Source organism: Rhinolophus ferrumequinum, chromosome 6, assembly GCF_004115265.2.
Source record: "Rhinolophus ferrumequinum isolate MPI-CBG mRhiFer1 chromosome 6, mRhiFer1_v1.p, whole genome shotgun sequence".
Lineage (NCBI taxonomy): Eukaryota > Metazoa > Chordata > Mammalia > Chiroptera > Rhinolophidae > Rhinolophus > Rhinolophus ferrumequinum.
Window position 1 is genome coordinate 42605369 of NC_046289.1, and position 60948 is coordinate 42666316.

At 44.9% G+C, this 60948-nt stretch overlaps 1 protein-coding gene, 1 long non-coding RNA gene and 1 pseudogene across 3 annotated transcripts; 1 reads left to right on the forward strand and 2 right to left on the reverse strand.

Annotated features, from left to right (window-relative positions):
- Positions 1 to 7979: 7979 nt before the first annotated feature.
- On the reverse strand, positions 7980 to 9051 carry LOC117024136 (replication factor C subunit 3-like; annotated as a pseudogene).
- Positions 9052 to 20762: 11711 nt separating this feature from the next.
- Positions 20763 to 21571, reverse strand: LOC117023559 (uncharacterized). Its single transcript, XR_004423230.1, has 2 exons — positions 21373 to 21571; positions 20763 to 21066 (listed from the first exon to the last, which is right to left on the reverse strand). It is a non-coding gene; the product is annotated as an uncharacterized LOC117023559 (long non-coding RNA).
- Positions 21572 to 21657: 86 nt separating this feature from the next.
- On the forward strand, positions 21658 to 59970 carry ANP32A (acidic nuclear phosphoprotein 32 family member A). Of its 2 annotated transcripts, none has more exons than XM_033108498.1 (7): positions 21658 to 21925; positions 51613 to 51762; positions 51994 to 52116; positions 54475 to 54673; positions 56114 to 56211; positions 58417 to 58480; positions 58743 to 59970. In XM_033108498.1, the coding sequence occupies exons 1-7, from the start codon at positions 21872 to 21874 to the stop codon at positions 58802 to 58804; spliced, it is 750 nt and encodes a 249-aa protein (XP_032964389.1). In that variant the 5' UTR covers positions 21658 to 21871; the 3' UTR covers positions 58805 to 59970. The 2 variants fall into 2 exon arrangements, with proteins under 2 accessions (XP_032964389.1, XP_032964388.1); XM_033108497.1 differs by lacking the exon at positions 21658 to 21925 and adding an exon at positions 24354 to 24494.
- The last annotated feature ends 978 nt before the right edge of the window (positions 59971 to 60948 follow it).

Genomic DNA, 60948 nt, shown 5'->3' on the forward strand with positions numbered 1-60948 from the left:
TTTAGAACAGTTTTATCATCCCCAAAAGAAACAGGCTAGAAGAACTGCCAGACTGTTTCCTACAGCAGCGCACAGTTTTACATTCCTACCCGTGTATGAGGGTTTCAAGTGAATAGGTTTTAAATGTTGCCATTTTCTAAACTTTCTAAAAAAGGTTCTGTAACTTAGTTTAGCGCATATAGCTTTCTCTTTTGTTTTGCTTTGCTAATTTGTAATAAAATAAGCTGGGAATGTCACACAAGTGAAAAATGGATTATTTTTTAAAAATCTATAATACAACCTCTGTTATCTGTAATCCAAATTATTTTTATATTCACCCCTTAATATCTGTGACCTCCTGCCTACTTGCCTGACTCTGACAAGTAAGTACCGTATGGGGTTAATTCTCAGTTCGGACACGTGGAGAAACTGTTTTAGCGCTCAGCATCACTCCCACCCCTCCTCCGCAATGCAGAGCAGCGGAGAACTACATTTCCCAGAATTCCCCCCATTCCAGGTTGGAGTTTGCTTGAAAGGAATTTGGGGGAAATTTGGGAGGCAGAAGGAAAAGGGACCCTATTATTCTCCAGAGGTGGTGACAGCCAGATGCTTCACAGATGTGAGAGTCACCGAGGCTTCCCAGCAAGCCCTCGGGAACACCCCGCTTCAGGTTGAGACCTCCAGCGTCCACTTCTACCTTCGCAGCAGCTGCTCTGAGCTCCGCTCCCTCCGCTCTTCCAACAATCATGTAAGCCCCTAATGCTGTGTTGAAACCTTTGTACCCACAAGACGCAGAGTGGCTTGAGTTTTCCTGAGCAAAGCCTGAATAATACACATGTGTATGGGGCAGAGGTACCATTTAACGTTTAATATGTTTGAAATACAATGAGGGAGGGTGGAAATGTAGTGTGTCTAGAGACAGTTTTTTCATCAATGGGGGAATTTGTTTCAGAGCCAAACTGGAATCCAGCCTTACTATCCTTAATTTATAGTGAACATTTTAAAAAACATTTTTTAAAAAGACGTGTCGTTAAAAACTCATTGTAAACACCTTTTAATGGTAGAATAATCAAACAGCTATCCCAATGATTTAACAGATTAGTCCCATCCTCTTGGCATTTAGGTTATTTTTATTATTTTGTCTATTATGAATAATCCTGAAAAGAGAGACTTTTCAAATTTCCTTTAGACAGATTCCAGAAAGTGATATTTCTGGTTCAAAGATTGTAGACATATTAAAGAGTATTGATACACATTGCTAGATTAGTTTTCAGAAATGTAGCAAATTTTGCACTCCTACACGTAGTAGTGGCCAAGAATTCGTCTTGCCACCCTATGACTGCCATTAAGTACTTGAACAAAGTTTGCTAATTTGATAGGTAAAATTTCAGGTTTACTTTTTATTCACTTGTTGATTAGCCATTTTTGTCCCCTCCCTCCCTTCCTTTCATCCTTTCTAACTTTCCTCCATTCCCTTCCCTTTCTTTTCCCTCCTTCCTTCCCTCTGCTTTCCCTCCTTTTTCCTCCCTTCTTTTTTTTCCTCTCTCTCTCCCTTCTTCCTTCTCTCCATTCCTCCTTTCTTTCTAGAATTCACATACTTAGCCTATACCTCTGTCAATATTATGTTTTTGTAAATTCCAACTTCCTGTTGCATTTAATTTTTATATTGTATTATGTATCTTAATATTTTTATACAACAAAAATCTGTTCTTTTAGAGTCCTAACATTGTTTTTAGAATTAAAAAGTTTATTTGCTGTTCAGAAATCAAATAAATATTAACTTACATTTTCTATTAGGTTGGTGCAAAAGTAATTGCGGTTTTTGCAATTATTTTTAACCTTTTAAACTGCAATCACTTTTGCACCAACCTATTATTATTTATGGCTTGATTCAAAATTATGACTTGATTTTATATTTTATATGTTAATACCTGAAATATATATATATATATATATATATATATATATATATATATATATATATATATATATATATATATATATAATGCATGTTAAAAGGAGGAGACCTAACTTAATTTTCCCCCGAAATAACTAGCTGCTTGAGCACCCTTTGGAAAAATCCTATTTTTATATAATTATATTTTTAGATCTTAAATGTGGCTCTTTTTAATAATTAAGACATGCTTGTTGCAAAAAGTTCAAACACCTCAGAAATACATTCATAATGTACAAAATTAAAGAATCTACCTCCTAGAGAGAACCACTGCTGATGATTTAGTGAACTTTAAACATTTTAAGGTTTTTTAAATTGAGGTATAGTTTACAAGATAATATGCATAGATTTTAAGTGTATAGTTTGATGAGTTTTAACAAATATACTCACTCGTATAACCATCACCTAATCAAGATATAAAATATTTCTGCACCCAGAAAGTTCCCTCTGGCCTCTTTCAAATCTCCATCCCCCCAAAGCAACAACTATTCTAATTTCTATAGTGTAGTTTTGATTGTCGTTGAACTTCGTATAAATGGAATCATGAGCATAAACATATCTGTGTCTGGCTTCTTTCACTCAACATATTTCTTTTGAGATGCATCCATGTTGTTCTGTGTCTTAGCAGTTTATTCCTGTTTATTGCTAAATAGTATTCTATTGTATGGATAAACCGTAATTTATTTATCCATTCACTTATTGATGGACATTTGGGTTCTTTCTAGTTTTGGGGCTATGTCAAATGTATATGCTAAGAACATTCCGCTAATAGCCCTTTTGTGAACATTTCTAGGAGTAGAATTACTGAGTCGTAGGGTAGGTGTAACTAATTCTAGAAGAAACAGGACACACATTTTTCCAAAGCAGTTTGTCATTTAACCCCCACCAACAGTGTGGAACAGCTGCTCCAAAGCCTCAAAAACACTTGGAATTATCTTTTGTGTGTGTTTGTGTGATTATAATTTAATAGTTTTTTTTTTTTAAATTTTTTTGACAGAATCACAAAGTTGCAAGTACATTTTTTTCTGTCACCATTTTAGACTAAGTTGCCAACCTGATGTCCCATAATTCTTTAGTGTGAATTTCATACAAACAAGAACATTCTCCTACATAACCATCAAAAATTAGGAAGTTAATATTGGTGCATTAAATCATTTTTAACCTTCAGACACTATTCAAGCTTTAACAGTTGTCCCAATAATGTTCTTTCTAGTAAAAGAATCCAGTTCAAACAGTATGTTACAGTTAGTTGTTAAATTTCTTTAGTTTCCATCAAACTGGAACTGCTCGCAAGTTTCCTTTTTTTTTTTTAAGTTTTGAAGTTTCTAAGCCAATTATATTGTAAAATGGCTCCAAGTTGGGGTTTGTCTAATATTTTTTCATAATTACATTCAGGTTATACATCTTTGGCAAGATTATCATAAACACATGAATTTAATTTGTCCCCTTACTACTGATATTCACTTTGATCATTTGAATAAGATGGTGTCTGCAAGCCTTCTCCACTGTAAAGTTAATCTTTTCCTTTTGTAATTAATACTTTTGTGGGGAGGTATTCTGAGATTAGGTAACCACTCCATTGCTTCCCAAACTTTTAATTTGTTTATATATTAATTGCTATCTGTGTGACCTCATGATTTCCCATGGCCTTCAGTGGGCAATGATCTACAAGCTAGCTTTTGGGTCCTTTTAACATGTCCCTAACATTCTTGGAACAATTATTTGCTTTCTGGCACCAAGATACCCAGGATCACCTTGTACTCTTCCTGCCCAGCCCAGGCAGGAATCAGCCATTTCTCCAAGGAGGCTGAGTTTCTTTTAATGAAGAATGGTGTTTAGAAACCCAGATGCAGGCATGTGGTGTGCACAGTTTTGTGAGCATATCACTGCTCCCAGTGCCTCTCTCAGGAGAGAACTAGAGAATGTATGGATGGATACACACACACACACCAAACACATACATTTACATCTATGTTTATTCTATACCTCTCTCCATGAATTTACACCAATACTTCCGATTCGAATCCAACTCAGTGTTCACTTTAGTTTTTCCCCTTTCCAAATTTGTAGCTCCTTTCTCTGACATGTGTTATCCTTATTATATTTACTTAGTTGATCAACTGCTGAATGTATTCAAGCTCCTGTGTCCACTGCCACCCCCTGCCCGATGTGCTCACCCTCTCGCTGTGCTTACTCTCACTTGAGATCACTCACCTACCAACCAGGACACCCTCCTTTCCATGCTCACGTTCTGAAATCCTGTTTACGCCTCCCGTCCAAGTGGAAGCCCTCCTCAGTGCACTGAGGCTCTCTTTGCTGGGACACCCTCACAGGGACACCCTTCTCACTCAGCTCAGGCCCTAACTCCCCGTGGTGGGCTCTCTCCCACATGGACTCTGTGCTCTTCCTGTCCAGGCTCACACATATAACACTGGGCTCTCCTCACCCTGCACGTGCTTAATATGCCTGGACTTATGTTGGACTGTCCCTAAACGTGGCTGCCCCCGTAACCCTGCTAGAGCTCTGATAAACTGTTCTAACCCAAATCTGCATCATGTGGAACCTACCTTGCTCTGCTCTACATAATGACTCTAGGACTGAATCATTTGGGAAAGGAATAGAAGGGAAAAAGAAAGGAATGAGGAAAGAGTGTCAAACTATGGTCGTTCCTTTAAATTTTAGTTATTCTAAAGGGTATGACATGATATCTCATTATATTTTTCATTTAGCTATCTCTGATGACTAATGGTATAGAGCTTCTTTTATGTGCTTATTGGCCATTTGTACATCTTGTCAAGTGTCTGTTTGAGGTTTTTGCCTATTTATAAAGTTGTTTTTCTTTCCCTTATTGATTTGTATTCTTTATATATTCGGGGCCCAAGTCCTTTATAAATGTATGCATTGAGAAATATATTCAACCCCTCTGTGGCTTGCCTTTTTATTTTCTTAGTGGTGTTGATAGTCAGAAATTTTTACTTTTTATGAAGTTCAAATTATGAGTTTTTAATTTTATGGCTAGTGTTTTTCATGTTCCACCTGAAATATTTGCCTACCCCAAATTCATGAAGATATTCTCCTGTGTTTTCTTTTAAAAGCTTTAAAGGTTTAGATTTTGTGTTTAGGTGCCTGATCCATTTCAAATTAATTTTTGTGTATGCTGTGCGACAAAGACCAAAGTTATTTTTTCCATACCAGATATCCAGTTGTGCTAATACTTTTTGTTGAAAAAAGATCTTCATTCCTGATGACCTTGGATTTTTTTTTTTGGTCAAAAAGCAATTGCTGTATATTTGTGCATTTATTTCTGTACTTTCTGTACTGTTCCATTGATCTGTAGTCTACCAATACAGTCTACCCTACTGTACTTGATTACTGTAGCATTATCATCAGATGGTGTAAATCCTCCACTTTTGTTCTTTTTCAAGATTGTTTTGCTAGATATTTTGGATTTCTATATAAATTTTAAAATCAGCTTGTTGATTAGCTACAGAAATTGCTGCTTGGGATTTTGATTAGGATTGTGTTGAATCTGTAGGTCAAATTGGAGAAAAAGCCACCTTAATAATATCAAGTTTTCTATTTCATGAACATTATGTATATCCATTCATTTGCTAAATTTTCTCATGATTTATAGTTGGCAGTATAAATGTCTAACAGATATTTATCAAATTTATTCCCAAATATTTTGCTTTTGAATACCATTGTGAGTGTATTTTTTAAATTTCATTTTTTTCAATTGTTTGTTGGCAACATATACAAATACAGTTGATTTTTGTATATTGAACTTGTATCATGCAATGTTCTTAAATTCACTTTTTAGTCTTAGTATTTTTTTCATAGATTTAAAAATGTTTTTCAATATAAACAATCATGTTTTCTGCAGTAAAGACAGTTTTACTTCAATCTTTTTCAATCAGTATACTTATTTCTTTCTCTTGTCTTATCACACTGGCTACAACTTCTAATACAATGTCAGATAGAAGTGGTGATAGTGAAGATTTTTGCCTTTTCCTGATTTTATGGCAATATTTTTCTTTATTTCACTGTAATCATGTAATGTTAGCTGTGGGATGTTCTTAGATGCCCTTTATCAGTTTGAGGAAGTTCCCTGCCATCCCAGCTTGAGATGTTTTAATTTTGATGTTCACTTTTATCAAATGCTTTTTCTGAATCTATTGAGAGGATGATATGGGCTTTCACCTTTACTTCATTATTGTAGCAAATTTCATCAACTGATTTTCTAAAGTTAAGTTACCCTTGCTACCCTGGAATATATCTCATTTACTAAATTTTGTTTAGGATTACGTATGTTTATGAAAGATATTGGTCTGTAATATCCTTGTCAAGTTTTATATCCAGGGTATGCTGACATCAAAATGTATTAGGATATATTCTCTTATTTTCCATTTACAGAAATAATTTGTGTAAAATTAGTATCTTTTCTTTATTAAATATGCGATAGAATTCACCAGTGAAGCCATCTGTGCTTGGAGTTTACTTTGTGGAAAGGTTTGTTATAAGGGTTTCACTTTCTTTTATAGATATATGACTATTCAGATTTTCTATTTCTTCTTTATTTTGGCAAATTGTGTTTTTCAAGGAATTGGTCCATTCATCTAAATATTCATATTTGTTGGCATAAAGTTATTCATAATATCTCATTATTGATATTGGTGTTTTCTGTTTTCTTATTCAGTTTTGCTAGTTTTTTTTTCAATTTTATTAATTTCAAAAAATTTTTGGCTATTTGGATATACTCCATTATATGTGTGTATTCTATTTTATTGATTTCAACTCTTATTATTATTTCCTTCCTTCTACTCCCTTTGGATTTTCTTTGAGGTTCTTTTGTTAATTTCTTGCTTTGGAAGCTTAGATCATTGATTTACAACCATTCTTCTGTTTTAATGTATACATTTAGGTCTATAAATTTCTTTCCAAATACTGCTTTAGCTGCATCTCACAAATTTTAGGCTGCATGTTCATTAGACTCAGCTCAGAATATTTTATAATCTCCATTGTAATTCCTTCTTTGACCAATGGATTATTTTTGAAGTTTGTTCCTTCATTTCTAAATACTTTAAGCTTTTTAAGTTATAGTTCTGGTAGTGAGTGCTAATTTAATTCCATGGTAGTCAGAAAGAATACATTGTGTGATTTTTGACTTTTAAAATATGTTGAAACTTGCTTTATGGACTGAAGCATGTTTTATTTGATAAGTGTTACTTGTATACTTGAAAAGAATGTGTATTCTATACTCTTTAGCTGTAGTAATCCATAAATACTAATTAGATAAAATTGGCTGATAGTGTTGTTTAGATATTTTATATTTTAATTTTCTGATTGTGGTATAAGTTACTGGGAATGCTCCAAACATGATTGTAGATTTGTCTATTCTTTTATTCTGTCAATAGCTGCTTTATGCATTTTAGAGCTATGTTCCTAGGTGCATACTAATTTAGCATTGTTGTTGCTTTCTGTTGAATTAATTCTTTCATGAACATGGAATTTCCCTCTTTACTTCAAGTAGTACCTTCTTCCCTTAAAGTTTACTTTCTCTGATATTAATATAATAATATTTGCTTTCTTTGGTTAGCTGTTTAAACGACATATTTGACCCATCATTTCACACGAAACTTACTTGTATTTTCATGTTTTGGTGTATCTCTTGTAAGCAGCATATAATTGGGTCTTTTTAAAAAGCTTCTAACAATCTATGTTTTTTAATTGGGAGTTTTGTTCCTTTATGTTCACTCAAATTATGAAATAAATAAGTTGCAGTTAAGTCTACTATCTTGCTAATTGTTTTCTATTTTTTTCTATCTGTTGTTTTCTTCCTTCATGCCATGTTTTTATTAATCAAATATTTTAATATTCCATTTTATCTTTTTGTTTTCCATTTACTATCAGTGTTTTAGCAATTAGTCTGAGAATTTACAAAATGTATTTTTTATTAAGTAAAATTAGTTTATTTTACCTGCAGCTCTTCCAGTATAAACTAAATATAAATGCTGATACTGAGAAATATTAGGAAGAATTACTGATATCAAAACATTATGCCTTCCAATCTATCCTCCATGAACTTCTTATAAAGTGCCATAAATTTGGCCAGAAATGCTTCCAAATAATAAATCACTTTGCTACCCAGCTGTAGATGGTGTTTATAGTAACCTGCCATCTGGGCCACTTCTCCCTGTGGTTGTCCATCACAATTATGTAAAAGTTCTGAGAGAACTTTTGATTATTATTATTTCAGGAGAAATATAATGAGTTAAAATTTCATAGAGTCTTCCATGAACTTCAAGGAGCCTTTGTGGAGTCTGCTGACTGACAATAGTATTTGCAGTCTCCCTAAGATACACCTCCCAATCTATTCAGAGACTTCTTGATCTGCAGTAAAAGGATATTGTTGCACTCTGCAGGCTTCACACATAAGAAGGGCTTTTCTGAGATTTCTGCAGGGCTTCTCTGCATGTCTATGAGCCAGTTGTGAAGGAAGATTCAGACCTTCCTTCTTGCACACAGCAGATAACACATGGCAAATATCTTCAATGCTGGGAGAAGGCACATGAACTGCCAGGCACCTACTACAAATAGGTGATGTCACTTTAGATGTATGTAGAATTGCAACACAAAATCAATCTGCAGGTGGACACATACTTTCCCATGTTCTGCGCAAGGCATGTTGAGCATCTTTAGTGAGTCTGCCAACTTCTGTCAATAAAACCCCTTTAAAATCTCTTTGAGTGTTTGTTTCAAGTTGCTGTGATTGTGTCACTGTTTTCAACATCTCTTAAATTACTACCCAGTCACTATTTCTAGCATCACTGAGATTAACTTTAAGGTGGTAATTGCTTGCAGTAGTGCTAACTTCAATTTTATTTTTAGATGGAGTTGATAGTCTGATGTTCAATTCTCAATTTTCCCACTCCAACACCATAAAGTTCATGTAGAATACACATAATTCTTGTCTTTTTAGCAGCACCTGATGGTCCATACACTAACAGATGAGTAAAGTTACCACATTGCACCAGGTTGCACAGCTGGGCCACTTGATCCTTGTAATAATCCAGCTGTCCCAAGGAGCAGGGCTGGCATTTGTCCACCCACAGGCTCATGTCAGTCGAGTTCCTAGGGTTTGATGCTTGAAAGTCCTGCACATGCTCACACATGTCCCAAAATGTATTCTTAATTTAATTACAGTGTACCTGTCATTGTCAAAAATAATGCAAACATCTTACAACAGTTTACCTCCATTTACCCCCGCACACATATTTTTATTGATTTTATATATTTTATTCCTGATGTTATAAACCTTACACATATTTGTTATGATTGTTGTTTTAATATTAATAGCCAAGAGTGTCTCATTTATTCAGTGTGATAATGTGGGATCATTTATCTTCAACCTGAATAAATTCCTTTAGGATTTATTAACATGTTAGCCTGTTAGAGATGCAATTTTACAGCTCTTATTTGACTGAGAACTTTTTTCTTTTCTTTTTCTTTTTTGTACGGAAATCTAGGCTGGCAAGTTTTTTATTTTTTTCTTTCAGTTATTTGAAGGTGTTATCCCATTGCCTTCCAGCTTCCATTAATTTTTGTTAAGATATCAACTATTATCTTTATTGTCATTTTCCCAGGAGATATTGTATCTTTTTCTTTTTTTTCTGGCTGCTTTAAATATTTTCTTTTTATCTTAAGTTTTCAGAAGTTTGACTATGGTGTCCTTAGTCACCACTTTTATTATCCTGCTTGGTGTTTGTGAAGATTTTTGAATCTATGAACTTTATCATTCATTAGAGTAGGAAAATTCTCAGCCATCATTCTTTAAATATTGCTGATGCCTGTCTATTTTTCCTCTCCTTCTGGGACTCAAATTAATTGTACATTAGACCTTTTGCCTATGCCCCACAAATCTCTCATACTTTGTTCTTTTTCATTAAGGGTCTTGTTTTCTTATCCATTTAGCCACCATATCTTTTGATTGGAGCACTGAATCCATTTACATTTAAAGTAATTGTTCATAAATATGTAGTTGCCATTTTTTTATTCATATTTTTATCTTTTTTCCCTTCTTCTTCTTAAAGAAGTCTCTTTAATATTTCTTGCAATACTGGTTTGGTGGTGATGAATTCCTTTAGCTTTTTCTTGTCTAGGAAGCTCTTTATCTCTCCTTAGATTCTAAATGATAGCCTTGCTAGGTAAAGTAATCATGGCTGTAGGTCCTTGCTTTTCATCACTTTGAATATTTCATGCCAGTCCCTTCTGGTCTGCAAAGTTTTGGTTGATAAATCAGTTGACAGTCTTATGGGAGCTCCCTTGTAAATAACTAACTGCTTTTCTCTTGCTGCTTTTAGGATTCTCTCTTTTTCTTTAACCTTTGCCATTTTAATTATGATGGTCTTGGTGTGGGCCTCTTTGGGTTCATCTTGTTTGTTACTGTCTGTGCTTCTTGGGCTTGTATATCTATTTCCTTCACCAGGTTAAGGAAGTTTTGTGTCATTATTTCTTCAAGTATGTTTTCAATTCTGTGTTCTCTCTCTTCTCCTTCTGGTACCCCTATGATACGAATGTTGGTACACTTGATGTTGTCCCAGAGGTCCCTTAAACTATCTTCATTTTTTCTTTTTGCTCTTCTGATAGAGTGTTTTCTGCTACTTTATATCTTCCAAATCGCTGATTTGATCCTCTGCTTCATCTAATCTAGTGTGTTTTTTAATCTAATCTGTTGATTCCCTGTAATATATTCTTCATTTCTGTTATTGCATTCTTCATTTATGACTGGTTCTTTTTCATGTTTCCTATCTCCATTTTTGTTTCCTGTTTCTTTGTTGAAGTTCTCATTGAGATCATTGAGCATCCCTATAACCAGTATTTTGAACTCTGCATCTGGTAGATTTCATGTCTTGATTTTGTTTAGTTATTTTTCTGGAGCTTTATTCTGTTCTTTCATTTGGGACACATTTCTTTGTCTCCCCATTTTTGCTACCTCCCTGTGTTTGTTTTTATGTATTAGGTAGGGCTGCAATGTCTCCTAGTCTTAGTAGAGTGGTCTTATGTAGTAGGTGTCCTGTGGGACCAAGTGGTGCATTCTCCCTGGTCACCAGAGTCAGGTGCTTCAGGTGTGTCCCTTGTGTGGGTTGTGTGTGCCCTTCTGTTGGAGTTGAGCCTTGGTTACTGTTTGCACATCAATGGGAGGGATTGACTCTCAGGTTGATTGGTTGTGAGGACTGGCCATGAATACAGTGGAGGAGCTGTTGTGCAGGAGCTGACCTTACAGAGCAGGATTTGCTTTAGCAGGGCTCTGGTGCCTGCCCAGTCTGCCCTTCGGGTGTGTCTTTGTAGAGATGGTTAGGTGGTGCTCTGGTGGGGTCTGAAGCTAGCCACCAGGTATATTAATTCTGCAGTTTCTTGGGAAGAACTCTGTTGCAGGCCAAGGTCAGCCACTGCCTGTGCCTTGCCCAGGGCCACTTGGTATGAGGTACAAAGTGATCCTCAGATGGTTACCACTTGCGCTGGGTTTGCAAGTGCCTGGGAGAGGCTAAGCTGTGAACTGAGGCCAGCTACCACTAGTACCAATTTTGGGGCTTTATGCAAGATGTATGGGGTATGCCAAGGCCAGATGCTGCTTGTTTGGGATTTGCAAACCTTTGAGAGATTTTAGGAAAGTCTGCAGCATGATCCAAGAGAGCCCATTTGTATGGAAAAACCACTAGAAGTGGCTTTGGTGTGTCTACAAGTTGGATGGGGCAGTACCTTAGAGAATCACCAAGGTGGGGCCAAAGATGTTAGCCAAGTTGATGGAGACTCAGATATGGCAGCTGCCTGCATCTGCCTGTTGGGTGAGGGGAGAGTTAGACAAAGGAACAATGGCTTGTGCCAACACTTCTGTCTGGAGAAAGCTTCCCCTACAGCCCTCGTCCTGAAGCCAGACAATTCAGTTCCTCTCCATATGTCCCTGGCACCTTTCGCGCTGTTTCCCCAGCACTGGTGATCAGACTAAGTGAGTCTATAAGCAAATAAGTCTATGTGCATGGGCCCTTTAAGAGGAGTGCCTGGGACTCCAGCCACCTCTGTCTCACTCAGCCACAATCTCCTCTGGTTTTCACAACCAGAAATTGTGGGGACTTCTCTTCTCAGCACTGGATTCCTGGGCTGAGGAGCCTTGTTCAGGGCCAGCACCACTCATTCTTCAAGAGTACCTCTGCAGCCAAGATACCCCTCCTGATTTTTACTTGCCACATGTGAGTATGGTGCCACATCTCTGCCCCCGCTACCAGTCTTGATGTGGTTTCTTCTGTATATCCTTATAGGATTTTGTTCAGCTAGATTTCAGGCAATTCTCAATGATGGTTGTTTTGTAGTTTCATTGTAATTTTGATGTGGTCATGAAAGGGAGGTGAGCACAGTGTTTACCTACTCCACCATCTTGACCAGAACCCCAAATAGTTCTTAGATATTTCAATTTGCATTTCTAGAATGTCCATTTGATTCCTATTCACAGACTCAGATTCTCTGCTGAAGTACTGTCTTTTCATCCATTTTGTCCACATTTCTTCCAATTTCTTTAACACACTATAGTTATTTTGACATTTAAAAATAAATAAATTTCATTGGGGAATATTGGAGGACAGTGTGTTTCTTCAGGGTCCATCAGCTCCAAGTCATTGTCCTTCAATCTAGTGGTGGAGGGCGAAGCTCAGCTCCAAGTCCAGTCACTGTTTTCAATCTTTAGTTGCAGGGGGCGCAGTCCACCATCCCATGCGGGAATTGAACCAGCAACCTTGTTGTTGAGAGCTTGCGCTCTAACCAACTGAGTCATCTGGCTGCCCCTCCAGAAGCCCAGTGGCAGCTCGTTGTCTTCAATCTAGTTGTGGAGGGCGCAGCTCACTGGCCCATGTGGGAATTGAATCAGCAACCCTGTTGTTCAGAGCTCACGCTCTAACCAACTGAGCCATCCAGCCGCCCCGATTTTGACATTTTTATCAGTTAATTCTAATATCTGAATCATCTCTGGGTCTTCTTTTACTATTTTATCTCATGGCGATTTGGTTTTTTTCTTTCCCATGTCAAGTGGAGTTTTTTTTCTTTTTGTTTGTCTGCTAGTTATTATAGCGGTTAACACAGCGAAGAGACTCTAGATTATATTGCCTTCCTCTGAGTATTGAATCTAGTTCGGGCAGCAAGTGTCTAAGTGTAGCCCTTACTCCTATTGCATAACACTGCTGGTTCATAGACCTTAATCCTAGGTTGTGGCCTTTCTGGAGTCTCCACTAAGTGCCTAGGTATTCATGAAAGTTTATACATTCTACATTAGGCTAGGCCTAACCTCTCATGTCTTACCATTAATGGACAACCTCTGAAATCTCTGTTCAGCTCTCAGCCTCCCAGACACTATTCTCTGCTAGGTCTCCTGGAGTCTTGTCCTGCTCATACATTTCTTAACAGTGGGCCAAGTATCTGAGGAAAATTTTTATGCAATTTTGGAGGGCTCCTTCTCTGTAGCTTCCTCCTCTAAGGGGCCTGCCCTCCAAACCCAGCTGTGTTAGTAGGCCTGAACTCTGATCTCCATTTCCTCTGCCCACAGACACTGTTGTTCTCTGCTTGGGCTCTATATCCCTTTGCTGGGACGAATGTAAGGCTGACCTCATGTACTTCCCTTTTCTGAAGGGTAATAATCCTGTCTTGGTTGCTGTCCCATGCCTGCAATTGTTGTTTTACACAGTTGTCTAGATTTTATTGTTGTTTACCACAGGAAGGTGAATCCAATGTCAGGTTTCAATCACAAATATAGATGAAAGTCAAGAGATTCATATTTTAAAAGGGATGAATTTAAGGAACTATTATGTTTTTCTCATTTCAAGCTGTCATGCCAGGCTAAACATAAAAAGCCTCTTACCACATGCACCCATTCAAATTCAAATTCCAAATCTAAAGTCCAATATTTTTATAGGGTTCTGTCTTTTATTTTCATGCCTTTGTAAAAGTTAATAGCTTAATAAAATATATTCATCCTAATCTTTGCTAAATTTTCTATTCATACAGTTGGAGTAAAACTAAAACATTTACCTATTGATTTTCATATTTCATAGACCTTTCAGAAAAAAATATTAGCTTTCTTTGGTCAGAGATAGAAAATGGAAGTACTAGTGTTCAGATTTCCTTCAATTGTTAAATAAGAGTAAAATAGATGAGCTTTGTCATCTCATTCCTTCAAATTAAAAAAAAAAAACTTTACAGCTTTCTTGAGATATAATTTATATATAACATTGTATTAGTTTTAGGTGCACAACATGATTTTGTATATGTATACATTGTAAAAGGATTATGATAACTTTAGTTAATCTCCATTACCTCACATTGTTACAAATTCTTTATTCTTGTGATGAGAAATTATTTGGCCACCTTCACCCATTTCACCCACCCCCTGCCTCTGGCAACCACCAATCTGTTCTCTATGAGTTTGGTTTTTCTTAGATTTCACATATAAGAGGGTTTATACAATATTTTTATTTCTCTGTCTGACTTATTTCACTTACATTATGCCATCAATGTCCATCCATGCTGTCACATAGGGCAGGATTTCCTCCTTTTTTTATGGCTGAGATAAAGATATAGATATCTTATCCATTCACCCATCAGTGAACATTTAGGTTATTTTCATCTCTTGGCTACTGTAAATAAGGCTGCAGTGAAAATGGGGGTGCATGTATATTTTCAAGATAGTGATTTCATTTCCTTCAGATATATGCCCAAAAGTGGAATTGCTGTATTATATGGTAGTTCTATTTTTAATTTTTTGAGGAACAACCATACTGTTTTCCACAGTGGCTGTACCAATTTATATTCCAATCAACAGTGCACAAGGTTCCCTTTTCTTCACATCTTTGCCAGCACTTATTATTTCTTATCTTTTTGATAATAACCATTCTAACATGTATGCGGTGATATATCATTGTGGTTTTGATTTGCATTTCCCTGATGATTACTGATGTTGAGCCCCTTTTCATGTATATGTTGGCCGTTTGTATATCTTCTTTGAAAAAAAATGTCTATCCAGTTTCTCTCCTCGTGTTTAAATTGGATTTTTTTTTTTGCTATTGAATTGTATGAGTTCTTTATATATACTGGATATTAACCCCTCATCGGATTTGCCAATACATAATTTGCAAATATTTTCTCCCATACGTTGCCTTTTCATTTTGTTGATGGTTTCTTTTGCTGTACAACAGCTTTTTAGTTTGATTTGATCCCACTGATTTATTTTTGCTTTTGTTACCCTTGTTTTTGGTGTCAAATCCAAAAAAATATCATCATTAAGACCAGTGTCAAGGAGTTTACCCCCTGTGTTTTCTTCTAGAAGTTTTATGGTTTTGGGTCTTTGAGTTTTGTCATCTCATTCCTTCCTGCTTTTTGATGAATGTAAAACCCAAAGGAATAACTATTGTGTACCTTCACTAAAATTGGAGTAGACACAAAATTAGAGTTAGGAAGCTCTATACTTCTCATCTCTCCCACAAATTGCCTTTTAAGACAATTCAATCTCTGGGTCGGAGCCTAAACTAAAAATTTTGTAGTAGGAAAGCTTCTGTGTTGTGATCACAGAATTTATTTTGTATCCCTCATGTTGGAAAGAATAAAGAAGTTACTTAGCAATACGTTTCCCCAATATCCTATTGCTATTTACTTGACATTAAAGATTAAAGTTATTAAATACTTCAAGGGACTTTTTAAAATAGGGTGCCCATTAGGTTCAAAGCATTTATTTAATCATTAAATATATATTGAATATTTAATGCAGGGGTGGGTAACAAAAATATGTCAGACATTATTCTTATCTTCAAGGATTTATTGTGGGAAGGGTAAATAAACAGTACATGGAAGTAAGTGGCCCTATTCCTACCCTTTATAGTGTTATGAAAATTTAAGGATAGGAAAGATCTTTGGGTGGATGAAAAAAGGTTTCATGAAGGCAGTGGTATCAAATTTAGTCTTAAATTTTGTAGGATTTTGACTGGTGGGGGAAAGGGTGTATAAGCTGGGAGAATCACATAGTCAAAGCTAGAATAGCAGAAGGTCCAATTTGTCTGGAAATTAGTAGTTAACAGTGGGAAGGTAGTGTGGGGTCTCCTTGTTAGGAGTGTAAACACCAGGTTGGGGGAGGGTGGGTAGGCCACTGGGAACCAGAGAAACTGTTGTTGATGGAAGGAGCACTGTGACTGGAGAATTCATTTGGCCCCGGAGGATATCAGGCCCTCAGGGCCAGTGCTGGTCCACAGAAGTTTCTAACTACCTGAGTAGAAAATCTTGGATAATATAGTGAGTTTGTATAAAATTAATTTAATGTAAAGGACTCTCCTATATTCTGACGTTGAGTCCTCCCTACATTACTTTTAAAAATAGTCTATAGAAAAATAAATGATAAATGCCCATGTTCATTGCAGCATTATTCACAATAGCCAAGACATGGAAAGAATCTAAGTGTCCATTGATGGATGGATAGATGGATAAAGAAAATGTATACACACACACACACACACACACACACACTGGAATATTACCCAGCCATAAAGAATAAGTTTTTTAAAGAACAATTTTTTATCTTGCAAAATTAAAAGTTGGCAATCCTATGTTAGTCCTTGCAACTTTTTTTTTTTTTTTTTTTTTTGAAATGTTATTGGTGAGAAAACCAGAAGCCTGGAAACTACTGGCATGTGGGGTCAATATAGACATGAGGGAAACTGGAGCTGGTTTGAGCACTCTTGGATATAGTGGAGAAAGTGGACTTAAAAGCAGAAAGATATTTGGGAAATAAAACTTAAAAGATGAGGCAACCATTTGGCAATGTGAGTCAACAGAGGAAAATTCCAAGGGTACCCCCCAAATCGGCTATGCCTATATTTTCCACTAAATATAACTTATTGCAAAAAGTATTTATCAACTGAAAAACTTAAAAAATACAGACAAAACAAAAAACACTGTTAACCCCATCACCCATAGAGACCCTTCATAAAAACAAACAAACAACAACAAAAACTTAAAACGTTTAGTGGTGCATACTCTCCCAGACTTTTTTCCTGGGCGTGTGAATATATTCTCTCACTTTTCTAAAAAGTGCTACCACATTGTGATCAACATGCTTGTTATTTGTCTGCTATTCTGCCTCATCATATAGCATCGCTTCTCCACATGAACTTGAACACAGACATAAGGAGTTGGTCCAGCCTAGTGAAAAGTATTTGTCACACTTATTTGAGTTGCGTTTCAGTAAGTGTATGAGTACACAGAAGTGATAAAATTCTCATACACAGAAGGCATATCAAATGATTTCAGGCAAATTCTGGGGACAAAAAAACCAATCCAGCAGAGTCAAGCAAGTGTTCCTCTGCTGGATAACTCTCCAAACACCTCATGTGACTATCTTATTTGGTCGGTCAAGTGCAAATTAATGAGTAATTTTTATATTCAAGTTGCTAGGATTTAGAATTTCCAGAGAAAGTTTAGGGTATACGTATACTATCCTGAGGACCTACTATTTCAACTAGAAATACATTTTAAATTTTCTAATTTCTCAGAATGCATTAAATTGATCAAGAAGAGTTGTAGAATATATATTTGAAAATACACAATTACTTCTAGGTACAAATAAGGACTATTTCAAAGTAGATAATGTGAGAGAATAATTTTACCACGTTTAAAATTACAATACTATTTGCAAATGATAAATATATTAGAAGTTCTTAGAAAGTCTGTTCTCTCATTTCTTAATAAACTTTAGTATACTCTTTTCCTCATAGAGATAAATCTCAACCCCAGGTGGATTACAACAAATTAGTGGATTCTAAATTAATTGCATTTCTATTTTTTCAACCTAGATTGCCTTTAGCAAGTCTTGTTACAGGGCTCCTCATTCCATTATTTGCCTTTAAGTCATCTATTTTTTTCTTTTATAGCCATATTTTAATACTAAAAGTAAGAGCTTATGGGTGTGGTTTTCTTCCTGGTGAATGGTAAACCTCGAAATTTTCTTTAGTAAATATATTTAAGAAATGGATTCACAGAATTTCCAGTGATTTCCAAACAACTATGCAGGTGATAGCTATTTTTTTTTTCAAAATACTTTTCTTTTTTTACTTTTCAAAGTAAACCATCTTTAAGCTACTTTTGAGATTTTTACTATTAATTTTTAAATCACATATTATTTTCACCTAACAATGCTTTTTCTCTATGTCCAGCCCATTGATAAGGTATTTTCAATAATTTAAAATAAAACCATCGAATGCCTTATTAAGCAAATGACAAGATAGTTAACTTTTTAGATCCTGGGCCTCAACATTCCTTTGCTATTCAAATCAAAATGCTGCAGTAGTCTCACATTTGTTACCATGGATCTCAAAAGAATAATCTACATTTCTAAAACCGATTTATATAGGACAAAAGGAACATAATTAAGCTGAGTCTTTCCATATCATTGTCTTCAGGATCCAGGCAGCAGAACCATGATGTAGGTGAGAAAGTATTATATCCAGGTTCCAGGGTATGTGATTCAAGCTGAAGAAGGAAAAGTTGAACTGTGAATACATTAGCTCGACTCAGGAAAAGGATGCTAACCAGAGTGTCTCCATCTTTAGAGACCAAACAAGGGCAAATGAGCTAAAATGGCAGTTTATGAAACAGTAGCTTCCAATGCGTATCCAGAGGCTAAGGATATGGCCTGCTCATACCTTCTAGAGAACTAGATGTGCTGCTCATCGCTTCGAATGGTTCTTAATGGAAAATAATTCTGGAAAGCAGGAAGATATCTTTCCATACTTGAAGTCCATCTTTCTCCCTCAGGGCTCAAACCTTTGAATTATGTCTCATTTATTCTTCTCAGTGTGAATCAAATCCAGTTCCAGAGGTTACAGTCTCTTCCCATCTTTCATAACCTGACTCCCATTGCAGAATCACGCAACAGTTAGACACTCATCCTGTTCCCACTCCATATCAAAAGTCAGCCAAGATTCCTAGTTCCTTGATAGGGAGCTTCTTTTCTTACTTTATCTTCTGATATACAGAGCCATCAGAGCATTGATTTACTATTACATGCATGGAAATGTAATTTAAGAAACAACTCTGTAAAATAAGGAATATGAGGGGTTTTATAGTTTGTTTGTTTGGTCAAGTAGTGTGGAGTACATGGCTGAGCTTTAGCCGAGCTATGTTCCTATTTCCTTTTTATAATTAAAAAAAAAAACATAATTAAAATTTTCTTAAAAGTAAACTACAAATAATCTCTGTAAAAATGAGAGGAAATCTCCTCTTTCAAAGTATGTTGCAAAGATGGGACATTAAGTATTCAATTGGTTATATCCAGTTTTTGGATATTTCAATGTTTGTAATGATTGACATCTGGCAAAGATTTCTTTCAATTTTCTAACACCAATACAAAAGCTGTTAGAAAAATGAATAAAGGTGCTTCTAAAACAACTGTTAAATATTTTGATTTAGTGATCAAGCCATAATTTTTTCAATCCTAATTTTATCTGTCCACTCTCTAATGGGAGTTTGGGCTTCCAAGTGATCCTCTTCAGTTTTGTACAATAAAGTGAGCTATTTGCTTCTGTTTAGCAGAAGGGGATGAGGAACATCCCTGCATATGATTGATTGGTTTTTAAGGGATTACTCCTCTGGAAAGGCATTGTCCCCTATTACATTGCTAGGGATGTGGACTTAATTGATGCTAAATATTTAAATTGAAAATGAGCATTTACCACCAGAGATCACAAACTTCAGAGCTCCTATGTTACACAGATTCTACACATCATATTGACTTAATGTGCTCACGATGTGCTGTTTTGAAACAACCTTCAATATCATTCCCAGAAATAACAATTGACTGTGGCAGAGAGATAATTTGGGGTCCTTGTGTGTTTACAACGAAGCCAATACAATTTTAAAAAGAATAAATTCCCCAATTACACAAATTGACTTCAATAAGATTAACAAAACTGAGGAAGACAAATATGTCAGCTAAGTCAACAAGTCAAATAAACTATACTATTTATACCCATATGAAATAAAACAATGACTTCCCATTTTTATTATCCATTTCCCAGCTACTCAAAGAACATTATCACTTCCCAAATTCCACTTATTTTATCTGAATTTACTGAATAAAATGATTAGTTGCAGGATTTTACGTTTGCAATTCATCAGGTTACAATTTTTAAATTCCTAGTTTCTTCCTCAGTGTAAGCATTCTGTATGTGCATTTTATTTACATTCTGTCACTTTTTATTTTCTAAACTTTATATGCTCAAAAACTGTATTGATGTTATGTAACATTTCAAATTTGCAACATACATATTGGTTTCTCTCTCTCTTGAACCCACTTCCCTGAAAAATAAATACATGTATCCAAAAGTAAAAACCACCTTAGAGTGTATGTAGAAGAGTGCAGACGTGTAGAAGTAATATCACTAAAAAACAATTGTATGGAAGGGTAAAGATGTATCTATCCTTAACAACAATTCCCATGATTTATTAACAGCCACAGGCAGCCAACTTAGTACCCGACAAAGTCCTAGGCCTGCCCATAGAAGTTGGTAACCCAGTGGGAATTAAGGCTTTAAGGTCTCTTTACAACTAATGTGATTCGAAAAACCCAAAGTAAGCAAACCGAAAAACCTGGAAAAAGTACTGAAAAATAGTCTCTTTGGCAATCCAAATCGAAACATATGACTCAGAAGGACGATTAGAATAAACTGTGCGCCGTTTTCTTTTCACTAGGTCTATGAAGCCCATAAATTACGTTTGGTCCAGAAAACCAGGAGATATTAGCACCTTCCTTTTTACACTTTTTAATTAATATTCAATACATTTAGCAACAATTCTTAATTCATGGTCTTCATTCATTTATTGACTAAACAAGATCCCGGGTGCCTCTTGGTGATCTCTCCTTCCAAGCTGACCTCATGTGACAGCAAATTGAAATGCCTCTCCGTGGAGAGGGTAGAGCCCGCGAGGTAAGTCATCCAAAGGTGGACGCATCTTGCTTTTATTTACTTATTTATTAGAGGGGCGGCGATGGTCGCGGCTGGACTAGGACGAGGCGGGAGGCGAAGGGGCGCGCGGGTTGTGAGCCGCAGCTGGGGGTGGGAGCAAAACGAAGAGGTGGGGGGCATCAGCCACAAACCACCAGCTCTACCCGCCGGACCCAGAAAAATGACCCTCCCCTCCCCCCACTGCACCCGTGACCCCTCCCCCTCTTCCCAGGCCTTTCATCCGCCTGCCGCCGGGCAGCCCGCGGTCCCCCAGACCTCGCGTCGCCCGCCTCCTTCCGCAACCCTGTTGGGCAGTGCACACAGGCCTAGGGCGGCCCAACACAACCCTCTGACCCGCCAGGACCCCGACCCGACCCCTCCGGCCGCACCCCTCCCCCATGTATAACGCACCTGCGGCCCCGCCCCCGGCCAAACGCTGAGGCCGCGGCGGGCTGGCAAGGCCGGGCGGCTCGGCCCTCGAGGCACAGTCACCTTCCCTTCCCCCGCCATTCCTCCCACCCCCCTCGCTCAGCCAAGGAGCAGCCGCCGCGCTCCTCAGCCGCCCCGAAATCTAAAGGGGTCCGTCTCCGGCACCACAACCAAATGGCTGAGCCTCCCTGACCGGCTGCGCAGCCCGCCCATTGGTCCCTTCCCCCCCCGCCGCCGCCGCCACTGGCTGTTGCCCGGAGACCCTCTGTGGTGATTGGCTTAAGCTGCTGCCACTCATCTGCGGGGCCGCAGATCCCGCCTCCAGGGCGATCAGGTTTGTGTGCGCCGCGGGTGCTGGGGGCTCGAGAACCGAGCGGAGCTGGTTGAGCCTTCAAAGTCCTAAAACGCGCGGCCGTGGGTTCGGGGTTTATTGATTGAATTCCGCCGGCGCGGGAGCCTCTGCAGAGAGAGAGCGCGAGAGATGGACATGGACAAACGGATTCATTTAGAGCTGCGGAACAGGACGCCCTCTGATGTGAGCATTTGCCAAAAATATCTCTGTCGGTCCATTCTCCTACTTTGTGTGTGTGTGTGCGTTGGGGGGAGGCACTTTTTTTTGAGGGGGGAGCCCGGGAGGTGTGGGTTTGGGGGTCGGACTGCAATTGAATTGCAAGGTTGGGGGGTTGCAATGCCATCCGAGCATGTTCCGGCTGCTGCTGCCGCCGCTGCCCTTGGTGTGTGACTACCTGTGCGTGTGCTCCCGCGTGTGCGATTGTGGGTGCGAGAGTGTGCGTGCGAGTGTGCACCCATCGGAGGCCAGCGGGCGCACGCGTTTGGGTCGGAGAGAATGAGGCAAAAATCACCATCTGAGCTCGCAGCTCCCATGACTCCGACTGGGGGAAAGATTAACGAGGGAGGAGGAGGAGGAGAGGGGCTGCCTCCCGGATTTAACAACAACAAAAAAAAAGGGGTTTATATTTTATAAATGAATCCCCCCTTCCGCCCCCCTCCCGCGCCTTCCCCCTCCCGTTCTCTCTCGCTCGCGCACACACAATAAGTTTTGGGCTTCGCGAGTCCGGTTTAGTTTCTGATAAATGTGGGCCGAGGCCCCCGGGGAGAGCGCGTGAGGAGGGGGCTGCAGTGGAGTTGGGAATGGCTCGAGTTTAAAGTGCGTCTTCATTTCTTTGCAGTGATGAGGCGAGAGACGGGGGAGCCATATTTGTAACTTTGTAGTGTTCGTGAACGCGCCCTTTCTCTCCCTCCCTCCCTTTCTCTGCCTCCCTTCCTCTCCTCTTTCTCCCTCACTCTTTCCACCCCACCTTCGGGCCAGATGCTGATGTTTCTTCCTTTCCTTCCGAAGGGAGGATAAATTGGAAGGAGGGGGGAGGGATTTTCGAACGTGCAAAGGCTCAGATAATCCCCGCGCCTCCCCACCTCGAGCGATCGCTATTGCAAGTTACCCAAAGGCAACGTCCCGGTCCCCCCTCGCCCCTGTTCCTTCCGGCCTCCCCAAGATGCCATCCTTCGAGCTCTGGAGCCGCCCCCGGCCGGTCTTTCTCTAGGGTGGGCTCCTCGGTAGCCATTCGGCGCCTGGCTAATAAATGGGCACGGGAAACTTTGTCAGGACGCGAGATGCCCGGAGCTGGTGCCCGTGGTGGGTATTGGCTGGGTCCAGATTGATGCGGGCATAGCGAACACGCAGCTCCGGGATGGGAGTTTGCCTTCCTGTCGCCGTTATTGATTGGGCAGCGGCGGGAGTAGGGCCGGAGGAAACTTACACGGCTGGGAACTGGGAGGCTGGGCGAAAGCCCACCCCCGAGGAGAGGGTTAGGCCAGGGTGGGTTACTCGAACGCTCGTTTTTATTTCTGGCACCCTCTCGCTTTCAAACTGTTTTATGCGAGTTGGCGGCTCAGCGGAGGAGACCCCGGGTCTGGGGCGGAGACGCTGGCCGACTCCCCTAGTGGCCCCTTGGAGGACCAGGAGAGCGCGGGCGCGAGGGCCGCCGCTCCAGCCTCTGTGGCCAGGGTTCCCGAGTTGGGAGTTGGGGGAGCACTGTGCGCTGACCTGTCGCCCCTCCAGCGGGTTAAAACCTGAATCCTTGGCGAAGACAGGCCTTGCTTCCTCTTTTCTCTAGTTCCTCCCCCAAACCTGAGTGATACTTTTGAAAACAAGATCCTTTTTGTGTCTCCCCTCATCATAACGCAGCTGTGGACTGTAGACGTGCAGTGCCTGATGGCGCGCAGGGCGGGGAGGGGGTGGTGGAGGGCGGGGAGGGGTGCCCGACGCGGAGCAGGCAGGAGTTGCCGCGAACAATTTGCCGGCGGCTTGCTTTTCTCTGGTCGGTTTCATCCCGGCTCCGACGCGGAGCGGGAGGATTTGGGGGCTGGGTGTGGTGATGGGGGAGGGGGCCCGATCCGCGGTCTTCCCGCGTACTTTCCGGAAGCCCCCTGTGCGGAGGGGGAAGGGCGCCAAGCTGGGGGCCGGGGTCGCGATGGGTGGGTGGGTGGGTGTGGAGACGAAGATCGCGGGACCAACCCTATCCACACTGCTGGCCAACTGGGAGCGAGCTCAAAAGCGGGTCGAACCGGCTCTTTAAACTTCCCCGAGTGTGTGCTGGGGGAGGGGAGCGCGCCGCGCCGTGCTGGGAGCGATTTCTCACGCTTCGCCCCCTCGCCGCCCAGGCTCCCTGCCCACACGCCTGCCCCCGGCCTCGAGGCGGGGTGCGGCGCAGGGAGTGGAGGGGGCACTTTCTGCACGTTTGGGGAGAAAGCTAGCTAATGAGGGACAAAAGGGGTGGGGGAGGAGGAACTATTTTTTTTTAACGTTTTTAAGACAAATAGCTCTCGGAGAGTGTCCCTTACGACCCTGCCCGCCGCGCTGGACCCCTGGGTCCCCACACACCCACCTTCCAAGCCTCTCCCAACTCAGATCCCAGGGCTGGTGGCCACAGCGCGACGCCGAAACAGGACGAGCAGCCATGTTTCTCGGGTCTCGCGCGGCCCGCCCCGCCCCTCCCCCATGGCGCGACCGGCGCCGGGCGCGGGTCCCCGAATGCGGGCGCAGGGCTTCATGCGGGGAGCCGGTGCCGGGGAGGCCAAGCCTGGTGCGTGCGGGCCGGGGTGCGGGCGCGCTAGGATGGCCCCGGGGCGGGCATTTGGGCGTCTCGAGCTGGTTTAGAGCTGAAGGTGTTTTATTTATTATTTTTTTAACGGTCGGGCCCTCCTGAGGCCGAGCCCGAGAGGTGCCGAGGCATTATTGGCCGAGCCCGAAGGGGCGGCCGCCGGGCCCTGCTCGCCTGTGGCACGACTGCCTGCCGGGTGCCGGGCTGCCATTTTGTCACCGCGGCTGTTGTCGCTGTGGGGGGTGGGGGGAGCAGAGTCTTGCGCCATCACCCAGACGGCCCCGGACGTGGAGGCAGCAGGGAGAGCCGGCTCCGGGGACCTGCAGTCGTGCTCTGGGCCCCGATGGGGGTTCCCTCCCGGTGCCAGCGGCCTGAGGCTTTGCTGGAGCGTACAGGCAGCCGTTGCACTGGGAGGCCGATGATCCTCTGTGCGAGTGCTCCCCCCAACCCCCATCGCGCTCCCTCCCTCCCCCGCCCCTCTTCTCTCCAGTATTTTGCCCTTCCTCCTGCAGGCATTTTAGTTAAATGTGGCCCTGAGGACGAACCGATCGCCCCGTTGTTTATTCTTTTGGCAGAACTGATAGGACGGTGGGGGGAGAAATTGAACGGAAGGTTTCTTTTTTGGGAGGGGGCGAGCACGCGACTCTAGCGGCCCTGACTGAAACCAAGGACAGCAGCAGCTTCCCCGGGAGGGACGAGTTGTCGAGGTGTTGGGGAAACGCCCTCGGGGCTGGGCTCTCCGGGCAGGTAGGTTTGGCTCCGTGTTTCAGGTGGGTGTTGCAGTGCCCTGCAGGCTGCTCGGGGAGCCCCACCTCGCGCTTCTAGACCCCTTTTCTTTTTTAATTTTTTTTACTAAGGGAAGGTAGCTACAGCAGTAAATGTAACCCTAAACCGAAAAGAGAAGGAATAAGGTTTGCTTTTTAAAAAGTAAGTGATGCCTTTCCCTGGCTATTGACTGCAGATCCAGGCAAGGCGTCACCTCGCTGCCATCTCTGGGACTTTTTGAAGCGCTACGGTGCTGGTTGGGCACCTCCTCACGGTTAAACTGATGTCTCCTTGGAGACTAGCTTTCATGGCAGTGCCCGGCAAGGGCTGCCCAGGAAGCCAGGTTTAACTTTGACCTTTGGAATACATCGCATGATGTTTTCCAGTCTGACTTACTGCCTAATTGGGTTCAAGTAGCCTGATATTAACTCCGGTTTATGCAAGCCAACCAGGAATCCACAGGCAGAAAATTGAGCGTGAGCTCTGGATAGTCACGGTCAGTTATGTGTTGTTGCTGGATTGCTGCTGCTGGTGGTAGTTTTGAGTTTGGGGGTTGGGTCCACAGTGAATCTGGGTTCTGGAACCACATAGATCTGAGTTTGAATCCCCCCTGCCACAAAGAAGTAAGGTAAGTTAATCTGCCCCTGTGATTTTAGGCAGATTAACCTAACCTACCTTTTTGATCGTTGGTTTCTTTACCTGGAAAACCGGAATAATTATCCCATTGAATAAGTAAGTGACAACTGGCTTGGTCTGACCCTCAGGATCTCAGTCTACAATAGTGGTGTTCTCTGAGACAGACACACAATTTTGAGCCTCTCTTCGTTTTAAAATAATAACGATAACTAATGCTTACATCGCACTCATGCTGTGCCTAACACAGTTAGTTCTAAGTGGAATATGCGTATCAATTAATTTAGTCCCCACAACAGCACTGTGAGGTAGGTACTGTTATTATCCTGTGCTCCACATAAATTGAAGACAGGTTATTATGGCGAGTCTATACTCAACCTCTAGTCTCTACTCCTCCCCTGAAGTACCCTTTTTTGTAAGATAACCTTGGGGAAGAGCTTTTTATTTCTCTGGCTTTGAAATGGTACCACCTTATGAGAGTTTCCTCGGGGTGCTCAGGACCAGAAGCTGTGGATTGTTATTTTAAGGGGGAAGACAAATACTTTCTGAGTTTGGTTTAGCCTGTCACCTCTGGTTAGGCTGAAACAACTCTGGCCTTTTAGGTTTTGGGAGATGTGTTTTGGGTAATGAGAAGACAAACAAGAGCCACTGTCAGACAGTGATTTGTATGGGATCTTGCATGTAATGCATTTTCCAATTTTATTAGTCTCCATCTGTAGCCAAAAATACTGAACAGAATTGGCATGTGATTGGTATCTAGGGGTTCAAGTAGCCTGTTAGTACACCAGTGTATACGAATAACATCTCATGTGTTGTCTCACTTAATCCTCCCAACAACTCCTTCAGGGTAGGCCAAGCAATGGGACATCCTTCCTGTTGTGAGAGTGAATCATTGAGGCTGGGAGAAGGCTGAGCAGCTGAACAGCCAACATACAGCAGACTTGGGTTCTCTTCCAACTGTAAAACCAGAAGTCCTTTAGTTGGACTGTAAGGACTTTGAAAATTGCATAATCCATTGGGTCCCATATGCAGCCCATCGCCAGAATAACTTGGGGAGCCTCTTTTTGTACAGCCCATGAGCTAAGAATAATTTGTACATACAAACATTGCAATCAATTTGATGATATGGAAGACAACTTTGAATTGCAATTAAGTGAAATGTTACTCCTCCAAAAAAAAATAATTCCACTTGTCTTGTTAGACCTGTGTAACCTCCCCAAAATTATTGTATATTTTTATCAATAAAAGAATCATGGAAATTTGTTTTCTCTCATTATAAAAGTTCCTGTGTAAGTACTGTCAATTTACTATCTGGCGTTTTACAGAAAAAGTTTGGTAATCCCTGGTTTAATAGATTAGGGGGAGGGACCCTGGGACCTGGGTTTTTTAATTTTTCAAAAATTTTTATTAAGCATGTGGCAAGCCATTCATTTGGGTGGTGCTTTAGGGGTATTTCTAAGACCCTCTGTGTGTGCCCTTTAATTAGCTGATACCTAGTACAAATTGGCCTTAATCCAAGAACCTGTATCAGAAGAGAAATTGTCTTTATTTCTGGTTTAAAGTTGAACATCCTTTCCAGCCAGAGGCTCTTTGTAACCAACTGAAATTCTTTATCTTGCGTACTCATAATGTACTCATATTTCCGAAGGTTTTTGCATATCTTGCAGTTAAATAGTTATTCTTAAATTTTAGACGTCTTCTCAGAGCTAGAGGGAAGAAGGTTTGAACTACAACAGTTTGAGCTTTGAGGTCTGTGGAAGGTGCAGCAGCTGTGCCCAGTGGCTGACAGCAGAGCCTCAGAGCTCAGATCATTGAAAACCACAGATAATCCTGGAATCGCACTCGGGCCTGCTGCTCTTCCACCATGCATGTTTCTTGGGGAACAAACAAGCAGCAGAGTGGCTTTAAGTTTCAGAGCCCTTCTTTCTACCTCTAGCCCCTTGTTCCTAAGCTAATGAGTGTAAGGAATGGATATAAAGTTGGCCAGGCAGCGGGGAGGAGATAAATCAAAGGGGACGAATCCCAGTCCGAATAACTGTAGTCTGCTTTAAGGACAGCAAACCACAGTTCCCAGTTCCCTGTCTTGGCCACTGCTACACCACCAGTGTTTCAAGGTGACTTACTTCAGACTTTACACAATCCTTATTTGTAACACAGGCACCTAATTGAGCTTTGAGGGCTAGTCATCCCAGAGCTTCAGTCCAAATGAATCAGACCACGTTGAAATAGAAAACTTGGGTCTATTGGTTTTGGTCCTTTTTGGAGAGTGTATGGGCTTCTCATCAGATGTCTTCTTACGGCTGTTCCTGCCCTCTCTGCCTTGGTGTAGTCACTTAGGAAAGGAACAGAAGGCTTGATGCTGAGTGGTGATGAGCCCTTGTTGAATGAACTTATTATTAGCCCAGTTGTTTGGCCTGAATTCTGACTTGGTCAAGAGGAGGAGGCTCATTACTCTGGTGTCTGAGAGGGCACTCCCTTACAGATGTTTGCTGCCATGCCTGACCACACACACACCATTTTGACCTGTCCACCTCCTGCTCTAGTTAATTCTGTGGTCGAGAAAGTACTCTCCACTAGTCCCCCATCACCACTGCCTTCCTCCCACAAATAGAGAAACATGGACCTGACTGGATCTTATTATACAACAAATGATAAATACCCAACAATGATGTTTTCATTAAAGAAATGGAGTCTGGCTGGGATGGAGAATTGTGAAGGCATCTGTTGTTCAGAACTTCTCATTTAATAAAATTTGTTGAAATGAGATGAGCAAAGCATCCATGGCCCTGGGCCACCTGCCCAGACATGGAGGCAAGCTCCTTGTATAGAACCAGTTGTCCTGATGATATTAATACAAAGTCTGTATACAAGATAAAATGTCTTTGTTCTACCACACCAGGCCCTGTCCTGTGCCTACTGGGCCACACCCTGTAACCCCCATGTTATTTTGTTTTAGCCCCACAGCCAACCTGGTATACTCACCTGTTGTCTCCTTTACCCAGACTTGCTCCAGGCAGCAGATCTAAAAGATCAGCTTACTCCACTATCACTAATGTAGATTCACGTCAGGACTGTCTTTCCCAGAGGTATTTGCATTTGGAGATTCCGGTTTGGTGAGGAAATTACCAGAGAACTATTAGAGACTTGAGTGCTGTTCTCAGCTTTGCTATTAACTAACTTGGGCATGTTCAGCTGCTTTGAGCCTCCGCTCTAAAAAGGGGGTGTTGAATTAGATCAGTGGCTTTCAAACTTTTTGATCCTAACAGTAAGAACTATCTTTTGCACTATTACCCAATATGTGTGTGTGTGTGTGTGTGTGTGTGTACATATACATATACATGTGTTGCATGAAAAACTGACAGTGAGCTCCCTTACTACATGTAAAACACTTTTCATTAAAAAGGTGCTGGCCTTGACCCATACATTGATTTCATTACTTGTTAGTGTTTGAAAGACATTTAAAACATGAATATTAAGATTCCTTCACACACAAATATTTTGTGGTTTGACTTGGGGGAATGAGGGGGAATGCCTTTTGTAGCTTTGTGAAATCTGTCCCCTAGGGGTCAATAGTGATTTCTCCTGCTTTTTAAGTCAGCTTATCTCTGGGTCCCATGTTCTCAAGCTCCTAGCTCTTTCCCAACCCAAACTTCCTCATGGCATTAGGGAATCATGCTAAATTCCTGCCCGCTATGGATGCCTTCCAGGGTTCCTAGTTGTGCCAGTGGCCCTCAGCCAAGCATATTCTCCCCCCACCCCCCACCCCCCCCACTCCCCGCCTTCTCTGTGCCCTCAACAGCCATTGCCCTCCATCCTTCAGTGTGCTGCGTGCTATGCAGGTTCCCTGGGGGCTCCCACATTTACCAGCGTGGAGGAGAGACGGTTGCAGAGACAGGCGTGTGCAGTGTACCTGGCTGCTGCTCCCACCCCGACTGCCTGGGTTTTCATCCCGTTGTCATCACCCATCCCCCGCCCCCAGCTGTGGCACTTGGGGGCAGGCCCTTTCACCTCACCACTGCCCTCCTTTCTTAGCTCTAAAATGACCCTGTGATAGTACCTATCAGCCGCCTGGCACACTGCGCTCAACAGACGTTAGATGTTGTTATGGTCTGAACACCACAGTTTGTAGTCACTTAAATCAACAGACACATTATATAAAAAAGAAACATTTGTTTCAATGGGAAAAGAGGTTAGAAGCTAGAGATTCAAACTTGCCAGAAGTTATTTTTTCTCCACAAGTACTTCAACAGTAAATGTGTTGCCTCTAGGTGTGAGTGTAGCTATAGCATCTAAACATCCCTGGAGCGGCCCCTGCGATGCTTTGCCAAGTTTCTGCTAAGGATAAGCAACTCCTTTTGTCATTGCCCTCAGCAACTATTCAGGCTGGTCTCAAATTGCCCACCCACCCTTCTAGACCCTTTCCCTCATCACCCCCTGGTAGAGAAAATTGAAATCTGGTTTCCTAAGAAATTCCTAAACCAAACCCCGGCCCAGCTCAGCTGTCCTTTGGGTCTCATCCCTGCCAGCCCTCTGCTCCCCTTCTTCTCAGGCACCTAGCCACTCTTGTTTGGACGCTTCTCCAGCTTGGGGTGTTTCTTCCCTCTTAAAGCAAATAGAAAACCTTCCTTGATTCTTCTATCTCATTGTAGCCATTGCCCATCTCGTCTCTTCTACATGCAGCTCGGTGAATTGTCTGTAACCACCTCCGTGCCCTCACTTCTCTCACACCTCAACCTCTTCAGTCTGGTTTTTGCTTCCTAAACAGTTCCAAAAATCCCAACAGCCTTCACCGTCTTCTCTTAAGTGATTCCTCAGCTGCAGTATTTACACCCTGACCTTCCTGAGATATGTTCCCCTTGCCCCTCCCTTTTTCTGGTCTTCCTCCTACAGCTCTGGTTGCTCCTTTTCTGGTGGCTGTTTGCCCTCCTTGATGCAGCCGTGACGTATTGGACTTGGTCAGGCTGGGGCCTTGGGCCCCCCCGTGTGTATTCCCTCCCCACGAAGTCCTGTCCTCCCTCACCTACAGCTGCGGGCACTGTGTGCTGCCTGGCATCCTGTGTTTGCATTTCCAGCCCTGACCCCTTGGCTAAGCTCAGGACCTATCCAATGTCTCCACCTGAGTGTCCCCAAAAATACCTTACATTCAACATGTTCAAAGGGAACCATGACTTCTGTAACCTCCAGCATCCCGTAACATGCACACATAGGGTCTTTCTATCCATCACAAGTATTTTCAACTCAATGTCCTCTACTGCTTTCCAGTTAATCTCCCTGCATCACAGTCCCCTTGAAACCATGCTTCAGACATCAGCCAGAATGCTGTTAGCAAAACACAGGTGAGATCGTGTCACCCCAGACTTAAAGTACACCATTGTTCTTAGGGTAAAGTTCACACTCCTTTGTAAGACCAACAGGGTCCTGCATGAACTGGCTACTGCTGGCCTCTCAGCTTTTCCCTTGCCCCCATCCCACTGCACTGGCCTTAGTCGTCACCACCTTTTATTCACTCAAGTCTGCTCCACTGCTGTAATTGTCCCGTAACTGTCCCCGTCACCTACTTAGCATCTAATCATCTTCACCGTTGCCTTCATTCCCCACTCCTCAGCTCTAGGTCTGGTGCTTTTGTCATAAAACTCCTATAGAAATTTCCTTCAAAGTGCTTCAGTTTGTAATTACACATTCCTGAATGTGAGTGCTTTAATTAGTGTCTCCCTTCCTGCTCAGCTGGTAAGCTGCTTGATTTAAAGGACCTGTTTCTGCTCATCACTGTGTGTCCTCGGGGCTCAGCACTGTACTTGGCGCTTGGTGGGCATTCTGCGAGTGTTGGTTGGATGAAGGAACTGTGGGACTTGCATGTTCTTGACATTTTCATCACCCTCTCTCTGCCTGGTAAGTTAAGCACAAAGCCACTGAAATAGCATCAGAAACGACTAGTGGTTTAGTGCCCTCAGCTTTCCCCTGGTGGGTGTGAGCTTTTGTCTCTGGGTGGGTGATTCACACTTTCTCAGTCCAGCGCTCTGAATTCAACCTTTTCTGGTTTTTATATCCCATATCAGTAAAAAGTTTGAACCTGAGCCCCAGTATGTTTACCTTTTAGTTATAGATTATTCACATACACTACACATAAATATATGTATATTATAAAACATAACACTAAAAATTAAGAAGGTTAAGGTAAAAGGTTAACATTTTTCTTCCTGCACCGCAGTGTGGCAATCCATTTAGAAGACCACTGCTCTAGTCAGTTGCTTACTTTTAATTCAGTTATGAAAGTTGATGCTATACAAGAAACGCTGTGCCTTACCAAGCCCTCCTTATGTACTAAGATCTTCCCAGCCCTGGTGTGTTATGGGTAGGAGTGGAGAGCATTCTTAACCCTTCTTTGATAAACGAGGAAAATCCAGTGGTCTGCCTGAGGTCCCCAGCAAATCAAGTGTCCGTTTCTGCATGTCATCTTGGTGCTGTCTGGTGACCCACCAAAACTCCCTCAGGTCATCCCTTTGGGTCCAGGAAAGGCCAACCCCTGGTCTGTTCCTGCAGCTCTCTGGAGAGGCCCAGAAGTGTCTGAGGGAAGAGGATTCCATCAGTAGACCTAGGCCAGTCAATGGAGCCAGGAGGCCTTCTCTGCTCGTTATCCTCAGGCTGGACATAAGTCAAAGGCAGGATGTGCGGCAGCTGGAAGAGCAGGGATGGAGGGGCCAGGGTGAAGCTGGAGGAGAGAGGCCTGTGGTGTTTCTGTGTGAGACACTTAAGCAAAGTTGTGCTGGGACCTGTCAGTCACGTGTGTCTAGAAGACCTGGATCACCGGATTCCGCTGCCTCCTGCAGAAGTCATATGAAAGAGAGAGAGAGGGAGATCCTGTAATGGTAAATTTGAAGGGATTACTTCCAAGGGCATGTATCTTGGGAAGGGACCACATTATGGAACCACCTTTCTTTCACCTTAGCCACTGGTTTCACCAGCAGGCCCAGATGATGTGACCGGAGGGAGGGCTGAAGGGCGCCTGCTTTGCCTGACACGGCCTGTGTGCCCAGGGTCCAGAGTGATGTGGGGAGTTAAGGTGCATGCTGCTTGAGTATCTGTGTAGCAGACTGAATTGGTTGAATCCAGTTCCTGTGTCCTGGGCTGTGGGGAGTGGGTCACAGACAGGTGGTGGTGTGGGTTTCTTGGGGGGTGGGGTGCAGAGCACAGTACACAGGAGGAAAAAACAGGTGTGTGGTTAGGGAGGCAGATTGCAACCCCAGCTTGTGTCAGAACCACCAGGGGAGCATTTTAAGAAATTCCCAGGCTCTCCCCTCCTAAGGAATCCTCTCCAACGGTGGTGCCCAGTCTGTGTATTTTTAGAAGGCTCTGAAAGGGGCTCTGAAGCACAGTTGGGAGCTCCCTCCCTGAGGCAGGTGCAGAACTTCACAGCAGGTAGGAAGAAGTAAACTAAGTGGAGGTAAAAAGAGAGGAAAATGGAGCGAGGAAAACAGGAAATAGGAAAGAAGGGTGTGAGACTTAACCTGCTGGGGGGCAGGGATGCAGTCTTTGGCCTGGCTCTCACACCCCCACGGCCCACAGTTCGCACACACCCACATTCCTGCTCCTCACTTTGTGATTTTTCGTTTACCTGTTATCTCATGAGGCTGCTGAGGGAGTGTTGGATGGATTGATTGAGCAAGGCTGGGCCTGGCCTGTCCTTGATCTCCAGGGGACCGAGAGGAAGGCTGGCAGGCATTTTGTAAGAAGGAGGGACCTCAGAGTGAAGGGGTCAGGTGTAGTGGCCAGTGCCCAGGACTAGGAGCTCTACTCCTTGAAGAGACCTGGCAGGTGCCCTCTTTGAGCCTCAGTTGCCTCATCTGTAAAATGATGATGAACAAACCTGCCTCTCCCGGGTTGTTGTCAGGACTAGAAGAAATAAGGTTTGTGCCAGGTGTGTGTTGTGGACAGCCCCTGACAGTTAGTAGGTTCTAACCAGCCTAGGCTTGAACAAGCTATTTGAATGGGAGGTGGGGAGCCAGCCTGTCTGAAGGAGGCCCCTTGCTTGGTGTCTGAGCTTGTGTATGGTGGGGCACTTCTTGAGAGAGCTATCTGCCTGCCCCAGAAAGAGGCCTTACTCAGCCGCTAGAGTAGGTAGGAAAAGTCAGGAGGGGCCCCAAGCCGGGTACATAGCCCCCATATTTTGTTGATGTGGGGCTGGAGCAATATCAGCCACGCCGTGACTTCCCTGCCCCAGGGCCTGCCTTTCTCCTGTGTGGTAGGGTTAGGATCCGTGGGCCTGGGAGCCTGTTCTGGAGCCTGCTCTGTGCCAGTAGCCCCTCCTGCCTCTCTGCTCACCTCCTGGCTGCCGAACTCAGGCCTTTATCTCACATTCCAACAGCTCCTGCGAAGTCTTCTCCAGAAAATCTTTCTCTACTCACTGGAAGACAGGGAGTAAATCGTGCCTTTCTGGGTGACGTAGAGATGTAGAAGTCCCCAGAACTTCTAGGTTACGCTACAGTGGTCTGTCAGCCAATTCTGGTGGCCTCTCACTGGTGTGCATTGTGGCTCTCCTCCCCATTGGGTTGGTCAGTGTCTCTCTATTCCCCCCTCCAGAGGGCAGCGGGGAGGGCTTGCAGAACCCAGCACAACTCCCCTGCAGATGGGTGTATCAGGAAGGCTTTGTGATGACATCATGTGGTCTCCAGCCTCCCGTCTGGCTGCCTGTGTGAAGGATCTGTCTGTTCTGGCACAGAGGCCTGTTCCATATGGAGGGCCAGGAACTGGCCGTCATAGTCACCCAGGACGTTCCTTCCACTTCTGCATGTCTCCCCTTCCCCGTGGAGATTTGGGTGTGCCCGGGGTGTAGCCTGAGAAGAGTGGGCAAGCATGTACTTTAGCGGAGCTCCCCAGCTGTCTCTGGTAGGCCTGAAGAGGCCTGTCTGCAGAGGATGGCCTGCTGCCCTAACGAGTGGTTCTCCTTTTAGCCCCCATCCAGTTTGCAGCTCTGCTGCAGACATGCCTTTGTGTGTCTTGGTTATGAGAGCTGGTGTGTCTGCATGTGTAGGTGTGGTCTGTGAGTCTGGGGAGGCTTGTAGAGGAGGGCCCTCCAGGCAGAGGGAGGGGAACCGGCCTGGGAGCTGAAGTGGAATGCTGTTCTCTTAAAAGCAAAGGGGTTCAGGGCAGGCAGCCGGCCTCTGTACTCTGGAGCCTTCCAGTGGCCAGTGCAGTCGTTGTCGGAGCTGTCGCAGGGGAGGGTCAGATGTGGAAGTGAAAATGTACCTCTGAGTTTGGCCAGTGGTCATGAGTCCACAAGGTCTGGCTCTAGTCTGAAAGGCACGCACTGCACAGGAAACCAGACTTGTGTGGACAAATGCCGTGCCAGCCCCAGGAGGCTTTTTATGGCCACAGGTGATGATGAGCAGCATGGCTGGCTAGTGTCTGATGTTAACCGGAGTTAGGAGGGTGATTTCTGCAAATAAAAAATACCCTGGAGGGGCCATTCATTTTTATATAAGGCATACCTCACTTGATTGCGCTTTGCAGATACTGCGCTTCTTAGAAATTGAAGGTTTGTGGCAACCCTGTGTAGAACAATTTTATCGGTGCCATTTTTCCAACAGTCTCAGATGAAGGTTAGTATTTTTTAGCAATAGGGGATGGTTAGCATTTTTTAGCAAGAGTATATTTTAATTAAGGTATGTACATTTTCCTGAGACATAATGGTATAGCACACTTAATAGACTATGGTATAGTGTAAACATAACTTTTATACACACTGGAAAACCAAAAAATTCATGTGACTCACTTGATTGCAATATCTGCTTTATCGCGATGGTCTGGAATCAAACCCACGATATCTCCGAGATATGCCTGTATTGATTGAATGCCTGCTGTGTGCCGGGTTCTGTTCTCTGCACTCTGCACATAGCATTCCACGAGATGAGTACGTCATCTGTACTGCCCACATCAGGCTACCATTTCATTGAGGGAGATGGTCAGTAAGCCAAGCGGAGACGTGACCACTGGAGTGCAAGGCCCCATGAAGACAAATAAAGCTGTGTTAAAGGGGGTGGGTGATCCAGGAAGGCCTCTCTGAGGAGGTGGCATTTGAGCAGAAACTCAAGTAACCTACACTGGACTTCTGACCCCCATAAGCCAGAACCTTAGATAGCTGTCTGGAGGTACCTAGGAATCATCTGCTGATGAGCAAGTGGAGGCCCAGCGAGGTTAAGATGCACATTCATGAGGTGATTAGTAGAAAAGATGAAATGATAGAAAAGAGGGACAAAATATAATTGGCCATTGCTCTGCTCACAACCTTAGGCATTTCCCCTGGCCAGATGATCTTCTGCCTTTTCATCCCGGAATGTCTTTTATTATCCTCTTGAGACTCATGCTTTGAAAAATTTATACTTCCAGATTGCATTTATTAATAATAGATTTATTTTTCTCGTTTATGGCTAGGTGTGTTGGGGGTAGGGGGCACAAATGTTAAACACATCTGTAACCGCCAGTCAGCCCTCCGGGCAAGAGCTAACCACCTAGAGTTGGTCTTCTTCCTGCCTAGGCAGAGATATGGCCCAATTTTGGTAACCACAGGTTCTTCTTGCCGTCTGTCACAGTGGGATTTCCATTGGTCTTTCTGAAATGGCAGTTTCTTGGAGGGCCCCCATTACAACTTTGGTTTCCATCTGGACCTTTCAGGGCCTCCCACCTAGTTTGAGGGTCCAGGGGCCTTGAGGTGGACTAGGGAGCCCTACTGATGCCTGTGACCAAAGATGGTGAGTCAGGATCAGAGGGCCCCCAGGGCTTACTTGAAGGGGAGAGGCCCACAGTTAAGTCAGGTAGAATCCAATTCTGACATAACTCTCCAAGGACAAGAATGAGCCGGAATTGGCTGATAGTTTTCATCTAGAAGCAAGCATCCTGCATGAATTTGAAAGGAGCTTCTGGTGAAGTAGGAGTTTATTAATTAGCCTGTTAGGGAACTGGCTTTTCAGTATTACAGGGGCTGGATAATTTGATGCCTACTTTTCTACTTTGAGCTTCTGAAGGGAAGGCACTAGATTTTCATCAAATATTGAGAAAAAGTATCTTTTCTATGTTTTGTTTATTTTTAACGGTTGAGGGTCTATGAGCCAGACACCCTATTCTTATTCAGTCCATACAGAAATACTACAAAATGAATGGGGTTATTCCCACTTTAACAGATAGGGGAACTGAGGCTCAGAAAGCTAGTTAAGTAATCAGCTCAAGGTCAAATACTACTGAGGAGCTGTGTGTGAGTGCAAAGCCGTGTCATTGACTTCAGAGCTACCATGTTTCCCCGAAAATAAGACCTAACCGGACCATCAGCTCTAATGCATCTTTTGGAGCAAACATTAACATAAGACCCGTATTATATTATATTATATTATATTATATTATATTACATTACATTACATTACATTACATTACATTACATTACATATTATTATATAAGACCGGGTCTTATATTAATGTTTGCTCCAAAAGACGCATTAGAGCTGATGGTCCGGCTCGGTCGTATTTTCAGGGAAACATGGTATGCACAGAACCTCGAATCTTTGACCTTCTGCCTCCTTCCAGCCACTTTGGGACTGCTGATAATATGGAAATACTCTAGACTCCTGACTTCCATTTCTTTTCTCTATCATAAAATCTGCTGCACTTGTTTCCCTAGGAAAGTGATACAGATGATTCCAAAATGTCTGATTTTTTAAAAATGTTTTATTGTACAGTAGAACACATTAAAGTAAACAAAATAGTTGTGAGGTTCATTGATTTTTCTCCTTTAGATTTTTTTTTCCTTTAAATGATCATTTTATACTGTCGGAAATCCCAGTGAAATCAACTTTCCTGTGTCTGCCCTTGCCTTTCTGTGCCAGAGTCTTAATGAATGTGTCTGGGTTTCCTTTTCGGCTCTGACACGCTTCGTACACGAGGGCTTATGCACGCAGACAAGCATGCCCACGGTGCGTCAGGGACACTAAAGAGGGTCTGGGGGTGGGAGAAGGCCACATTGTTTTCCAATAAAAGTAAGCTAAGACATATTTAGGGGCTTAGGTGCTGCCGTAAAACCAGCAGCAGTGTATTCTAACCTTGTGTGAGAAAAGACTAGTGGCTGTTGCGGAGCAGACAGGGCGATGCTGTGTGTTTTCCCTGGAACACCTCGCTGCCCTTGCCACCAGCAAGACCCCTTGTGGGACAGGAGTTAGGCTTACCCCTTAGTGAGATCTGCTATGAGCCTTGCATCAAGCTTGGCAAGGTGCTTGGCAAACATTACTTTTTTGATCTTTGAGAACTCCCTAAGGTGCAGGTACGGTCGGTCACCCATTTCCAGACAGGGAGTCAGATGGTATTCGAGGCAAACTGAACTGCCCCTATGTGTTGTCGTGGTCCCTTCTGCTTGTCCCTCCCAGACTGGACACTGGGGGCAGGAGGCAAGGATACTTTTTTCACTGGGTCCCCAGCACCTGGTGCCCTGGGTGGGTTCAGAGTAGCATTTATTGAATGAATGGAGGCAGTAACTTGCCCAATGGGTAGAGTAGTGAGCCCGTTAGATTGTAGGACTCCAAGGCTCTATGACTGCTGCCCTTATAGTGCAGAAGTGGATCTGATTCTAGCTCTTTGGTTAATAAGCGGGGTGAATGCAAAGGGACATAAGCGCTAGCTTATCTATATTGCAGCATTATTATAGGAAAATATTGGAAGCAACCCAGCTAAGCAATATGGAACTGGTTGAGAAACATGATGGCGCATCCACACAATGGAACATAATTCAGTGAGAAACGAGGATAGTTTTTGTGTGCTATATTACACGGGCTCCAGGAAAAAGAGGCAAGGCAAGCGTCAGTACAGAATATGTTAGTTTGGGTAAAAAAGAGAACAATACGATTCTGAATTTGGTTTTATACGTGTGAACAAGCCCTAGTGGAATGATTAACTGGACAGGATGGGAAGAAGAATTAACTGTTTATCTTATACTTTCTGGTTTTGAAACCATGGGAATAAATGTGTTAACTTTTTAAAACATTTTTTTTCTAAATAACAGAAGTGACTTTGGCCCAGCGATTGTACTTATCTGGGCTGCATTCTCCCTGCTTGTGCATTGAGGCAACTGGATTATTCATGGCCCTTCACCTGAAGTGGGATGTTGTACAGATTGTGTATCTCTGGCTTTTGTAGGCTTTTCCAGGAGACCCTGACCATGTCCTAGGATGGTCTGTAGCCCCTTCCATTGGTGGCCTGGGCCTGGGTCAGCTCAGGCTGCTGGAGAAAGGCTGGGGTGGCACAGAGACCAGGGGGCCCTCTGCAGAGGTGGCGGGCCTTGTTCCTGTCCTCATTCCTGGGAGTTTATCCTCTGAACACCGTATCCTGATATGACTCAATTGGTTCTTCCCCCACAGTGAAGGATTACAATGACGAGAGTCTGTTCTGGAGCATTCTGACAAAGTGCTGCAATTTCATAGGAGGAACAAAAATGGCAGATTGTTTTCCCGGGTTATTTTTAATGCTTTTCAGTTCAGCAAACATTTATTGAGAGCTATGTGCAAGTTAGTGGGAGGGAGTCAGAGCTGCCATAACACCTCGTCTCTGCTCTCTGGGGTACAAAGTCTTGGGTAAGAAACTTGCTTGTAAAATTAATCCCTCATCTCCTCTAGGACAGCACTTTACCTCCGCTGGTCCCATGGAGACTGGGCTTGGTAGGGATTCTTCTCCCCATTTTCCGGATGAGGAAGCTGCGTCTCAGTGAAGTCTTACCCAAGGCCATACATACATACAGTTCCTCGGTGGTAAAGCCCAGAACCAAACCAGATTTTCTGATTACTTCTCATGCGCCCAAACTCTCATAATCAACATATTCTGTCGTAGAATAGCGTGTTTCTACCTGGAAACATTGGGTGAGCACAGTCCTGAATAAATCTCTTCTCTTTTTTTCTTTAAGGAAGGGCAAGGGGAATCTCAGGCTTATGGGCAGGTCTTGGATCTTACCCCCTTTGCTGTGGTCCAAACAATGCTGATTGCACCGCCTGGGCAACAGCCCATCACCAGACCAGCAGTTAGGCTTGACAGACAGCTGCCTTCTCCCCACCGAATTCTCATGCTACCACTTCTTTTCTTCCCTTCTTCCACAAACTGTTGCCACCACCTGTCATCCTGGCTATTTCCCAGAAGGGCCAAGTACACTCCCTACTCAGGGTCTTTGCCCTGGTCGTTCCCTCTGCCCGGAAGATTCTTCCTTCAGTCTTCACTTGGCTTCAAGTACCCACTGAAAGCTCAGGTTGGATAGGCCTTCCCTGGCCACCCTTTCTAAAATAGTGTCCTTTGTTGAGATTGCCGTTTGTTCTCCCTCCTCCTTTTTCTGTGTAGCATTTATATGTATTATATGCAGGTATATACATTTATTGGTTTGTTATCTCACTCCCCCACTAGAATGTAAACCCGTGAGGCCAGGCACCCAGTGTTGTTTACTGCTGTGTGTTTAATGCCTAGCATGGGTGTCCAGCATCTAACACATACTCTAAATATTGTTGAATGATAGATCAAGCCTGTGGCCTAAGTAAATAACGCTCCTTTAAAGAGGAAAGAATCAAACCATGGCACGGTGAGAGAAAAAAAGACTCAAGGTTCATCTCTTTGCTGAAGTATTATTCATTTAATAATCGTCCAGCACTATTTGTGTGTAAAGTTCTTTGCAAATAGTCACTTAGCAGCCTCCAGTTTGTGTGCTTACAGGGACAGGGAGGGAGCTCACTGGTTTGTTTTTTTGGGTGTTTTTTTTTTCCCCCAGAGCAACCTGTTCTGTTATGAGACAGCCATAATGATTTAAACACCCTCTTGTGTTTTATATTGGACCGAAAACTGCCTCTTTGTAATTCCTGCACACTGATCTTACTTCTTGAACCACCGGAGGACACAGAATAAATGTACTCCTATTTGCATCTGGCACCCTTCAGATAGTTGGAGAAAGGTAGCTGTCATGAGTCTCCCCACTCTCCGGCCCAAACATCTCTAGTCCTTCAGTTCTTCTAGCGTCACAGTTTTCAGAAGCCTTCCCACCCTGGTTGCCTTTCTCAAGTTTTTTCTGCTTCGAGGCTTGGAATTTGAGGTTTGGTCCTTGGGAGCAGAGTGTTTTGGGAGGCTGACCAAGGACCCTTGGTCCATCCCACGTGTTTTCTGTCCACACAGCCCAGGATGGCCTTGTCTGCTGCCCCCCTTGGCAGGGAGCTCCTTCACAAGTTTTTGTGAAGACTGACATCATTAGGTTCTTTCTCAGGTCCTCTCTAGTTGTCTAGCCCCTCCCTGACTCGGCAAGAATTATAAATGTTGTAAGGATTTTGTTTTTTAGCATTTTGAGATTAAAGCAGCTGTAGATCTGTGGACAACAATGAACTCAACCTCTATTTAAAAACACAAAACAAGACAGAAAATATACATAGGTAAAGTTCTCTCACCAAAATACAGGTGAAGAGGGTTAAACTCTGGAAGTAAAGCAAAACCTATGCGTATAAACCCTGTAAATTCCTCCTTTCTCCTCTCTTTTTGACTTCCTGTGTTTTTTTCTCAGGTCTGCCTGTCTCTCCCTCTCCATTCAGTGTTCCATCCTTCTCTCCTTCCTTCCAGCAGCCCTTTGGTTCCCCATTCCTTCCTTTCTCTCATTGCTCCCCGTTTTTCCCCCTTACACGTAGTAGACATATGGAACTAACATTTACTTAGCATTTCATGTACTCCCATGAAATGTACTCCCAGTACTTTTACCATAAGCATTTAATTTACAGACTTAGGCAAGTTGTATGTGTTGAATTTCTCTGAGGGAGAAAGAACATGTTAAATTGCTTCTTATGTGTGACCTTTGGCTGCTTTGTGTAGTGGCCTTGGGTAGAAGAAACTTTCAGCCCCCAGCATTAGGTTCTTCTGTATGCTTGGTTCCCATTTCTGCCCAAATTGGTTTCCAATTGGTGGTTCGACAGACACTAGGGCTTCAGTGCAGTGGTGTTTACTCTGCTTCTGTCACTGCCAATGCTGCTGTCATTTTGGGTAGAGATGGCAGAGAAGGAGGCCAAGGTTGACAGTTTTGTCCCCGAGACCACTTAGCCTTTCCTGCCACTTGTGCACTCCAGCCCTCCTAGCGTGAGTGCGGAGGCAGGGGAGGCAGGGAGGGAGGGAGATGGGCCAGGTTCAGGCCAGTGGCTTTTTCCTAACAGCTGTTTTCTTTTTCCTCCTCTCCTTCCTCTGGCTTCAAGAAGTTCCTTGGAGAGGCCTGTGACTTTGGGATGTGGGCCCTAAGTTAGGCGAATTGAGACTGGCTAAAGGTTTGATTCCACCATGGGCTAATAACTATGTGACCTTGGGTGAGTCACTGGGTTGGTTCAGTTGCTCAAGGAGCTGGATTGGATCCACTGGTTCCCTGGAGGTAGCAATGATGGGGTAATTCTCCAAAGCATTTTTTAAAAGCCAATTGGAGGTTTGGTAGTGACCCATCCTAGGGCTGTAGAAAGTTTCTCAGCTTCTTAGTATGAATTGTGTAGTCTTAGATGGGCTTTGCTGGTGGGTTGAGCAGAGGCTTTGAATTGCTAGTTCATGGATCTCTGAGTAGTAAAACTGAGGAAGGGAATTAACTTTCTGTTTTGCAGGATGTTCTTCTACTCAGGGACCAACAGAGCGTGGTCCACATCACACCCACAGCAAAGACCCTGGGCTGCGCCCCCTTTTCAGACCCTGCTGACCCAAGGACTCTGGTGGGGTTTCCACAGCAGGCAGCCCCAGCTGTCCAAAAGTGGTCCCAGCCCACCGAGGATTAAATCCTTGAATCTGATTTCAGGAGCCAATATTGACTGTATTAGTCACCTGGGAATTAGTCAGCCCAGGAAGCCATTTTTGTATATTTTTGTTGATCTGCCCAAGAGTGGAGTTAGTGGAGCGCTTCATTTCAGAAAATGAATAAATAAGGGGTTAGCCTTTTAGAATGTAGACGATACTGCAGAGCTTGAGTGACCCGTGTTTGTGGAAAGCCAGCCCCTCTGGGCAGAGCACCAGGGGGACACTGAGACCTCAGACCAGACCTTAGCAAGGCTGTTTGGAGGAGAGACAGCAGAAGGAAAGACTGCAGATGTCCTGTGGCCGCGCCGCAGCTCTCAGAGGGCCCTGGTAGACAGGGATAGATTCCCTGGGAGGGATAGAATGGGTAGAATTCCAGCTGTCAGCAGGCGGAGTCAATTGAGGTGTAGGTATGGCCTGGAGAAGCGCTTTGTAAACTGTAACATGGGGAAGAAATGCCAGATGTTTCCTGCAGACCAGGGAGGCTGGCAGAGGGGTGAGGTGGGGACAGGCTGCCTTGGGAGGAGTCACGGGGTTTGGTCAGGGAGCATTGATGCTTGGGGGGGCTGGAAATCCTCCTCTGGATTTGTACTTGAGGCTCGTGGCCATTAAATAAAGGCTTTGGGACAGGGAGCGATGGGACATGACGTGATATGATCAAAGAAGCATTTTAGAAAGATTGACCAGGATTTACCCCCCTGCTCTCTAGGCCTTCCTCTTCAGTTTCCTCATGACTTTTCTGTTTCGTGGGGCCAGTGCTGTGTCTCTTTAATGAGATCATGGTGGACAGCGCGGGTTTTTGATAAATTGCTGGGTTGTTGAGCAAGGAATAGGACCCTGTGAGTTGAGGTGCCTGCCCCCATGCCACCCTGTGAGATGGCAGGCATCACATGGGACAATACCAGACTCCCACATTCGGAACCCAACACCCCAGACCTCTGGGGGCTGTTTTCATGATTCTGCTTTATTTTAAGAGACTACATGATTGATTTTCACATTTAGTAATTATTGGGATAATTGCCTGGAACTCTGGATTTCCTTTCTGGTATCCCTCAGTGATGAATCCTGGAATTCTTTGGCCCATGAAATCTCCCACCTACTTTGGGGAACAGTGACTGAGTTTGGGTGGGATTAAAAGTGTGTGGACCACAGAATTTTGGAACCAGAAGGAATCGCATCTCTGTGCTCAGGCTACATTGCCCAGTGTATGGCTCATGGGACTGACAGAAGCCCAGGAGAGTGGCCATGGCTTCCCTCAGGACACACAGCAAGTTAGTGGCGGAGTGGTTACTAGTGTCCAGGTCATCAGACTGCCTGACGAGCATCCTTGGCACGGCACCTTTGCTTCTCCCCCTTTGCTTCTCCTGGTCACCATTCACACACCACCTACTGGGACCAATGTCTTCACTGGACTCTGCTCCAACTCCTGCGTCTTCAGACCTCCCAGCATCTACTGAAGGTAGAAAAGGACAACCATTTAGAAGTTGCAGCCTGCTCGATTTTTCACTTGATCGTGTCATGCACCAGTTCCAAAAGCCTCATCTCTTCCTCTCTGAACTGTTCCCCATTTCCTGACTCCCAGACAGCCCTCTGGGCCTATTATCTGCTACTCGGAGAATACTTTTCCTTCACATGCTCTTAATCAGGCAGGGCTGTGCAATCGCGGAAGGCTTCCTGTAGGAGGTGGAATTGACAAGTCCTTGAAGTGAAATAGACTGGCTGGAAGGGAGGTATGAAGTTTAAGGGGAGTAAAGCAAAGGCATAACAGCAGGGAGGGGCCCCAGCCTTGCTAGGGTTCACTAGCAAAACAGGCCCATTAGACAAGCCCAAAGCCCAGGTCCTACACCTAGGCTGGAGGAAGCATCTGCAGTGGAACCAGCTCCCCTGTCTTAGGCAAAAAGCAAGTTCTCCCCGCTGGGGCAGAAGGAGGTGGGAAGCTGGTTCCAGGCAGCGCAGGAACCAGTCACAGCGTTTATGTTAATGTGGGCCCTCCCCCAGCGGGCACTAGCCTATTACCCAGGCCTGCCGACAGCTTAATTACCGCTGCTGCAGCCTGCTGCGATCCATGGTTCCCTAAAATAATAAGGATGGCGTCACCGACTTCCCGTGGCCATGTGCTCGCACCCGAGCCTCCAGAGCTCTATTGTAGGAAATAAACAAAATCCAGACACTCAGATGCTTTTTTTCTTGGAGAGATTTTGTTTTTAAGTAATGTGGTACTCTGACCCTTAGTTAAGATTTTAAAAGATCTTTAAAAGGTATGGAGACCTGAGTCGTAGCTACTACCATTGAGTCTGCAGAATAGCCTCCTGTTAGCAGAAACTGAAAGCTACCTGGATGACTCCACGTCTTCCACTGGGGACTGATTTCCGATCAGAGCAGCAGTGTGGAGTAGACGCTGTGGCAAAAGAATCCCCAGCTCCCGGTTCCTGGGCTCTAGGCCAACTCTGGACCTTGGGTCTTCCTCTGGAAAAAGGACTAAATTAGACTAGCGTTTTGCAAACTGTGGATCATGTTTAAAAAATTGTTTTTACTCTAATGGAAAATAATTGTAACAGGGTACGTTTTGTTGCAGTGTATATGCCTATACGTACACAAAAACCTGTGTGCCCTGACGTAGGGTGTAAATGTATTTTCTGCTGTGGGTTGTGGTCAGGTGGCAACTGACCTACATGATCCTGAAGGTCTTCCTAGCTTTCGAAATGTCCGGCTTTTCTCCCAGAGCCTGACTTTTCCCCATGGAACTTCACTGATTTTTGCAGGTTTTGCCACACTGTTAAGCAAAACTAGATTTTACGGTTAAAATGACAAAATCATAAGCATTTATCACTCTAATTGAACACCTTTAGGAAGAAGTCCATTTCCCCCCTGCCTTGGTGTCTTAAACAGTCTGGCCTTCTAGCTAGAAATCTGCAACAGGGGATGGCCCATTTAAAAGCTGACCTATTTAAAACCCATGAGCACCAAAAAAAAAAAAAAAAACACGGGGTCAATTTGATTTGAGTCTTTTCTGTGCAAGGCTAGAACCTGAAAACTGAATTGATCAGGGACTGACAAGGTTAAAAACAAAACTACAAATATTTGTTGAATTCTTGCTTAGTGAGAAAAAGAAAATCAAGGCTCAAGGTTAGCGTTTTATCCAAAACAAGGCATGGATGTAAAATCAAGAGGACTGTATTTCAAGCACACCTTCTGAGTTCTCCAAAATGTGGTGAAGCCTCGTATATTCCACGAGGAAGCCTTGCATACAGCTCAGGTGACTCAGATTGATGGCCTGCCTTTGTTCCCACTGTGCCGTGACAGTGGACACCGCAGTAAAGCTGACTATGGATCAAGGAGAAGGCAAGTGGCTTTCCAAGCTGGGAACATTCTTTCATTTAATCCAACACTAGGTAATGGGCACTGTTGTTATTGGAGGAAACAGAAGCTCAAGAGAGGTGAGGTGAACCAGCAAGTGGAGAATGTGGACTTGAGCCAAGTCTGTCTGACTCCACAGCCTGCTTTCTGTCCGTCCGCCTCTCCACGTTGCCTCAGGAAGTGCTGGAAAGATGATGAGCAGTTCTCACTCAGGCTTCCTTCTCTCTGGTTCTGGCCTTCGGAGGGCTCCGTTTGAGGCCCAAACTGTCCATTGAAATTAGGACCAGCTTCACAGGCGTGTGACCTGTGCCCCATGGTTAGAAGGGCTCTGCTGTTGGGTTTAATGTGCTCCTGTCACTGTCTTGGAATTCTTAATAATGTTTGAACAAGGGTATATCACATTTTCATTGTGTACTGCACTCTACAAATTATACGGCTAGTCCTAACTTTGATATAGTGTTTCCCCTTTCTTGGTCTTTCTGGGTCCCTCTTGCCTGCCTTTAGTATGCCCAACTTCTCTGGAGTGGAGGCATTTGAAAAATGTACTCTGTCCCAAACTCAGGCCTACTACCTGGCACACTGGACTGTAGTTGTTTACCAGCCGTCTGTCTCCTAGCCGGCCACCACACCTCCTGCTCGCCATCCCCTCCGTGTCCCCTCAGCATTTGCCTCGGTGAGCAATGTCACAAGAGCACCCCGTGGGGAGAGAGGGCTTTCTTCCGGACAGAGCACTAGGTCAGGGCAAGAGGAGTGCACAATTGGCCTGCCTCCTAGGTGCTCGTGCTCATCTCTGGGACACAAGACACACCGAAAAACGTTGCTGTTATTATTTGTAAAATATAGGGTTCATTCAACTTGTATCGGACTCGTTACACTGTAATTTTGACTCACTCTGTATGCCCGGCACCTAGTGTTGTGCCTGGCACGATAAACAGGACATTTGTTAAGCAGTTGCTCTGGTGTCTGCTCCCTGCTAGGCTGATTATGGCGAAGGACAGTCCCTGACCTCTAGGAGGATCGGATGCTTATTACACGATTAAATGATTCATGCGGCAGCTGCCCTTGGTGCCCTGGGATGTCAGAGCTGGGTGTGCGGAAGGCCTCCTGGGGAGGGGGGCTTGAACTGGATTTGTAGTGCAAGGCTGAGAGGTAGGGAGCCATGAGATTGGAGAGAAAGGAGGCCTCTTCAGGTCACTTTAGGAACTTGAATTCTCCCTCCCCCCGCGCCCCCTTGCAGGAAGCCAGGAATGTTTTCTAGGCTGCAGGTTGCACTTTATAGGTTAAACAGATATCATCATCCCCTTTCTGCAGAGGCAGAGCCTAAGACCTCTGGGATAGAGTCAGGGTCATTTAGCCAGCAGCTCGAGGCCTGTTCCCAGTGGCCACAGCCCCACTGTCACAGAGATCCCCGTGGGAGTCAGAAGCAGGTTTAGAGTGAGTTCGTCCTGTGACCAGGACTGCCATGTTGGGAATAGAGAGGAATGTCAAATTGGAGCGATCTGTAAAGACACGATTTCACAATTTTGAAACAAGCAGCGGGTTGTTCCTTAGAGTAATGTGTTTGTGTGTATCTTCGACATTTCTGCTCCCATTCGTGAGAAAGGACTGCTGCAACTTTGCTTTGGGGACAAGTTTTTAAGGAAATGCCAGAGCAGGGCAGTCTGATTTCTAGGGAACTTCTCAGTGCTGCCCCACACACATTTCTCTGGGGCCGAGTATGAATATTCAGGCTTCTCTGCGTATCGACGCTCGAGACATGAAGCACACGATCCTGCGTAGGTTTGCGTTTGCCATTGGGGTGTTTGAAGAACTCCTGATACAAGAGTGTCGTCCCAATTGTTGGACTAGAGAGAAACCACATTCGGATATTTTTAAATAGCCAGTGGGATTGGGAGAGAGTCTAAACCCAAAGTACAAATTTTCAGTTTAATTTTAACTTTATGCTTAGCTCACACCCAGAATTTGGCTTTGGGAAATGGGCCTTAAATTTCTTTTTCTTTTTTTTTAAGTAGAACACACCGGAATGTCAAAGGGATGCTCTCTTCACATGGAAGGATTTAGAGTATGGCCACTGAGTAGAGGTGGGAGGAAGTGGGTTGGAATTGCTGCAGTTCAGAGTGATTTAAGGAACACTGGGGCGTGGTAGAGGTTTTGAAACACCGGAGCCTGTCCTGGAGCTCTCAGAAAGTATGGCCCTTAGTAGAGGTGGGCGGAGGCGGGGGGGGGGGGGGGGGCGCAGAATGAGTTCCACAGGTTGGCTGTTGGGCTGATGTTTTTGTTTTTTCCTGTTGGGTGTGTTTCAGACACTTCACAAGCAGCCTACCTGCCATCCCCAAAGTGCCACGTCACCCCACAAAGAAGCAGTAGGTTTCCCCCATTGTGGTTTTGGCTTTTTAGTGACATAGCAACCTTGGGAGCTAAGCCTGGGCCTCTCCAATCCTCTTTGATCTCACCCCAAACTGTGCTGAAACCCCCACCAGGAGGGAAATGCGGAAACGCTGGGGGTCCCCCAGACTGGCCCTATAACCCACCGTCACCCTGCAGATACCACAGGCTTCCTTTTCCAGTGATTTGGAAGCAGCCTCTTGCTCCGTGGGGAGAGTGGGGTCCCAGACCCCCCAGCCCCTCTCCAGATCTGTGTTCCCTGAGTGCAGGCGGGGTTGGCTTTTGTGTTTTGGTGAGCGAGGAAGTATAACCAGGGTGGTCATTGCACTACTGGGGGAACAGTTAGAAGGGGGCTAAAAGGAAGCAGGAGCCATCAGGGCAGCTTGTTGGATTGAGCTGGGGGGTCTGGGAGAGCCTGTGCCCTACATTGGGGGACATCAGAGAAACCATCGGGAACCACCATCGGCCCAGTAAACACCCCGGGGTCATGACCGTCCGGCACTTTCGGATAGGCCGGTGGTTCTGATGTGGCTGTAAGATGGGAGGATGCCCCATGGAGCGATTGGGAGGGTTACACGAGCCAGTGCTGATTGCACGTGTACCTGCTGAGGGCTCAGGAAAGATCCCGTGACTATTCGTGAAAACAGTAGTGACAGTGACTGGCACAGTGTCCCCGAGAGGAATGGCCACTGGCCTGGTGTGCTGCTGGGACTGGAGTCTGTAGGATTCCTGGGCAGCATTGCGCCTCTCCGGGAAGGAGGCCGAGGAACTCCCTTGACTCCCCAGCACTGCCTCCCCCCATCTGCGGGGCCTTCTCCTTGGCTAATGGCATAGGAGGAGAAGCCCTTGACCCAGCTAGAAAAACCGCATGTCTGAATTCATTGAGGGTGGATTGGAATCCCTTATATTTATCTTTCTTTGGTGGAGCTTAAAGAATTCCCAGGACCTTCCAAGGAAATGAGTAACTAAAGAAGACTGTGGGCCTTGTGACTCTTGGCGTTTACTGCGACAAAGGAGGTGGTCCCCTCTCCCCCAGTACAGTTGATCTCCCTCAGTCTGCTCTGCTCCCCTGAGGCCTGGCTTCCTGGCTCTACACTGATTTCCTGCCCGAGGGCAGGAGGCCTCGCAGGATTTATTCCCAGGCACTCTTGCCACTGACCTTGAGAAGGTGACCTGACCTGGACATCTGGCCTCTCCTGGGGACTGAGAGAGTAGGAAAGGCCCAAGGAAAGGTGGGCCTTGGCGCCAGTGCCCAGGCCCAGAACTTCCTAGCTCTGAGAGAGAGCTGCTCCGCCTGGCTTTGCCCCTCCTTGCAAATTGCCAGTGTGCCTCTCTCCACTAGGAAGGAAGAAAGCAGGGCAGCTACGCAATGCAGATGCTGCGTCCCAGATGTGCTCCAAGCTCCCTGGTCTGTCCACTGGTCAGGGTGGACTGAAGGGCACAGCAGGCCTGATGTGGGTTCTGTTCCACTAGACTGGCATTTGGCCCAGAGATGCCCAAACAGGAGGGGCACCTGGAGGACTGTGGCAAGCTGGTCATCCTGGGCCCTGCAGGAAGAAGTGAGGCAAATTGGCGGGGGCGGGGGGGGGCTGGACTGGGACTGGTTAGAAGGCCCATCTGCTTATCCCTTAGAAGAAAAGGCTATGAGGAGCGGGAATGACCCTTCGGGCAATGTGGGACTGCAGCAGAGAAGGACAAGCCTGTACCATGTGACCCACGGATGAGAAATCAGAACCTGTGGGTGGAAGTCCCAGGGATCAGCATATCCAGGCAACAGTAGTACATGTTTCCTGGAGGCTGCAGGGAGCAGGCAGGGGATGCTGTGTCAAGCACCTGGTGCAGCCAGGAGGGATCACCTTTTAGGTGCCTGCCAGCCCTGGGAGGTCAGGAAGCAGCCAGACCGTGTGGGGACAGTAACTGTGGGCACCTGTCTGGAGGAGCACGCACCGTGGCCTCGCTGGCTGACTTTCTGGGACATTGCAGGCCCGAGACGTGATTACTCTTCTGTCTCCCTACTATCTGTACTGGAAACCTGGCATCTCACCTTCTAACAACCTAATGAGAGGGTAGCTTTTTATCACTGTTTTCTACTTCATTAGAAATAAAGGATTTGGGCCCCAAATTTGGGTAAAAAGAGAAGGGAGGAGAATCTAAGGACTCTTACCAGGATGAATCTGCCTCTATGTAGTTGGGCGAGGGGCAGACAGGCCCACAGAGGTGTCTCCAAAGACCAGCTTTTGGACTTTGCTGAGCTCATTATTTCTTTATGGCTGGATCCTTTGTTGTGGCTTTCCATTCTCTCCTTCCGCATCTACTCAAGACCCTGAAGGGCAAAGTCTGGAACCGTGATACCTGATATGGTAGCTCACGTGTGTGTCTCTTTACACTTATATTAAGACTAAATATTAAGACTTAAAACTCAGACCCCCCCACCCCCCTCCCATCTCCTCTCTTAGTGCAGAGGTTCTCATCGTTGCAGGAAGTTCTGGGGACAGTGCTAGTCTAGCGAATAGAGTTGGAGGAGCCCCTGGTTGGCTGTCCCTACCGTGGGGCTGGCCGAGCAGTGACCATGGTGACAAATTCCAGGCCCAGTGGGCAGGCTCTGACTGTGGTGCCAAGAGCAAGAGCGGGTGAGAGCAAGCAGGAAGAGAGAGGGTCACAGATCGCGGAGGTGAAGGGAACTTGGGGCTGAGCATGGGAAGTAGGGAGCTAGCCTTGGTTGGGGGGGTCAGGCTGGGGCCATAATGAGCATGGGGTGAGGCTCAGGTCCCCTAACAATGTTAGAGTTGGGAGCTGGGGTGTTTTATTTTTTAATGGAGTTTGGAAAAATGTGGCAGCAGGGTTGGAATGAGACCACCAGTCTTGCCAACGGCAGTGGGACTTATTAAATTTGTCTTCTCCAGCTGAGCCACGGCTCCTTTCCGGAGTGGCCCCTAGTTCTGCAGCTCTGCCCCCCCCACACACACACACAAATACACAGAAGGACCAGGGTGGGCGTGTGCAGTGCGACGCTCCAGAAGTGCTGGAATAAGTGCTGTTTTTAGTGTATGATGGACAGCTTCCTGGGTCCATTGCCCTGTCCTCCAAGGAAACCTGACAGCCTTCCCCTGCCTCAGCCCCGTTCCTTACCTCCATTTATGCAGTCCTTCCTTTCCAGGTGAAAGAGCTTGTCCTGGACAACTGTCGGTCAAATGAAGGCAAAATCGAAGGCCTCACAGATGAATTTGAAGAACTGGAGTTCTTAAGTACAATCAACGTAGGCCTCACCTCAGTCGCAGACTTACCAAAGTTAAACAAACTTAAGAAGGTAAATAGAGTGTAGGAGCCTGCGGGGAGGCGGGCATGGGGGAGGGGAAGGGTCATTACTTTGTGTTTAGGGAGCGTAATTGAAGGTGAAGCCAGATACCTGTACCAACACGCCCAAAGATTCCAAGATGACTTTCTCTTCCCCGCCTGTCTGTGGAGAGCCAGGCGGCGCTGAGCCCAGAGACTTCATTTAAAGAGCTATTTCTACTTTTTCTCTTCCTGCCTTGTTTAGCTTGAACTAAGCGATAACAGAATCTCAGGGGGCCTGGAAGTATTGGCAGAAAAGTGTCCGAACCTCACACATCTAAATTTAAGTGGCAACAAAATTAAAGACCTCAGCACAATGGAGCCACTGGTGAGTCATTTGGGTCCTCCTCTCTTTCCACAGGGCGGGAGAGGGAGGGATTGATATCAGGGAATACTACTTTTGCATCTGTATAATGTCCTTTTTTTCCCACTGATCTTACTTTTTTGACTTTATTTAACTCTCATTATGTGCTATGAGATAGAGTCTGAGCAGCTATTTCTGCTTCGTCCATAGAGAAACTGAGGCCTAGAGAAGTTAAGTAACTTGGCCAAGGTCACACAGCCAGACTGGGCAGTTGGGAGAGGGGTGGGGGTTGGACCCTGGTCTCAAGTTTCTGCTCTAGTGCTTTTCCTCATGCAGTTTCTGTTCCACTTTGGAAACTGGAGCTGTCATTTCTTCAGGCTTACATCATGGCTCCTTGTCCCTCTTTGGGCAGGGAGGAACCATGCAGGAATTAAGCTGACTCTGGAGGAAGCCACCACATTTTCTGCTTGGGTCCCTGGCCTGAGTTGGTGCTCACAAGGGTGGGAGATGGGTTGGCTCTGACACAGGTCCCCTGGGATGGCAGAGAGCTGTGTGGTTCAGGAGCCTCGGGCAGGCCTTCCTCTGCTTTCCTCATGGAGCTGAACACAACCCCAGACTTCATAGATTTCCTAGCCAGAAAGGGGCAAGTCATGGTCAGAATAACAATTTCTACATACTTGTAAGCAGGATCTGAATGACTGTATTATCTTGATTTTTAAGGAGATAAACTAAGTTGTGTCATTGATTCAGTAATAGCTTTTTTGAAATATAGAAATACTTCCACACAAAATAAACACTTACTATAAATATACATATAGGAATCACTTCATAAGCCATACATCTTAGAATCAGGGAAAGGCCCTGAGGATATTTTGCCAAGTTTGTCACGTTTCCCTTTTCTGGGTCTATAGGGTGGAGGTTGGGGCATCATCCCTCAGTTTGGGTTTGTAGGGTTCTTGTGTAAAAATCACTCTTTAACCTCCATGGACGCTTGAGGAGGGCCTGGTTGATGGGCCAGCGTAACAGAAGAGGAAGCTGGTATTTGTTTCGCAAGCTCAAACTTTACCTGCCCACCTGTGGCCTGGGGTCCTCTACTAAAATATGCTTCCCAGGAACTTCTTTTCAAGTCTTTCACTTATCTTCTAAGGGGAAAGCAAAAACTGTTTTGATATACCTGAAAGTCTTGATTTCATAATTTCATTACAAAAGGAAAAATCTTTGATGTGTGTGTTTTGGGAGGCAAGATATGGGGACTGAGTATATAAAACATGGTGATTCGGTCACCATTAGAGATCAGATATAGACACACACGCACCCTGCTCCTCACATGACACGTTTTTTTAGCTTCCTCTTCCCTGATTATCAGAGTGATCGATGCGTTACACTTGCCCGCCCAGACCCCTCCTCTGCCCCGACCCTCTGCAGAGAACGACCAGGTCTCCATCACAAGCTCTTGAGAGAGAACCTAATTCCTGATGCTGACCTTGAGGGACAGTGGCGGTAGTCGCCAGTTAGGCTGGCCCCATTGGAACAGGCCCGGCCTGGGACAGGGTGGTCTTGTGCTTGCGCCTTGAAGACATGTCAGGTGGGAAATCCAGGTGCAGCTGTATTTCTTGCTAGCTGTGTGACCCTTCCGCTTCCTGGGCCTCGGTTTCCTCAGCCACCAACCACCATACAGGCATAACAGAGCTAGAACCTGTCTGGGGTAAAGATTTGGCAAAGCAGATGTGTTAAGGACCATGGACAAAGTCTGGATCCTCCATCGGTTTGTTTTCTCTTGTCCTCTTTGACAGGCAGCTTTGCAGAGTAAGCGCACAGTTCTGAATTTGGGCTGCCTCAAAAAAAGGCCAATTCTCTGTCCTCTACTTCCTCATCTGTAATTATTATTCCTACCTTATCGAGGTTCTTAGGACAAACTGAGTTAATACACAAAGTGCTATGTTAACTCCCATTATCATCATCATCATCATCATCATTATACACAGGAGTTAGTTTGTTGGCTCATGGTGCCTTTTTAGTTCCTCACTGGCCCCCAGTCACAGAGCCAGGCAGCAAAGCTTTGGTTTCGTGCACCAAAAGAGCTCCAGCTTAATTTCAAGCTGGTCACTGTTGAGACAAAAGCTGTCATTGCAGAATAGAAGTGTTGGCATTCGATGAGGCTTTAGTGATGAGACCATTTTCCAGATGAAGAAACTGAGGCCCCCCCAGCCAGGGGTGATAGATTTGGGTGGACATGGTGGCTGGGCAGAGCCAAATCGGAGTTTCTTTACCACCTGTGACCTTGAGCTCTTCGCGCTGTCTCACTTCATCCCCACCTGTTTCCTGGGTTGTTTCCCACCTCCGGCAAATCGCTCACTGTTGGCTTCATTTTTCTGCTTGCAGAAAAAGTTAGAAAACCTCAAGAGCTTAGACCTTTTCAATTGTGAGGTAACCAACCTGAATGACTACCGAGAAAACGTGTTCAAGCTCCTCCCGCAACTCACATATCTTGATGGCTACGACCGGGATGACAAGGAGGCCCCTGACTCGGACGCCGAGGGCTATGTAGAGGGCCTGGACGAGGACGAGGAGGACGAGGATGGTGGGTGGCGGAGGGCGGGCCAGCGCAGGGCCGGGGCCTCCCTGTTCTGTGGGGGGGTGAGGACGAGGATGGGGGGTGGCGGAGGGCGGGCCAGAGCAGCCGGGGCCTCCCTCTTCTGTGGGGGGGGGTGAGGACGAGGAGGACGAGGATGGTGGGTGGCGGAGGGCGGGCCAGCGCAGGGCCGGGGCCTCCCCGCTCTATGGGGTGGGGGCCTGGGTGTCGGGAGGCCTCCCCCAGCCACTGCGGGCTAGCGGGCTAGCTGGCTGTCAGCCGTGCTCCAAAGCTATGGAGGAGAGGGTGGCAGTCTGCTCTGTTTACCGTTGTCCCTAATCTGTCTCATTGGTTGACTGCCCTGAAAGAACAGTGTGTGAGCCCGAGAGAAACATCCTGACTCTCCAACTACATAGTAACTCCTTAGAAACCCTCTAGCTGAATCCTCACTTCAGTTTTTTCCCATTTCAAAGTACCCCCGGAATGAGATTCTACAGTGTCTCTCTGGTGTGACCCTAGACTCAGACACTCTCCCAGGAAGGAGATGAGTGGATAGAGGAAAGTGGGGTATAGCCTGAGGGGCCCTCTTTCCCCACTTAGGTGTCCAGTCCGGGAGCTGGAGAGGTTGTGGGGCCCCCTGGTGGTTGTAGCCCATGGACCACAGGCCAGGACTTGGGGGGATGTGGACTCAGGAGCTCCATTGGGCTCCCTGGCAGTGCGCTGTGCAGGTGAACAGCCTGGGCTGCAGGAAGGGAAGAGGAAAAACAAAGGGGCACCATCTCCTATCCCCTTCTTACCTTCCCACACCGCCAGCACAGTATGGCTTTTCTGCCAGTCTTCATGGCCAGAGTAAAGTTGGGAATGGAGACACTTGCTCAATTAATTCGGACGTAAGATTTTGTGTTTCCTTGTTAGATGGAAGTATTCTGCAAGATAGTCAGATACCTTGTTTGCCTTAGCTTGTCACATCTTATGATGCGACACAAAGGGCCTAGGCCTAGAGTCCTGAGACAAGGTTTCTAGGCCCAGACTAATTTGATGTGTGACCTTGAACAAGTCACTTCTCCACTTCGTGCCTCAGATTTCTCCCCTTTAAAGTGAGGAATTGGACTAGATGCTCTTTCTGAATAAATTGACTTCAGCTTTCCTGGGCCCTGTAACTTGTTCCTTTGATCCGACAATTTCTCTGTGGTCTCAGCCTTCACAAATGATCTTTCATTTTTGTAAAATTTGGGGAGAAGGGTTTGTCTTTCAGACCACTTTGGGGAGCTTATGTTTTAGGTCACTTTAGGATGTCTTCAGTTACATTAGAGCATCCAGGTTGGGGGCCTGAGCGGGGGTGGGAGAGTCATGGGCTCCACACTGTGGACCACAGCGCGGGCCTGTGCTCTGTGAGGGAGGAGTCAGCTCACCACCAGCTCCATTCTTGTCCCCATTTTTACTGCGCAGAGGAAGAGTATGATGAGGATGCTCAGATAGTGGAAGACGAAGAGGACGAGGAAGAGGAGGAGGAAGGTGAAGAAGAGGATGTGAGCGGAGAGGAAGAGGTAAGCAGCTGGGCTGGGGAAGGGTACCATCTCCCTGTGTCCTCCTTACCAGCTGCTCTGAGCCAGTCCCGCTAAATGTCGCAGTGACCAGCCTTTGGCAGCCCGGGAGCCCTGGTTATGGAAATGAGTCCATTCCAGGGCCTTTTATTGGGCTGCTTTTGGAGAAGCCAAACTTCTAGTGAGCCCTGGGAGGTTGTATTAGGAATGAGTAAGAGGGGATTCTGGCAGCAGGTAGGAGGGGGCTCGCCTGCTGGGGTAAGCCTGGCCTTCATTTCTGGGTGAAAATTAGTTCTTACTGCAGCCACATCCCCATTTTCTGCCTTTTTGCATTCATATGTTAATTCAGATATTCACTGAGCACTTACAGTATAGTAGGGAAAAATCAAAGACTGCTTTAAACTGAGGGTAGTAGAAGACACTGCTGGATCTCAAATCAGAGTGACAAGGGTCTCCTGCACACAGTGGGGTAGTGCCATTTTCCTAACACCTTGGCTGGTTCCTGGCTTTTTTGACAAGCTCTGTATAATATATAGCACAAAGATTTAGCTGTGTGTCCCTGGACGAAGTCCTTGGCCTTCCTGATCCTATTTCTTCGTCTGTGAAATAAGCATATTTTACACCTGGGTTATAAATAGGGATCAACTCACTGGATTGTGAACAGGATAAACTAATTAGTAAGTAAAATGCTTCAGGACAGTGTCTGACAAAGGGTGTTTGACCACTTACTATTTTAGGCTTTCACGCCCTTCTCCAAGGTGCTCAGTCAGTGTGCTGGGTTTTGTGTTTGGGTCTTCTGAGTCTCTCTACAGCAGTCATTTTCCATGGTTTGTTCAGAATTCTAAATCCACTCTTGATAATTGCAAAAGTTAGACCTGGAGAGGTTTAAAATGACAATAGCATGGACAAAGCACCTGCCTTCTCCCCATTTCCTGTCTCTTGATCTTGAGGGTAGATTCCTGCCTGCCTCGCAGACCCGCTTGGGTAGAATCTCCCAGCCAGGCCAGCCCAGGCTTGGGAGAGACAGGTCCAGGTGAGGAGAAGAAGCTGGTGAGATAGCTGGTGAGACCAGGTTCCTGCCTGGTCTGCAGCAGTTTCTCTTCTCCATAGGTATAGGCTGCTAGGCTCACCTCAAGAATATTGTAAGTACTTTCAAAATAAAGACTTAGGAAAACAGATCCCCCAAGGACAGAGCAGTAAGTTGTGTGGGCTAGGATTTTTTTGTCTTGTTTTTCCTGTTATAGGAGCTGCAGTGTGCAGGATTGGGTTTTTTGTGCAGGGTTGGGGGGTTTTTTGTTTTTGATTTTTCTTTTTCTTTTTCTTTTTTTTTTTGGTAATCTCATTGACCATCTACAGATTTCCAGCTTCCAGTAAAGGCAAGCTTACACACACACATACACCAGGATCTCAGCAAACGGACTGATTAAGGAACTATTTGGTGACATTTTAAAAGGGTATTTCCCTTGACAAATAGAAGTCTGCCACCAAGTTCTTTTTAAGCAGTGGGCTTGCCCGATGCTTTAGGAATAGTGTTCAAAATACAGAGATTTAACTAGCATGTGACTTCAGGAGCAGCATAAAGCAAAGGTCCTGTGTTGAAAGTGAAGTCACATGCCTTGCTGGATCTCAAGGAACTGGGACGATGTCCTTACGGGGCCTTGAATGTATCCACCCCTCCCGTCCCCTCCAAGCGATCCAAGTTTGAAGATGGTGAAGGGCTGGGTAGGGTGAGGTTGGACTTGACCGCAGAATCTGGATTTACCGAAACTGGGGTCTTCTTGAAGCCAAAACTAGGTTGAGGGCAGATGAAAGGATGGCCTACTTTACCTGACAGAGTTGGCTTAGAAACTTGTTCTCCTAAGAGAACAGCAGATTGGAAAGCTGCCTGAGTTATAGAGACTTCAGATCAGGAGTCCTTAACCTGGGGGTAGAACCCATAACCCTCCTGACATTATTTGCATATATTATCTGTGATGGGGGTATTTTCTAGGGAAGGGGATCAAAGCTTTCTGCAGATTCTTAAAGGGGCTCTTAAGCAAAAGAACCTCTGCTTTAGATTTAAACTGAGATAGTAGGTACTTGTGTGGGGCTCTGAGAGGCTGGGGACAACCCCTACCTTTTTGAGGTCAATGTCAGGGAAAGTGGCTTCCTCAGCAGGTCCCTAGCCTGGGGGCATTCCTGATGTCCGGTGTGCATCTTCTCTCCTAGGAGGATGAAGAAGGTTATAATGACGGGGAAGTAGACGATGAAGAAGATGAAGAAGATCTTGGTGGTATGGCAGCTTTTTTTATTCTCAGCTGGTGGCAGGCTGGCCCCCTGCAGTTGACAGGTTGTGTAGGCCCTGAGGACCTGGCAGTGGGCAGACCACGCCCATCTGATGCCTCAGGTGCCTCCCGGGCTTTGCAGATCTCCTGCCTCAGTTTGCCAGGATGGCAAAGCTCCCTAGATATATGGTCCCCTGGTTTTCCAGTGGGTGGGCTGAGTTAGAGGTGGGATCAGTGTTTAATCTAAAGGCCTTATCTTTACTCTTTCAGAAGAAGAAAGGGGTCAGAAGCGAAAACGAGAACCTGAAGATGAGGGAGAAGACGATGACTAAGTGGAATAACCTATTTTGAAAAATTCCTATTGTGATTTGACTGTTTTTACCCGTACCCCCCCCAAATCCCGCCCCCCGAAACTTATTTTTTTCTGATTGTAACGTTGCTGTGGGAACGAGAAGGGAAAAGTGTACTGGGGGTTGTGGGGGAGGGAGGGTGGGAGGGGGTGGAATAAAATACTATTTTTACTGCCACTCTTTATTTTTTTTTCCCCTACTTTTTTTTTTTGTGTCTGTTTTTGTCCCTGTAAATGCAATAGCTGAGTACACACCAAGTGAGGATTTGTTCCTTACTCTCAAAGAGGATGCTTTAGAGGTCTCTTACATTTCCTGGTATTTCCCGAGTGTCTTGAGTTGGTTGGAAGGCCGTGGCTGGGCTCAGTTTGGTTTCCCAAAGCCCAGGAGGGGCTGGGAACCAGCCACATCTTACCTCTTGTTCTGGTTCACGTGATTCCTGCATTTCTTGGGCCTGCTCGAGGCATCCAACGCCCTGGTTTTAAATAGCAAACTCAAGGCGTATTTTGGCACTGGTTGGGGGACAGTCCCCGTCTCTCATTCCCTTCCCCTCTTCACAGATAATGGTGGGCTTCCCTCTACAGAGAAGACTCTGATGTCACTCTTACAAGCTATGACCCAGAGAACTGAAAATAGCAGGGTTATGAGTTACGAGTAAAACAGATTTGGTGATTGTAATTAAAAGAGAAGAAGCAAACACTTAAACGTCAACCTCTTTAAAAGATTTTTTAAAAACTGCCCTATCTTGTTCTGTAAGATATTAGAACGCTTTGTTTTACAAAATGACAAGAGAATTCTTCCACGTGTACTTCTGTGCTTAGACCATTTTTACAAACCTAAGCACCGGACACATTGCTGCATGTCGGCTGGGTTTTTTTTTCATACACCCGAGCACGGAAAAACTAACACAAAATGTATTTTCTTACCTAGTGGAAATCTGAAATGACTGCAAATTCCTAGTGAATGTACAGGTTTGCTTTCATGTCCCTCTTCTGGATTGCTTTAGAAGTGCCGTGTTGTTTCCTAGCCTGTGTTTCATCTGTACAAAAGACCATGTGCATCGGTTTTTCTCCTCCCCCGCAGAAGAGCCAAACTTTCAGTTTTATGTCTGTTTGTCATTGATAAATTTCAATAAATCTTTTTATACAATTTTTTGGGGGATGGCTTCTTTGAATCCAATAGACCATTGATCTTTCTAAGTTGCATTCCAGATAACCTGCTAGCTGACATGGGCTTACCTGATAAAATAGCTTTTTCTTTGTCGGAGATTTAACTTGATACTATGTTTGGATACTGCAGGTCTCAAGCAAGACTCAGTGGTGTGCTGTCTTCATTAAAAGCTACATTTTGGAGGGTGGGAAACCCAAAAGATGTAAAGAGATAAAGATAAAGTTATTTAAAAACCAACAAAATCATTAAAACGTTACACCAACCTTGGGACCTTATTCTGAATATATTTCATTGCTTTGTTCAGACTGTAAAAAGAATACTCGCACATGCCTGAAAACCTCAGGAATGTGTAAAACAAGTTCCTTCTTTATTTACCATTACTTTGATAATTTCTCTCTACCTCTAAAGGGTCTTCAAAAACATGTATCTTGGGCTGGCCCGGTGGCTCAAGTGGTTGGAGCTCCGTGCTCCTAACTCCGAAGGCTGCCGGTTCGATTCCCACATGGGCCAGTGGGCTCTCAGCCACAAGGTTGCCAGTTCAATTCCTCGAGTCCCGCAAGGGATGGTGGGCTCCGCCCCCTGCAACTAAGATTGAACACGGCACCTTGAGCTGAGCTGCCTCCCGGATGGCTCAGATGGCTCAGTTGGTTGGAGCGCGTCCTCTCAACCACAAGGTTGCAGGTTTGACTCCCACAAGGGATGGTGGGCTGCGCCCCCTGCAACTAGCAACGGCAACGACCTGGAGCTGAGCTGTGCCCTCCACAACTAAGACTGAAAGGACAACAACTTGAAGCTGAACGGCACCCTCCACAACTAAGATTGAAAGGACAACAACTTGACTTGGAAAAAAGTCCTGGAAGTACACACTGTTCCCCAATCAAGTCCTGTGTCCCTTCCCCAATAAAATCTAAAAAAAAAAAAAAAGAAAACGTACCTTAAATGGCTATGTAGTAGTCCAT

What these genes read in the sequence shown, in the direction of transcription:
- ANP32A (XM_033108497.1), top strand. Translation starts at nt 24,369, where the DNA reads ATGTTTCTCGGGTCTCGCGCGGCCCGCCCCGCCCCTCCCCCATGGCGC. An exon ending in AGTTAAACAAACTTAAGAAG is followed by an intron (nt 51,763 to 51,993) that starts GTAAATAGAGTG and finishes TGCCTTGTTTAG; the next exon opens with CTTGAACTAAGCGATAACAG. An exon ending in AGATGAAGAAGATCTTGGTG is followed by an intron (nt 58,481 to 58,742) that starts GTATGGCAGCTT and finishes TTACTCTTTCAG; the next exon opens with AAGAAGAAAGGGGTCAGAAG.